The sequence below is a fragment of the Bos mutus genome, chromosome 18, assembly GCF_027580195.1.
Source record: "Bos mutus isolate GX-2022 chromosome 18, NWIPB_WYAK_1.1, whole genome shotgun sequence".
Taxonomy (NCBI): domain Eukaryota; kingdom Metazoa; phylum Chordata; class Mammalia; order Artiodactyla; family Bovidae; genus Bos; species Bos mutus.
The window spans coordinates 28,750,580-28,822,668 of record NC_091634.1 but is presented as its reverse complement, the minus strand read 5'-3'; the positions used below and the strand labels follow the sequence as shown (position 1 = coordinate 28,822,668).

The following is a 72,089-nucleotide window of genomic DNA, read 5'->3' as shown; positions in this document are numbered from 1 at the left end:
GGGGTTTTCAGCCTGGTAAAACACATCTGGCAACTAAGCCAAATATTTAAGGGTCATTAAAATCCCAAACTCCCCGTGCCAAGAACTTTTCTCCTTTGTTATTCAAGTGCAGAGCAGTTATGGAAAATGCGTTCCATATGGCTCATGCTGCCGCGCTCCTATTTACTTCATCAAATCACTGCTTTGAAAGAGCTATTTGATGTCAAAGATGCGTTAAGATTTTATAGACTTTCCCAATCCAGCTTTTAAAGATTCTCCCTTTGAACCAGAAACGCTTGCCAAGAGTAAACAGAACTGAAACCACGAGGGGTCAAGGGCTTTGCTGGAAACAAAGACCCCAGCCTGATCAAGAGCTTTCAAAGGTTAGAGGCAAACACACACTTCCAACCACTTGCCAAAAAGCTCCGCCGACAATCACGTTTCCTACATAAGTTACATGAAGATGCATGTTTTTAATGTACTCGTATTTTATTAATAATGTAGCACCCTCACTCACCACCTCCCACCAAGAAGCAGGGTACTCACGTGCTTAGCATAGGAACAGACTTTAGAAAGTTAGATTTATCTTTAAACTACAAATCAAAATTCTTTCCAGTGAGGGTTTTGCAGCTTTGAGAGAGAAAAAGCAAACAGACACAGACCTTGGAAAAGCTCCCGGGGACAGAGTCAACAGACCCTCCAAGATACCCAGAGCTAGGAGAAAACATTCGAGAGGAGCTCTTGTTTAGCAGATGGGGAAACTGTGGATGAGATCCTAGGACCAGTCAAAAGACCAGAGATAAAACCTGGAAGCTTCCAAACTGGTCCCTTTGCTTCTCCAGTGCCTTCATCCTTATTCAACAGTTTGCCTTGGCAGCCTCCTCTCATTTCCTCCACATCCTCCATTCTCATCATCCTCACCCCACCAGAGCAGCCAAGGTGACGTCTGTAAAACTGAAACCAGGGCATATCACAGCTCAGAACTCCTCACCATCCCTCCTGTCCAACCTTCTACCATGCCTGCTCACCCCAGCACAAATGTCCCTGCCCAGCTGCTCACCCTCGCCAGGCGCCAATAACCCCTACTCACTCTGCTCCACCCACGCCACTGCCCTCCAGTCCCTCCAGCTCACAGACTTCATTTCTGCCTCAGGACCTTTGCACCTGCAGTGCCTTCTGTCAGAAGTGCTTTTTCCTTCTCTGCACAGCTTATTTTTCAGCTCTCAGCTTAACAGGTACATTTCCAAAGAGCTTGTTCCTGGTTATTCAGTGTAAAGGGCCCCCACGACCTCCACCGACTCCTGTCTCTGCACATTTATCAACATGAAAAGAGACATCCTGGGCTTCCCAGCTGGCGCTAGTGGTAAAGAACCCGCCTGCCAGCAAAGGAGATGTAAGAGACATAGGTTTAATCCCTGGATTGAGAATATCCTCTGGAAGAGGGCACAGCAACCCACTCCAGTATTTTTGCCCATAGAATCCCATGGACAGAAGAGCCTGGCTGGCTAGAGTTCTTAGGGTGGCACAGAGTCAGACATGACTGAAGCAGCTTAGCACACACACATGCATTTGATTAGTACAGAAATACAAGGAGTTTGGTATGATTATTGGAGGTTCAAGAGGGAGGGGACATATGTATACCTACGTCTGATTCATGTTGATATTTGGCAGTAAACAACAAAATTTTATAAAGTAACTACCCTTCAATTAAAAAACATAAAGTTTTAAAAAGGGACCCTGTGTTGTTTCTCCTGGGCCCAGCCCAGTGCCTGGAATGCAACAGGAACTCGGTCAAGCATCATTTAATAAGTCCTCTATCTCCCAGCCTGGGCTCCTTCAATTAATAGGAGGAGATTTTCAAGAAGAGGCCAATGCTGGTGTTGAGAGCACAACTCTGCCCTCTTTCTCTCTCTCTCCTTACCCCTCTTTAGGGGCTCTGCTTTCTTATAACTGCCTCACTCACTCCTCATCTGTTTCCTTGTCTCACCATCTCAGGCCCTCCCAACAGTTTGGAACAAAACCCATGCAAAGTCCTGAAATTTAATTGGAATCCGAAAATTCAAAGTGTCAATAACTCTTCATGGTGGAAACTGAAGCAGCTACGTGATGTGGGAACTACAGGGAGAGGGGTCACAGAGCCACAGAGCGTGGAGCTAGGAGGCTTTTCTCTGAGACCCTAGGTCCCTGCCTTCCTCGTCCCTCAGAGGACTGGAGCTGATTAAATTGGCTTCTGACGGCAAATACACTATCCCTCACCTTGGCTTCAAGTGGCTTCTTCATTTCCCATGTATCTTTCTGGAAGTTCACATAAATATTTTTTATTTGTATGTTTGTGTGGAGTAAAATGAAACTGGCTGGAGATAAAATGTATGTGAATTGCAATGATTATACAGTCAATCTCTCTCTTTGCCAGGAAGTCTTGACGGAGGTAGATGAATATCTCAGCCCAAAAGCTTGTAAAGAAGATCAGAAATCTACAGCTCAAGCATTTATTCCTTCAGTCATTCCACAAACATTTTTTGAGAGCCTAATATGTTCCAGATGTTTTACTGGGGCTTCTGGGAGGAACAAGACCAGCATGACCCCCAGGAGGAAGGCAGGCGTTGGGCAGGTTAGCACACAAGCACTCACGGGGGCGGGGCGGGGTGGGGGGGCGATGATTGTGTTTGGTGAAGATCATACGACCTTGTGAGAACCTATCACAGGGAACCTCTCCTAAGCTGGTACGGTGGAAGTGCCTTCCTTAGGCAAGCAGCAATTGAGATGAGGTCTATGCCTGGGAGATGACTAAATAAATGGTCATGTGGTCACTAGCCAGAGTCAGGAGGACCCAGCCTCCGAGGCCAGCTCCAGCACCAACCAGTTATGTGCCTCTATGCAGACCTTCTTCCCTATTGTGTTCCCTTAAGTTTCCAAATCCTTCTCCCCACCCCTTCCCCAGTTCAGTTCTGCTGATCTTGGCCTGAATTAAAAATCTAACCACCCCTACCCAGTGTCCCCAGGCCCAGGTCTCCTGTGCTCTCTTCCCAGTCCTCTCCCTGAAGCACAGTTCTGGGCACTGGGGGCACCCAAAGGAACACATTCATTTAAGAAAGATCCTACAGACAGGCCTGACCTGGTGCCATGAGGACCAGGGGAGCAGGAAGGGCCTGCAGCAGGGGTGGGGAGAGTGCCAGAGGAGGAGCCCCAGTGTGGGTGGGGTCTGGCAGAAGAATGGGGTGGGGTAGGGGGAGCAGACACAGTCGCCAGGCTCTGGGCCCCTCTGCTCTCATTAGGAGGCGTCACTTTCTTCCTCCAGGCCCATCAGGGCCCACAAGTGAGTTTAATTCAAGGGAACAGAGAGGGACATATTCAAACGGGCTCAGACATTCCCCTAGGAATGATTCCTGCAAGAGATCTGCTCTGAATCTGTGGTATGCTGGGGGCAAAGGAGAGAGAGAAATAAGAGAAGGGCAGTGTTTCTCAAAGGATCTCTGACCCCAGGCCTCAGAAACAGAACCTGCCTTGAAGCCTTTGGATGTTCTCCTAAAGAGAATCTGTAAATAATTTAGCTCCCCAAGTTAGTAGATTCTAAACAGCCAACACAGCCTGCTGCTGAGAGGAGGGTGGTGAAGGTTCCAGGGAAAAGAAGGCTCTGGACTGTGAGTCCCCTGAGGGCAGGGAGCAGGGCTGCTGGGCGCCACCAGGCCTCCAGCACCTGCAAGGTCCCCAGACCACGGCAGGTGCACAGGAGCTATTCGAGTGCATCAAACCAAAGGGAACAAATGAGTAAATGACTCATCCTTCGGGAAAACACACGCACACAACACATGACCATGAACATGGTCCAGTCTTACCCCCCCTGCCCACCTGCCAGCCGGTCGCTCACAGGTAAAGGAAACCACTTCCCAGATCCCGGGTTGCTGCAACATATGCTAGGGAGCATCTTGGATTAGTCACTTATAAATACCAGATAAAATTCAAAGAATAAGAAAAGCGGGGATGGCTGGGATTTTTGATAGCTACGTGACCATGACTGAATGACTTAAAACTTCCAGCTTATTGCTACATCTATTAAGGACCTAACAGAGGCTGTCTTCTCCTTGTAGAGTGCTAAGGTGAGTCTCAGATCAAGTGAGGTCTGGAGGAGGTATACTCTCCTCACAGATGAAAGGCGGTGTTGTCATACTGTTGATACATGGAAAACAGTAATTAGCCAATTCCTGGCAGCTTAACCATGGTTTAAAACAGGCCCTTGTTCTAATATTACCTCCCTTCCTTTGGGTCAGAGTACTCTTGATTTTATTTTAGAGGATTATGTTTCTTGTCTTGTGAGTTTCAGTTTCTTCATCTATAAATGGGGACAGTTATAGCATCAGGTTTTATGAGAAAAGAAAAACTCATTCTGCTCTTGAGTGATCAAGGTAGGACAAAGTCAGCCAAGTCCCCTCTGACCTGTGAAGTTCAAATTAATTAATTCATGCCTTGAGCAAATGTTTATTGATGTCTTTGTGTCGGACAATGTATGCCAAGCCTTTCATATATTTTTCTCATTTAATCCTCAGTACATATTATGTGTTGGGTCTTGCTGCTTCCTTTGCAAATGATGAAACAGAGCTTATGGAATTCAAGCAAGTTGCCCAAGATCACATAGCAAACATGTTTTGAGGCTGAGATTTGAACTTGGATCTGTCCAACTCCATAGCCTACATTTTCTTTGCTGTAGCATTTGACCTCCTTGCTAGGGGAAAAACAGTCGAAAGCATATTTTATCTAAGATGCTAGGGAGTGATCATCCCTTCTGTTCCTTTATTCAAGAGTCTGCAGCAGTAATGAGGGGTTCTGTGAGCATGAAGGATATGGGTGGATGGGCTTATGTATTGGTCTCATCTGTCTAGCATAACTTCCCCTTCTCCTTCCATCTCCTGCTCCTCCCCTTTCTCCTGATGATGACGATGATGATGGCCAACTCCTTCCACTGAGAAGTACACCTCATTGGCTCATTCCAGGTATTTCTTCTGGGGTTGTCAGTTACCGAACCAGCTCCTCTGGCCACAGGAGCATATGTCTAATCCAAGCCTAGCCAATCAGAATGCTCTTCCCCTGATCACAAAGGCTTGATCCAAGGGGTAGGCACATGAACCAAACCAGCCAATCAGTTTCTTCCTTAGGTCTTATATACACTACAGCAAATAGACCACTGACTCGACAACAAATATCAATCCAGGTTGTGATTCTTAAAAATGAAAAATTCTTGGTCTACAATACATCTCACACTGTAATAATGAATTTAAGGTTCTAGTATGCTATATTAAGATGTATAAATTGTGATAAATGCCATCTGCCAACAAGGTGTTGTTTCATGGTTCAAGATTTTGAGGTCTAAGTTTTGGACCATCATGTATGAAAAGGATTAGGCTACTACATCACCTTCGACACCTTCTGAGAGACTGGAGCTTTCACCACATACGTATACAGAGGGACCATTTGATTTACTGTTTCAAAAGATTTGAGACTTTTAAGAAGTCAGTGGTTGGGGCAGGTGGGGAGCTTCCTTGGTGGCTCAGTGGTAAAGAATCCTCCTGCCAATGCAGAAGACACTGGTTTGATCCCTGATCAAGGAAGATCCCGCCTGTTCCACAGGCTGTGGAACAACTAAGCCTGTGTATCACAGCTACTGAGCATGTGCTCTAGAGCTCAGGAGCCACAACTACTGAGCCTACGCACCACAGCTATGGAAGCCTGAGCACCCTAGAGCCTGTGTTCTGCAACAAGAGAAGCCACCACAATGAGACACCTACCTACTGCAACTAGAGGGTAGCTCCCACGTGCTGCAATGAGGGAAAAGCCCGCACAGCAGTGAAGACCAGCACAGCCAAAAATAAATACATACATGCTTTAAAAAAAAAAAAAAGAGTCCAAGGAACTCTTCAGAAGAAAAGAGTCGAGGGGGATGTTACTAACCATGATGCCATGACCACAGGTAAAAACCAAGACAGCCACCCTAGTTAGGGAAAACAATCATTCAGTCACGCAGAGCTAATGTCAAATGTTCGATGCCTTGCTCAAGACATCTTTCCTCTTTATCAGTCTTTTCTGACCTCGATTGTTCATGTGATTCCTTGACAGAAATTGTTCAGAGGAAAGTGCAGATAAACATATATTCTGAGTGAAGGTTTTACATGATTGCTAATTTAGCTAGAATAGCTTTTAAACATTGTCTGGAGAATCTACGTTGGCTATGGAACAGCAGCACAGTGGGAGGCTAATGGAGATTCAGCCACCTGCGGCTAATTGTAATTTCTTTGGGTTTCCTTTTCTAAATCATTTTCTTTTTTGCCTTTGAATCCCTGTTTCCATTTATGTCAGGTTTGGCCCAGTCACAGCCCCATCCCAGCCTCCTCTGAAGCCAGAAGGGTCCCAGTGGACAGTAGAGCAGCAGGATCTGGATAGAACTAGATGACAAAATCTGTCACCTATTCAGATGGAGAAAGAGCCCTTTGATACAGAACTGAGCAGAACGAGCTCTGACGTGGCCAGGATGTAGGATATTCACGTCCAACGTTAGGAAGTGTCACTTTCTAACATTCTCCCCACGGATTTCTCACAAGAAAACTTTTCAACCTGCAGGTCATTCAATCCCCACGCTCCCTTCCACTAACAGCCAGAATTCTATTTTCTTGCCCCAATCATCCTTCGGAGAAGACAATGGCACCCCACTCCAGTACTCTTGCCTGGAAAATCCCATGGATGGAGGAGCCTGGAAGGCTGCAGTCCATGGGGTCGCTGAGGGTTGGACACGACTGAGAGACTTCACTTTCACTTTTCACTTTCATGCATTGGAGAAGGAAATGGCAACCCACTCCAGTGTTCTTGCCTGGAGAATCCCAGGGATGGTGGAGCCTGGTGGGCTGCCGTCTATGGGGTCGCACAGAGTCGGACACAACTGAAGTGACTTAGCAGCAGCAATCATCCTTATTTTTTGATAACTAGGGGGGAATGTCAACAGAGGAGAGGAAATCTAAATAAAATCAGTTCAGTAACACTTGGTCTCCTCTTAAAGATGAATTCAGTGATTCACCAGGTCCCAGGCATGTTCCTGATGTGGGGACAGAAGCATTGTCCCACTGGAACCATGTCAACTCTTGCTGGTAGGAATTTGCATCCTTCTAAGTTCTTAGGTATAGGGAGGCTGCTGCTGCTGCTAAGTCGCTTCAGTCGTGTCCGACCCCTCAAGACCCCATAGGCGGCAGCCCACCAGGCTCCCCCGTCCCTGGGATTCTCCAGGCAAGAACACTGGAGTGGGTTGCCATTTCCTTCTCCAATGCATGAAAGTGAAAAGTGAAAGTGAAGTTGCTCAGTCGTGTCCGACTCTTCGTGACCCCATGGACTGCAGCCTACCAGGCTCCTCCGTCCACAGGATTTTCCAGGCAAGAGTACTGGAGTGGGGTGCCATTGCCTTCTCCAATAGGGAGGAAAGGTCCATATAAACAAGGCTATCTGAAAGCTGTGACTTGAGATTCTTCTAGACTCAGCGGATCTTCCAAAAGTTTTCTCTAAGAAGTCAGTTACTTAGATGAACCTTAGAAGTGGGTTTTTGGAGTTGAGCCATAGAGGATAAGTAAGGAGTCCGAGTGGTAGGCTTAAAAATTCTAAGGAGTAAAAAGCCAGCCAGGAAAATAGATAAGTAAGTGTATAAGAACAAATTTATAACAAGTCTCTGCCATTTCAGAGGAGAATAAACAATGTTCCAGATGTTTGGAACACTGGGCGATGACAGAAGTTCAGACAGAAGCCGGAGTATCGCAGTTTAGTAAACTTTCATCTATGCTGCCTCAAGCCCTGGGTTCCAGGTGATGCTCCTGGGTCTCCTTAGGTTAGGAGGAGACTGAGGGATGGGACAAAAGGGCTCTGGACAGGGCTCTGATGCCCCCATTCATTCCGTGAACATCCGGACTCCGGGGAAGATTTCATCTGAATAAGAGTCAACTGCTGAAAGACTTGTGATCCAAGATTCTAGTTCAACACCCGAAAGACCCAAACCAGGGAGTGAACGGACTTGCTAAGGTCCAACACAACAGTACTGACACAACAACAACAACATCAGATCCCACGGCTCCAGCCCAGGACTTTTTACATTGCAGTCTGAGGTGAATATCTTCCCAGAACAAATGAGAAAGTGAGAGAGGCTAAAAAAAAAGGACCTTAATTTTTCCCATCGTTGGCTAAGAGAACTCTTGTCCAAACATCACACACACACACACACACACCTTTCACCTAGGAACCTGAGAAACCAGTCACACTAACTTCAGGGCTCAGTGGTACCAAATACATGTGTCTTACAGGCAGTGTGGGAAAGATGGCACCCCACTCCAGTGCTCTTGCCTGGAAAACCCCATGGACGGAGGAGCCTGGTAGGCTGCAGTCCATGGGGTCGCTAAGAGTCGGACACGACTGAACGACTTCACTTTCACTTTTCATTTTCCTGCATTGGAGAAGGAAATGGCAACCCACTCCAGTGTTCTTGCCTGGAGAATCCCAGGGACGGGGGAGCCTGTTGGGCTGCCGTCTATGGGGTCGCACAGAGTCGGACACGACTGAAGCGACTTAGCAGCAGCAGTAGCAGCAGCAGTCAACATAAAAGGGAGAAAATAGAAAATTGAAATGGATATTCACAATAATCCATGACACATCCATAACAGAATCTTCAGTTTTGCTGCATGTGGTGAAGAACGAAAGAAATATCAACAGGTGAAGATTTAAAAATTCCTGAATTTCTTTGAAATCAGGAGGTCAAAAATTACAGCCCATGGACCAAACCAAGCCCACTTCCTATTTTTACAAAGTTTTATGGAAACAGCTATGCCCATTCACTTCCTCTGGCTGCCTTCAAGTTACAAGACAGAGCTGAGCCATTGTGAAAAAGAACATATAGCCTCAAAAACCTAAAATATTTGCTACCTGGCCCTTCACAGAAAGATTTGATGATCCTTTCTTTAAATAATGCAGAAATCTAAGAGCCCAGGAGAGAGAAGGAAAACCAGAGGATCACAGCCTGAGAGGGGAGAAGAAAGAAAAGAAAGCTGATGGAGAGAGAGGGAAGGAAGTAGGGGTGGGGGGAATTCAACAGCTGCCCTGAAGAGGAACTGGAAACTGAGACGTTAAGATGGATTTTTAGAGTTTCACTGTGGAATGTGCAGGAATGTATTCCCTTGACCCCTCTAAGAAAGCTTTGGTTAAAAAAGAATCGGCATTATTTTTCAAAACTTTCAGAATGTATTTTTTACTGATGCCAAGTTCTATGAGATTTGCCTACAGTCAGAAGGTGCTGATGGAATACAGGAACAATCTGAGGAAGGTCCGTTACATTTGGGTTAAGGGGGAAAAAAGTTTATAACAAAGGACTACTAATAAATGCACAGAAATTGACTGAGGCCACAGCCCCCTCTCTCTCCAGTGCCACTCCACCCTGGCTGTGAGATGACTTGATGAGAGGAATCCACGGCGGGCTCAGTGCAGTGCTGACACTGACTAATACAGAAGCACTGGGTATGTTTTCAGATGCTTCCTGTTCTTTGCCTCATTGAACCCGGAAGAGAACCCAAGCAGGATGCACTGTTATTACCCCATTTCACAGATAAGAAACGGAGGCTCAGGGAAGCCAAGTGGCCACTGATAGTGGCCAAAGTAGAAATATAAACCTGACTCCAAGGACACACTCCTGGTTGTGTGTGTGTCCACTCCCCACTCTGAGAGGGTTCCAGGCCACAAGTTTACCCAGAGATGCCAGCCAGATGTCTGCCCATTGTCCAACTCTATCAGCCCTCACAGACCAGCTCCCAGGATGTGCTTCAGGTATAGGAGAGGGGCCAACCCTGATTCTCACCCTCTCAGCCCCATGTTCCTCCTCCACTATTGCTTCCCTCCTTTTCTGGGGACCCCTTTTGTTTCCCACACCACACCATGCTGTTCTGCCAATGTTCCTTTATTTCCCACTCCCTTTCCACAGCATTATCCTTATGTATTCACCCTGAAGGAGGATATGGCAACCCACTCCAGTATTCTTGCCTGGAAATTCCCATGGACAGAGAAGCCTGGCGGGCTACAGTCCATGGGGTCATGAAGAGTCAGACATGACTGAAGCAACTTAGCACATTCACTCGCCAGAACTGAAGACTATTTACAAAGACACATATAGCACAATCACCAAATACTAGGGGTCAGTGAGAAATGTTTGCTTAGAGAGAAAATACAGAAGAACTGACCCTAATAAAACAATGCATTCCATAAAATCTTGTGTTGTCACCAGGGGTCAATCAACAGACACTTTGAGTTTCCTAGCAGCCAGCCTGAAGAGGAAATCTATGTCCACACAACTGAAGCTATGTGATTTTTGTTTTTCCCCCATGAGAGGCAGAAGTATTTCCCTTCCTAAAATAAGAAGAACCTGATGCTGCTTAAAAAAGACCCTGATGCTGGGAAAGACTGAAGACAGGGGGAGAAGGGGATGACAGAGGATGAAACGGTTGGATGGCATCACTGACTCGATGGACATGAGTTTGAACAAGCTCCAGGAGGTGGTGATGGACAGGGAAGCCTGCCATGCTGCAGTCCATAGAGTTGGACACAACTGAGCGACTAAACTGAATTGAACTGAAAACAAGAAAGTTCCTTCTCCCCAGGGTCCTTCTTCAGAGGACACCATGGTATGGAATGAACATGATCATCAGTAACATTTTAGAGTCAGTCCTCTGAAAATTCTCACCAGGCCCTTCCTTCTTTATGCAACACATTCAGCAATATTTATTCAACAGTTAACAGATATCTATTGAGTGCCTACTATGAGCCAGACACTGTTTGAAGGATCAGGAGCTCATTGAAGAACAAGAGAGGCATTGGCCCTGCTCCCATGAGGGCTGGTGGTGGTACCATTAAATGCTATCAAACCAAAGATCCAGTAAAAGTATTCAAACTGGTGGGTAGGGACATGGGGGAAGAGTATAAATGTCACATTTCAGATGTGTAGCTTTCAGAGATCTTATGACACTGGGTGTGAGATACTAGAGATCGGTCACTGGGCTAGGTGTGGCTTATAGCCTCAGATTTCAGAATCCTAGTACACACAAATAGCTGTCTGCATACATACACAATGACACAGACAGACAGACAGACAGACCACATGAGGCATATTAGAAACCTGCTCCTCTCCCTACTGCCTTGCACAAGCCTGCTTGCCCCCACAGGGTTCTAAGTGCTGACTTAGCAATGGGTGGAGGGACCAGATCCTTTAAGCAATTCCCCACCAGAATGTAGCAGATTCTTGAACCTTGATTGTGTTGTAATAAGAACATTTTTTTTTAAAGGAGTAAAACTGTTCCTCAATCATCTGGAACAGATGCTAGGGACCAGCAAATATTTAGTGGATATTTTTCTCCTCCAATTTGAGATTTCACAAGGGAAAAACCATACATCTCAGAAATTTTAAGGTTAAAAAAAAAAAGTAGGGGACCCGTCCTCAGTCATCTCTCTTTAGATCTAAGACTTTGGCTGTCTTCAATTCTCAGGGAGATCGAATGCAATTCATTTTGGCAGGCGAGAGCCAGAAATTCCACAAGTGTCTGCACTGCCAAAGATGGACATTTTATCAAGTGAACAATACCCTGAAGATTTCAGGCATCTCAGTTTGCAATCTGTCGATTCGGAACTTGGAAAAGGGTGGGGGGGGGGGGCCTGAAAGCTGAGATCCTATATCTGAGAAGAGATAAAAGTTCAAAGTGATCCCATGAGGAAAGACTTAATTTTACAGTCAGCCAGAGAATGTAAGAAAGAAGGAAAAGGGGGATTTAAAAAAAAAAAACCTCACAAAAAAACACATACCCCTAATGTGCTTCCACAGGAAGTGATGCAGGACTGTCTTTCCGTGGTGGAAGCGCACTGTGTCTATTGCTGAAACTCCAGTACTTTGGCCACCTCACTCGAAGAGTTGGCTCATTGGAAAAGACTGATGCTGGGAGGGATTGGGGGCAGGAGGATAAGGGGACGACAGGGGATGAGATGGCTGGATGGCATCACCGACTCGATGGACATGAGTTTGAGTAAACTCTGGGAGTTGGTGATGGACAGGGAGGCCTGGCATGCTGTGATTCATGGGGTCGCAAAGTCGGACACAACTGAGCGACTGAACTGAACTGAACTGAACAGCTTGAATGTTTGTAAAAGGGATGCTACAAACACAAACCACAATTTCTGTCCAAATGCTTGCAGTACATTAGAACTCTGAGCTCTGGAAACAATCAGGATGTCAAATTTCACCTCTCACCACACCCAAATGAAATATCAAAACAAACAAACAAGGGAGAATGGGGAGAGCTCACATTGGGGAATTCCGCTTCCAATTAGCTCAGAGTCCAGTGTGAGCACCATTCGTGCAGATGAGCAGAGTCAGGCCACCACAAAAGTCACCATTCCCCTGAGATGCAAAAAGAAGAAAGCCAGGGAGAAAGAAAACAATTAATAACAAGAGTATCGGCTTTGTGCCAGACACTGCATTTGTTATGCATCACTAATAACAAATTATCCTGAAATCCAGCAGCTTAATCACATTTATTTTTCCGGTTCCGCTGGGTACCTCTGGCTCAGGGTCCCCTACAGGCTACGATCCAGTATCTGCCGTCACAGGAAGGCTCCATGGGGGAAAGAGCTTTTTCCAAGTTCACCTCTACGGCCGCTGGCAGGCTTCCAGCGCTCACTGGCTGTCTGCTGGAGGCGTCGGTTTCTTGCCACATGGGCCTCATCTTGGGACAGCTCATAACATGGCAGCTGGCCTCCGTCAGAGCCAGCGAGGGAGAGAGCTTAACAAGGTGCCCAAGATGGAAGGCACAGCCTTTTTGTGACCTCACCTTGGAAATGACATCCCATCATTTCTGTTATATTCTTTTCATTAGAAGCAAATCACTAAGTCTGGCCCATGTTCAAGATGAGAGGATCATAGACGAGCACCACCGGCAGAACTTAGGGATTACTAGGGACCATCTTAGAGACTGCCAGTCACTCAGGGCCAGACTTTTCAGATTCCTTTACTGAAAACAAACAAAACACTGAAGAAAGCATCTGAGGCAGAATCAGGATTCAAATGAAAGAACCTACATGTTCCCTGCAACATTACACAAAGAGCAGCCGAAAGCTACAAAGGGGATTTTCTTCCACTCACTCTCTTAATGGTTTCCTTCCGTCACAGAGGAAATCACTTTTTTTTTTAAAGGACTGACATAATATCCAGTGTGGCACAATAGTTTCCCACAGATATGTTTTTTTTATTTGCTGCAGAGGTTCTTTGAAGATGTTTTACACGAGGGCTTTTCCCTGGTGGCTTAGACAATAAAGAGTCTGCCTGCAATGCAGGAAACCTGGGTTCAATCCCTGGGTTAGGAAGATCCCCTGGAGGAGGAAATGCAACCCACTCTCGTATTCTTGCCTGGGAAATCCCATGGATAGAGGAGCCTGGAGGGCTGCAGTCGATGGAGTTGCAAAGAATCAGCACAACTTAGTGGTTAAACAACAACAACAACAGAGCTTTGAGTCAGACAGCCATCACCAACCAGTTGAAAGGGGTTAGGTAATCACTCCTCCAATCTCAGCCTCCCTTTGCTCACTTGCAAGAGTGAGATCATGGTCATGCCTACAGCACAATGTGGGGTTAAAAACTCCAGAGCACCCTGGGTGTGTGCTAGTTAATGCTACTTTAAAAAATGCTAGTCTTTATGTTCAAACTAAAGGATTAGTAAGTATCAAGATAGTATTAGATTTGCCTTCTAGAAAGAGAAAAAGCAAGGGCCTCAGATGCCAGGTAAGACTGATGCTGTGAAACACAAAAGTCATGGAAAGAATATTAAACCCACACATGAAAAGAATGAGTGGAATGTTTTATTTCTAGCCATGAAGGGATAACTGATACCAGATTTTGCCTCCATTGCAAATAACTAGAAAACTGGACAGGACACACTAAATAACTGATTTCAGATGTGAGTAACAGGCGGAGCAGGATGCTAGGCTTGAGGGACGGAAAACACGTGAGGTGAGGCCCAGCCTTCTGCCTGGGTGATGCCTCAGGGCACAGGGACAGGGGCACGGGACCAGGAGAGGAAATCGAAGGGGAAGATGATGCATCAGGGGGGTGAGAGTTGAAGGTGACTGAGATGGCTGGAAGCTTTAGGGCAGGTACTGAACAGAAATTATCGAAGGAGAGAAACTCCAAAATTTTGCATAGGAGTCCTCTTGAATCTTTGGCTAAATACTAAATACTGAATGCACAGAGCAAGACTCCAGAATGCCAACTCAACACTGATGAGAGGAAAGAGCTTCTGAAAAACTCTGAGTGGAATTCCCCAGGGTCACACAGGGCCAGGAGTTCCAACCACTGAGGGCAGAGAGACTTTGTTAAACACCAAGGGCATTCAGTAGAGAGACTAAAAGGGCCACACCTTACAAATAGGGTTAATCTAACCCTGCTGCTGCTGCTGCTAAGTCGCTTCAGTCATGTCCGACTCTGTGCGACCCCATAGACGGCAGCCCACCAGGCTCCCCTGTCCACCCAAAGCTTTTTTAAAGTCTTGGGTAAGTTAAGAGCTCCTCAAGTCAATTCACTTTCTGCTGGGGGAAAAAAACACACACACACACACACAGCACTGTCAAACAGACATCAAAATCTAGACATCCAAGAACTTAGCATCCATAAAGTAGAGTATACAATAAACACAATCTGTGTTTAAAATGGGCTTCCCTGGTGGCTCACACAGTAAAGAATCTCCCTGCAATACAGAAGACCCAAGTTCGGTCCCTGGGTCGGGAAGGTCCCCCCGAGAAGACAATGGCTACCCACTCCAGTATTCTTGCCTGGAGAATTCCATGGACAGAGAAGCCTGGCAGGCTACAGTCCATGGGATCGAAAAGAGTCAAACATGACTGAGTGACTAACACACACACACACACATATTTAAAATGGATAACCAAACAAAGACCTACAGTATAGCACATGGAACTCTGCTCAATGCTATGTGGCCACCTGGATAGGAAGGGAGTTTGGGGGAGAATGGATACATATGTATGTACGGCTGAGTGTCTTCACTGTTCCTCTGAAACTATTACAAAATTGTTTGTTAATCAGTTATAGGCCAATACAAAATGAAAAGTCAAAAAGACAATCGAGACATGCAAAGCAGGAGAAAGTAAGATGCACAGAAGAAAAGCCAGTCAGTAGAAACAAACTCAGAAAAGACAGAGAGGATAGAATGAGCAGGAAAAAAAAATTTTAAGTGGCTCTTAAATTCAAGGAGATAAGAAAGCTGTGGTACATATACACAATGGAGTATTACTCAGCCATTAAAAAGAATTCATTTGAATCAGTTCTAATGAGGTGGATGAAACTGGAGCCTATTATACAGAGTGAAGTAAGCCAGAAGGAAAAACACCAATACAGTATACTAACGCATATATATGGAATTTAGAAAGATGATAACAATAACCCTGTGTACGAGACAGCAAAAGAGACACTGATGTATGGAACAGTCTTATGGACTCTGTGGGAGAGGGAGAGGGTGGGAAGATTTGGGAGAATGGCATTGAAACATGTAAAATATCATGTATGAAACGAGATGCCAGTTCAGGTTTGATACACGATACTTGATGCATGGGGCTAGTGCACTGGGACGACCCAGAGGGATGGTATGGGGAGGGAGGAGGGAGGAGGGTTCAGGATGGGGAGCACATGTATACCTGTGATGGATTCATTTTGATATTTGGCAAAACTAATACAATTATGTAAAGTTTAAAAATAAAATAAAAAATATATATAAAGAGAACAAAAGAAAGTCTCAGTTGAATAATGAACGTCATAAACAAGAGAACACCACACACCTATCGGGATGGCAGAAAGTCACAACACTGACAACAAATGTTGATGAGGATGCAGAGCAGCAGGAACTCTCAGCTGTTGCTGCTGGGAATGCAAAATCATACAGCCACTTCGGAAAACGGCTGAAAATGTATGTCTAAACCAAAACCTGTATATGAATGTCTGTGTGCTGCGCTCAGTCACTCAGTCATGTCCAACTCTGTGCAACTCCATGAACTGTAGCCTGCCAGACTCCTCTGTCCCTAGGGATTCTTCAGGCAAGAGTGGGTTACCATGCCCTCCTCCAGGGGATCTTGCCAACTCAGGGATGGAACCCAGGTCTCCCACATTGCAGGCTGATTCTTTACCAAATGAGCCACCAGGGAAGCCCAAGAACACTACAGTGGATAGCCTGTCCCTTCTCCAGGAGATCTTCCCGACCCAGGAATCAAACCAGGGTTTCCCGCATTGCAGGCAGATTCCTTACCAGCTGAGCTACTAGGGAAGTAGATATGAATGTCTATAGAAGCCTTATCCATAACTGCCAACACTTGGAAGCAACCAAGATGTCCTTCAACAGATGGATGGATAAACAAGCTGTGGTACCTCCATACAATGGAATATCATTTAGCAACAAGAATAAAACAGCCATCAGATCACAAAAAGGCATGCTGCTGCTGCTGAGTTGCTTCAGTCGTGTCCGACACTTAGCAACCCTATAGATTGTAGCCCACCAGGCTCCTCTGCCCATTGGATTCTCCAGGCAAGAACACTGGAGTAGGTTGCCCTTCCCTCCTCCAGAGGATCTTCCCAACCCAGGGATCCAACCCCAGTCTCTTATGTCTCCTACATCAGCAGGTGGGTTCTTTACCACTAACGCCACCTGGGAAGCCCACAAAAGGGCATGGAGGAATGCTAAATGCACATCTCTAAGTGAAAGAACTAGTCGGAAAAGGTTACATACCGTATGATTCCAACTATATTACCTTCTGGAAGAGCTAGAACTATGGAGACGGCAAAAAGATCAGTGGTTTCCAGGGCTTTGGAGAAAGGGATGAAAACGTGGGGCACAGGGGATTTTAGGGTGGTAAAACTTGTATACGATACAATCATGGTAGATACAGGCCATTATACATTCATCAAAACCTGTAGGAATGTGCAACACAAAGACTGAACCCTAATGTAAACTGGGACTTAGCTAATAATAATGTATCAGTGCTGATTCCTCAATCCTAACAACTTTACCACACTAATGCTAGGCATTAACAGAAAAGATTATGTGTGGGGAGGCAGCAGTATATGAGAAATCACCATACTTTTCGCATAATTTTTCTGTAAACTTAAACTGCTCTAAAAAATAAAATCTATTAATTAAAAAGAAAACAAATGCTAATTCTAAAACTGAAAAGCACAGTATCTGAAATTGTTAAACCTACTGAATGGAGGAATGGAAATCACACCCCTCCAGAAGCAGAGATCGGTAAACTTGTAGAGGAAGCTATACAGAGTATCTGAAATGAGGCACTAGAGTTGAAAAGGCTAAATAAAATGAACAGAATCTCAACCATGAGACCATATCAAGTAGCCTAATACACTTGAAGTTATAGTCCCAAAGGAGAGGAGAAAGATTGGGTTAGAGAAAATATTTGAAGAAACAGCAGCTGGAAATTTTCCAAATTTGATGACAAATATTAACTCAGAGATTGAAGAAAATAACTCCCAATCAAACTGAGATAAACCAAAGATTAAAATCTTGAAAGCAGCCAGAATGTAGAAACATAATATATAGGAGAAAAAAAGAACAGTTTCCATCAACTTTTCACCAGAAATAATGCAACTCAGAAAATAATGTCTTTAGGGGATGAAACAAAAACATTATCTATCTATAATTCTATATCCAGAGTAAATGCCTTTAAAAATTATGGCAAGATAAATTATAAGATAGGAAAAAACTGAAAAAATCAATAGCTAGAAAATCTTTACTATGAGAAACGTTGAAGGAAGTTGTTCAGGAAGATGGAAAATAATACCAGATGAAAATTTATATTTATACAAAGAAATGAAGAGCACAACAAATAGAAAATATGTAAGTAACTATTAAATATTTTCCTCTCATTTCTTGATTTTTTAAAAAATCATTTAAATCCAAATAGTATTTTGGATTTAAATACAAACAGTATTTAAACCCCAAATGTATTTGGGGTTTAAAAAATCATTTAAATCCAAATAGTAACAATGTATTTGGGGTTTATAATGTGTAGAAGTAAAATGATTGGAGAAGGCAATGGCACCCTACTCCAGTACGTTTGCCTGGAAAATCCCATGGGTGGAGGAGCCTGGTGGGCTGCAGTCCATGGGGTCTCGAAGAGTCGGACACGACTGAGCGACTTCATTTTCACTTTTCACTTTCATGCATTGGAGAAGAAAATGGTAACCCACTCCAGTGTTCTTGCCTGGAGAATCCCAGGGACCGGGGAGCCTGGTGGGCTGCCGTCTACGGGGTCACACAGAGGCAGACACAACTGAAGCGACTTAGCAGCAGCAGCAGAAGTAAAATGAAGTGAAAATACAATAGCACAAAAGAATGAGAAAATATCTTTATACTGCTGTATGGTTCTTATATTAAATGTGAAGTAGTAAACTATTAAAAGCTACACTGTTATAAGTTAAGGGTATATATTGTATACCCAGAGCAATCACTAAAACTATAAAACATAGAGTTATAGCTACCAACCCAATCAAGGAGATATAAATCACTGGAATATGTTCAATTAATTCAAAAGGAAACAAGAAAAGAAAATATATATATAGAAACCCAACCACATAATTTAATTAAATGCAAAAGAACTAAACACTCAAATTAAAAGATAATATTCATTAGGTTGGATTTTTAAAAAATATCAGGCACTAACTACGTCACATACAAAAGTGCACAAATAGGGTAGAAGTCAAAAGATGAAAAGACCCATGAAAACACCGACTACAAGAAAGTTGGAATAACTATATTAGTATTAAACAATGTAGACTTCCTTCAAGATAAGTATTACCAGATATCCAACTCTTTGAGACCCCATGGACTATATACAGTCCATGGAATTCTCCAGGCCAGAATACTGAAGTGGGTAGCCTTTGCCTTCTCTAGGGGATCTTCCCAACCCAGGGATGGAACCCAGGTCTCCCACACTGCAGGCAGATTCTTTACCAGTTGAGCCACTAGGGAAGCCCGAGAATACTGGAGTGGGTAGCCTTTCCCTTCTCCAGTGGATCTTCCCAACCCAGGAATCGAATTGGGGTCCCCTGCATTGCAGGGGGATTCTTTACTAACTGAGCTACCAGGGAAGCCCCATTACCAGATATAAAGAGAAACATTTAATAAGGGCAAAAATGTCAATTCATCAAGAAGCTGTAACAATCATATTTCTATATAACTGAAGCAAAAATTGACAGAATGGGAAAAATCATAAATTTACAATTAGAGTTGCAGATTTCAATACAATTGACCCTTGAACAACACAAGAGTGAATCCAAGGATAATCTATAGTTGGCCCTCCATATCCTAGGTTCTTCTGCATCTGTGGATCCACTGAATCATGTAACATATAGTACTATAGTATTTACTATTGAAAAATATCCCTGTACAAGTGATAGTTCAAACCTGTCAGCTGTACTTACCACAGTTATGAATTGATAAAATATATTAGCCCAGTGTGCTGCTAGAACAGAAGACCATAAACTGAGTGACTTAAACACAACAGAAATTTTTTACAGTTCTAGAGGCTGGAAAATCCAAGATGAAGGAACCAACAGATTTGGTGTTTGCTAAGGACTCACTTCCTGGTTTACAATCATCTGTCTTTTTGCTGTGTCTTCAAATGGTAGAAGGGGCAAGGAAGTCTCTGAGGTATCCTTTATAAAGGCATGAATCCCATTCATGAGGTCTCCATCCTCATGACCTGATTACCTACCAAAGGTCCCACCTCCTAACACCATTATATTGAGAAAATTTCAACATATGAATTGGTGTGGGGGGTGGGGGGCGTGGAGGGAGCAGGGTTCACATTCTATAGCATCAAGTAAACAAACAAAAAAATAATAATAATAAAGAATATACAAAATGTCAATACAATCAACTCAACCTAGTTGATAGTCTATCCAAGTACACAAAGAATATTCACCAAGATAGACCTTAAAACTTGTTGGCCATAAAACAAGTCTCAAACTTAAAAGGATTCATATACTACAGAGTTTGTTTTCTGACAAAATAAAATTTAGAAATTAATGATAAGATTCCAGAAACATCTATAAATATTGGAAATTAAACACTATACTTCTAAATAACCCATAAATTAAAGAAGAAATTATAAAAGGAATTAGAAGATATTTAAATGAGAAAAATAAAAACACAACATACCAAAATGTTGGGATGTTGTGGGATGCAGCTAATACAATGCTTAAAAGTAAACTTGTAGCTCTGAAGGTTTATATTAGAAAAGAAAAATAAATATTACCTAAGCTTCAACCTGAAATTATTTCAAAATGAGGAAATAATACTCAAAGTATGCAGAAAGGAAAAAGATAATAGTAAAGAATGGAACATGATATAAGAGAAAATAATCAAAATATGAGGAAAATGGAAATTTTTTAAAAATTGATAAAACCCAAGCTAGGCTGATGAAGTAGAGTGAAACACAAATACTCAATATCAGGAATTAAAGAGAACATATCTCTACAGATCCTACATATGTTAAAATAATAAGAAAATATTATTAACTTCATTCTCATAATCTGAAAACTTGGGCTAAATGGACAAATTCTTAGAACACATTACCAAAGCTGACTCAAGGAGTAGAAAATCTAAATATCCATATACTTATTAAAGAAAGTGAACTTTTATATATCTTCCCACAAATAAAACTCCAGGTCTAGGAGATTTTCCTGGTAGTTTTATCAGACATTTAAGGAAGAAATAATGTCAATTCTAAACAAACACATTCACAAACCTTGAGGAGAACATAATTTCAGTCTCATTGTATGAGGCTAGCACAAATCTGATGTCACAACCAGAAAAAAAAAATCACAAGAAAAGAAAACAGCAGGTTAATATACCTCATGAAATTTTCATGAAAAATCCTTAACACAATATTATTCAAATCAAATCCCACTAAATACTACAAAATACAACACAACATGACCACATAAGATTTATCACAGGAATGTAAGGTTGGTTAACAGTCAAATGCCAACTGTTAAATTTGCATGTTAATAGAATAAGGTGGGTGGTGACTCTAATAATCTCAGCATGTGCTGAAAAATCTTTTGACAATTTAGAGAAGAAAACTTTCAAGCTAGAAACAGAGGAAATATCCTTAAACCTGGTATTATCTATTGGAATATATGTATTAGAATATATACTCTATAACTAAGATTGGATTTAATGCTTCCTCACTGAGATCAGTAAAAAGGCTGAAATGTCCACTGTCACCACTTCTAGTACCGTTTTGAATAGAGGTTCTAGTCAGTGTAACAAGAAAAAAGAATGAAAGGTGTATAAAAGCAATTTAAAGTAAAGCTGCCTTTATTTGCAGACTACATAATGGTGCACATAGAAAATACTAAGGAATCAAAAACAAAAAAATTATAGAACTAAGTGAATTTAGATGTCTAGGAAAAAAATAGAAAACTATTTTTGTGAACTTGGGCTAGATACACTTTCATATAGCTAAGATACAGAATTCAGGAGCCACTAAAAAACTGATGCAAGAAGGCGAGAGTGGGATGAACTGAGAGAGTAGCACTGAAATATATACATTACCATATGTAAAACAGATAGCTCATGGGAAGCTGCTATGTAGCACAGGGAGCTCAGCCCGGTGCTCTATGATGATCAAGAGGGGTGGGATGGGGTTCAAGAGGGAAGGTATATGTGTATACTTATGGCTGATTCACATTGTTGTATGGCTAAACCAACACAATATTGCAAAGCAATTATCCTCCAATTAAAAATAAATTTTAAAACAATTACTGTAAAAATTGAAAAGTTGGACTTTATTAAAATGCAATTTAAAACAATTTGCTCGTCAAAAGACATTTATAATGATTAAACAAGTCAAAAAATGAGAAAAAACTCAAAAATCTGACAAAGGATATATAGGGATATATATTTTATACCTCTATCTCTATACTTATCTTCTACAATGAAAAACAACTTACCTAATAAATAATGCAGGGTCTTCCCTGGTAGCTCAGTTGGTAAAGAATCCTCCTCCAATGCAGGAGACCCCAGCTTGATTCCTGGGTCGGGAAGATCCGCTGGAGAAGGGATAAGCTACCCACTCTAGTATTCTTGGGCTTCCCTTGTGGCTCAGGTGGTAAAGAATCTGCCTGCAATGAGGGAAACCTGGGTTCGATCCCTGGATTGGGAAGATCCCCTGGAGAAGGCAAGGGCTACCCACTTCAGTATTCTGGCCTGGAGAATTCCATGGACTGTATGTATAGTCCATGGGGTTGCAAAGAGTCAGACATGACTGAGTAACTTTCACTTCACTTCGAAGTTTGAACAGACACTTCACAAAAAGACATAAGCATATAAAAATTTATTCAACATCTTTAGTCACCAGAGAATAGCAAATTAAAGCTGTAATATTATGACATACCTATATATTAGCTAAAATGAACCCCAAATTTTGTGAAGATGTGGATGCTCAGAAGGCCCGTATGTTGCTCACGGATTGCAAAATATTACAACCATTCTGAAAAGGGTTCTGGTAGTCTCTTACAGTGTTAAACATACATTTAGTCTATAACCAGCAATTTCACTGTAAGGTATTTATGTAAGAAAAATGAAAGCACCTCTCCACAAAAAAGTCTTCTACAAAACTTAACTGTGGCAGCTTTATTTACAACAGCCAAAAACTGGCAGCAGCCCAGCTGTTCATCAAGAGGTGAAAGAATGAAGAAATTGTGGCGTATTCATTCAATGAAATAATACTCAGCAATGATGATGAACAAATCGCTGATAGACAAAGCAAAAGTATTACACTAAGAGAGAAGTTTTCACACAAACATATATATTGCCTGATTTCCTTCAGAGAAAGTTCTAGAAAAGGTAAAACTAATCTTTGGTAAGAGAAATCAGGATAGCAGTTATTTCTGAGAAAGCAGAATAACTAGGAAAGGGCACTGTGGAGCTTTCTGGGGTTGTTGAAATATCTTGATAAGAGTGTGGCTTACATACTTGTAAGATCTGTACATTTCACTGTATTTAAACCTTAATTTTACAAAATCTTCAACTTTTATTTGTAGAAACTGGTGACTTTAAAATCATCTTGAGAACCTAGAAGAGCTAAACAATCTTGAAAAAGAGTAAGATAAGGACTTATACTGCCAGATTTCAAGATTTACTATAAAGCCATGGTAATCAAGACACTGTGATGGTGGTAATGAAAGACACATAAATTAGCAGAACAGAGTCCAGAAAGATCCATGCTTATATAATCAGTTGATTTGGGGGTAAAGGAATCTAAGCAATTCAATGAGGGAAAAGACAGGGTTTTTTCCCCAACAAATAGTACTGCAACAAGTAGCTATCTATAAGGAGTAAAACAACTTCAACTCTTGCCTCATGCCATACACAAAAGTTAATTCAAGATGGATCATTATATATCTCATCTCTGCATCTTCTACAATAAAAAATAACCCAACCAATAAATAATGCACTAAAACTTAGAATTATAAAACTGCCAAAAGAAACCACAAGAGAATACCTTTGCAACTTTAAAGCAGACATGGATTTCTCACATAGGAATGAAAAAGCATTCATCATAAAGGGGAAACTTTTTTTTTTAATTTATGAAAAGACATTATTAAGAATAACTGGACTTCCCTGGTGGCACAGTGGATGAGAATTTGCCTGCCAAGGCCAGGGACATGGGTCGAATCACTTGGTCTGGGAAGATTCCACGTGCCTCAGAGCAACTAAGCCTGAGTACCACAACTACTTTGTCCACGTGCTCCAACTACTGACACTTGAGTGCCTGGAGCCCCGGTTCCACTGCAACGAGAAGCCCCTGCAGAGAACAGACAGTAGCCCCTGCTCACCCCAAGTAGAGAAAGTCCAGACACAGCAACAAAGGCCCGGTGCAACCATGAATAAATAAGTAGAACATGTTAGGCACAGATCGGGTGAAAACTCACAAACGTATTCACAAAACACATATCTAATAAGCCTCTGGATCTAAAACATACAAAGAACTTCTCAAACCTCAATCATAAAAAGACAACCCAATTTTTGAAATGAGTAAAAAGACTTGAACAGGCAATTCACAAATGAATATACGTGAGAGTGGCTCAATAGCATGAGTCATCAAGAATATGCAAATTAAAACAAAGATGATATACAATTATGCACACACTATGATGGCTGACATTCAAAAGACTGGCAACATCAAATTCTGATGAGGATGTGGAGCACAACAACGTCAGGAAGATGGCCACTTTAGCAATCCGTCTAGCAATTTCATATACAGTTAAGCATTCGCCACCCTTAGGACCCAGCAACTCCACCTGTGTACAGTCTACCTCAGAGTTACCGTGGTTCAGTTCCAGACCACCATAAAAAAGCCAGTACCTCAGCAGAGCAAGTCATGCAAACATTTCGGTTTCCCCGGAGCAAGTAAGGTGGTTCACTCAGTGGTTCACCAATCTGTCTCTTGCTTCAGCAGGATTTGGTCAGAACAGACCCAGGGACGCCCCCTCCTCCAGCCTCTGACCACCCTCCAACCTTTTTCTCAAGCTGTGCCTTTGGAAACAACCACTCAGCTATCCTCAGCCTCCGGGACCAGCCACATCGTTTTTTTGTTTTGTTTTGTTTTTTTGAGCTTAGCTCCTTATTACCTATCAACATTGGTTGAGCTCCCAGACTTAGTAGAACTATGCCACCCCAGTGGAGACGTTGTCAATCATCTGGTCAACAGGCATCTGCGGGCCTCCCGCACCTACCTCTCTCTGGGCTTCTCCGGGGCAACGATGTGGCTCCGGAGGGTGTGAGCCAAATTTTTCCGCAAATTAGGTCTGAGGAGAAACTCCAGAGATCCCAACGTCTCTCAAAAATGCAAAACCACTGTGGTGGCCACGCCCTCTTCTGGCATGCCCAGACCATCCCAAGATGAGTGGGGTAAAATCCAGGACGCCAAGGAAGCCTTCGCGGTCCTGGAGAAGTACCTGAACCAGGCCTTCCAGATCTGCATGCCCTAGGTTCTGCCCCGGCAGACCCCCAGCTCTGTGACTTCCGGGAGAGCCGCTTCCTGGAGGAGCAGGTGAAACTCATCAAAAAGGTGCGTGACCACGTGACTGACCTCCGCAGGTTGCCTGGTCCCCAGGCTGGGCTGCATCAATATCTCTTCCAAATGCTCGCCCTTTCAGCACAACTAGAAGCTTCCCAAGACCCAGCAGCCTTTGAGCCCCTCTGGCATCCTCCCGGTGTCAAGACTTCTGCCTGAAGGTTCTCTCTGCAGCCACTAGGCAGCTTTTTAACCATGCTGGAGCCCTTACTCACGCAGTGGACCAAATGGAAACAATAAACATTTTTAAAGTGGCCCACCAAAAAAAAAAAAAAAATTTGGTTTACAGGATACTGTAGTCTATTAAGTATCCCTGGTGGCTCGAACAGTAAAGAATCTGCCTGCAATACAGGAGACCAGAGTTCAATCCCTGGATTGGGAAATCGATCCTCTGGAGAAGGAAATGGCAACCCACTCCAGTATTCTTGCCTGGAAAGTTCCATGTATGGAGGAGCCTGCGGGGCTACAGTCCATGGGGTCACAAAGAGTTGGGTACAACTGAGCGACTAAGCACATAGCACCATTTATGTCTAAAAAAATAATGTCCCTACCTTAATTTTAAAATACTTTATTGCTAAAAAGTGCTTCAGAACATCCATCTTCTTTTTGCAACAGTAACATTAAAGATCACTGATCACAGCACAACCTAGCAAAAATAATAATTATGAAAAAGTTTAAAATATTGCAAGAATTTCAGAAAGGTGATACAGAGACATAAAGTGATCAGATGCTTTGGGAAAATGGTGCCAAATAGACTTGCTTGATAAAGGGTTGTCACAAACCTATTTGTAAAAAAAACCCAATGTCTGTGAAGCACAATTGAGCTAAGTGCAATAAAATGAGGTCTGCCTGTATTTACTCAAGAGAAATGAAAATGTGCACAATAAGAGTTGAACAAGAATATCCACATCAGCTTTGTTCATAATAGCCCAAAACTAGAAACAACCCAAATGTCCTTCAACAAGTGAGGGGATAAATAATGGAGTTATAATCATACTACAGAAGTTAACCCAGCAATAAAGAGGAATGAATTACTGATACATGCAACAACGCAAATGAGCCTCAAAGACATGATGCTGAAAAAAGCCAGATACAAAAGAATACATCCTGCACAATTAGATTTATATGGAGTTCCAGAACAGGCAAAATTAATCTGTTGAAAGAAATCAGAGCAGTGTTTTCCTGAGAGCCAGGGGGAAAGATGGACTGGAAGGAGGAGTTAGAATGTTTTGTTTTTTTTTTAGGGGAGGGAAATGTTCTGTGTCTTGACAGAGATGTGGGTTACATGGCAACATTCATTTGCAAAAACTCATTACACTGTGCTATGAAGATCTGTGCATTTCACTGACTATTAATTATATGTCAATTAAACAATAAGGAGCTAACATTCTTTTAAAGAAGAAGATATGGGGGGAAAGCATATATTAAAACAAGAGCCTGAGAAAATATCAGGGCACAGGAAAGAGTCTGCCTGCAATACAGAAGACCCCGGTTCAATCCCTGGGTTGAGAAGATTCCCTGGAGAAGGGCATGGCAACCCACTCTAGTATTCTTCCCTGGAAAATCCCATGGACAGAAGAGCCTGGTGGGCTACAGTCCATAGGGTGGTAAAAAGTTGGACACGACTGAAGCAACTTAGCACACACGCACACACGCACATAGAACACATATTCAAAAAACAAATCTCCAAAATGTTAGTGTGACTGCTGGGAAAAAGCCATTTTCCTCAGTAGTGTGGGGGTGGTCTCATCTTTTCCCCATCCCTCTTCCATAAACCTAGAGGATCACAAAAAGAGTGAGTGCTGAGGTGGCTCAAATCCAAGATGAGACAAACCATTTTTGCATGTTAACCTCTGAGACACTTACATGGAGAAGCCCACATTCACAAGGGGAGACACTGACTGGTCCCTAAGATGCTGCATCATCAGTGAGATTTGAATCTCCACCCCTCACTGCTCTCTTATTCAAAGTGAAGCCAGATGACTGAATGGCACTGCTGATTAGAAGTGACTGGGTCCTAGGGTAACAAGCAAGAGCATTAATGGGCATAAGGAGAAATTTTCTCCTAGAAACTAGAAGAAGTTGATTCCAAGAGTTTACCTTCAACAGCTGTTGGGGAACAGAGGCAAGTTAAATAGAGGAGATGCATCATACCCAAACCCTTCCCTTCTCCATCAAGCAGGAGCATGTAGACCCCTCTCTAGGCCAAGTGTGGCCATGAGCCAGTAGCGTCAATGTTACCCGGAAACTTGCCAGAAATATAGAACCTCAGGCCCCACCCCAGACCTGCTGAATCAGAATCTGTATTTCTGCAGAATCCCCATGTGATTCATGTACACATAGAAATTTGAGAAATGCTGCTGGGAGTTCATTGCTTTTTATTTAACAAACATATATATACTTTTTATTTTGTGCCAGGCACTGTTCTACATGTTTTATTTTTATTTTTTCAATTTATTTATTGAAAGATAATTGCTTTGCAGAATGTTGTTGTTTTCAGTCAAACTGCAACATGAATCAGCCAAAGGTATACATATGCTGCTGCTGCTGCTGCTGCTAAGTCACTTCAGTCGTGTCCGACTCTGCGCAACCCCATAGATGGCAGCCCACCAGGCTGCCCCGTCCCTGGGATTCTCCAGGCAAGAACACTGGAGTGGGTTGCCATTTCCTTCTCCAATGCATGAAAGTGAAAAGTGAAAGTGAAGTCACTCAGTCGTGTCTGACTCCTAGCGACCCCATGGACTGCAGCCCACCATGCCCCTCCATCCATGGGATTTTCCAGGCAAGAGTACTGGAGTAGGGTGCCATTGCCTTCTCTGAAAGTACACATATATCCCCTCCCTTTTGAAGCTCCGTCCCATCTCCTGCCCCATCCCATCCCTCTAGATTGATACAGAGCCTCTGTTTGAGTTTCAAAGCCATATAACAAATTCCCGTTGGTTATCTATTTTACATATGGTAATATAAGTTTCCATGTTACTCTTTCCATACATCTCACCCTCTCCTCCCCTCTCCCAATATCCATAAGTCTATTCTTTATGTCTATTTCTCCATTGCTTCCCTGCAAATAAATTCTTCAGTACCATTTTTCTAGATTCCATATATATGTGTTAGAATACGATATTTATCTTTCTTTTTCTAATTCACTTCACTCCGTATAATAGATTCTAGGTTCATCCACCTCATCAGAACTGATTCAAATGCATCCCTTTTTATGACCGAGTAACATTCTATTGTGCATATGTACCACAATTTCTTTACCCATTCATCTGTCAATGGACATCTAGGTTGCTTCCATGCTCTAGCTATTGTAAATAGTGCTGCAATGAACAATGGGATACATGTGTCTTTTTCAATTTTGGTTTCCTCAGGGTATATGGCTAGGAGTGGGATTGCTGGGTCATATGGTGGTTTTATTCCTAGTTTTTTAAGGAATCTCCATACCGTCTTCCATAGTGGCTGTATAATTTACATTCCCACCAACAGTGCAAGAGCATTCCCTTTTCTCCACACCCTCTCCAGCATTTACTGTTTGTAGACTTTTTGATGATGGCCATTCTGACTGGGGTGAGGTGATATCTCATTGTGGTTTTGATTTGCATTTCTCTAATAATGAGCGATGTTGAGCATCTTTTCATGCATTTGTTAGCCATCTGTATGTCTTCTTTGGAGAAATGTCTGTTTAGGTCTTTTTCCCACTTTTTGATTGGGTTGTCTGTTTTTTTGGTATTGAGTTGTATGAGCTGCTTGTATATGCTAGAAATTAATCCTTTGTCAGTTGTTTCCTTTGCTATTTTTTTCTCCCATTCTAAGGGTTGTCTTTTCACCTTGCTTAGTGTTTCCTTTGCTGTGCAAAAGCTTTTAAGTTTAATCAGGTCCCACTTGTTTACTTTTGTTTTTATTTCTGTTACTCTAGGAGGTGGGTCATAGAAGATCTTTCTTTGATTTATGTCATCGAGTGCTCTGCCTATGTTTTCCTCTAAGAGTTTTATAGTTTCTGGTCTTACATTTAGGTCTTTAATCCATTTTGAGTTTATCTGAGTCTATGGTGTTAGAAAGTGTTCTAGTTTCATTCTTTTACATGTAGCTGTCCAGTTTTCCCAGCACTATTTATTGAAGAGGCTGTCTTTGCCCCATTGTATATTCTTGCCTTTGTCAAAAATAAGGTACCCTTAAGTGTGGGGCTTTATTTCTGGGCTTTCTATCTTGTTCCATTGTCTATATTTCTGTTTTTGTGCCACTGCCATACTATCTTGATGACTGTAACTCTGTACTATAACCTGAAGACAGGTAGCTTGATTCCTCCAGCTCCATTCTTCTTTCTCAAGACTGCTTTGGCTGTTTGGAGTCTTTTGTGTTTCCATACGAATTGTGAAATATTTAGTTCTAGTTCTGTGAAAAATGCCATTGGCAATTTGATAGGGATTGCACTGAATCTGTAGACTGTATTTGGTAGTATAGTCATTTTCACAATATTGATTCTTCCTACCCAGGAACATGGAATATCTCTCCATCTGTTTATGTCATCTTTGATCTCTTTCATTAGTGCCTTATAATTTTCTGTATACAGCTCTTTTGTCTCCTTGGGTAAGTTTATTCCTACATATTTAATTCTTTTTGTTGCAATGGTGAATGGGATTGATTCCTTAATTTCTCTTCCAGATTTTTCATAGTTAGTATATAGAAATACAAGTGATTTCTGTGTATTGATTTTGTATCCTGCGCCTTTGCTAAATTCACTGACTAGCTCTAGTAATCTTCTGATACTATCTTTAGGGTTTTCTATGTACAGTATCATGTCATCTGCAAACAGTGAGAGCTTTACTTCTTTTCTAATCTGTATTCCTTTTATTTCTTTTTCTTCTCTGATTGCTGTAGCTAGGACTTCCAGAACTATGCTGAATAATAGTGGTGAAAATGGACACCCTTGTCTTGTTCCTGATCTTAGGGAGAATACTTTCAGTTTTTCACCACTGAGAATAATGTTTCCTGTAGGCTTATCGTATATGGCCTTTACCATGTTGAAGTAGGTTCTTTCATGCCCATTTTTTGAAGAGTTTTATTGTTACCCTGCTTATTTAACTTATATGCAGAGTACATCATGACAAATGCTGGGCTAGAAGATGCACAAGCTGGAATCAAGATCGCTGGGAGAAATATCAATAACCTCAGATATTCAGATAACACCACCATTATGGCAGAAAGTGAAGAGGAACTAAAGAGCTTCTTGATGAAGGTAAAAGAGGAGAGTGAAAAAGTTGGCTTAAGGCTCAACATTAAGAAAACTAAGATCATGGCATCTGGTCCCATCACTTCATGGCAAATAGATGGGGAAACAGTGAAAACAGTGGCTGACTTTATTTTTGGGGGGTGTTCCAAAATCACTGCAGATGGTGACTGCAGCCATGAAATTAAAAGACGCTTACTCCTTGGAAGGAAAGTTATGACCAACCTAGACAGCATATTAAAAAGCAGAGACATTACTTTGCCAACAAAGGTCCATCTAGTCAAGGCTATGGCTCTTCCAGTGGTCACATATGGATGTGAGAGTTGGACTATAAAGAAAGCTGAGTGCCAAAGAACTGATGCTTTTGAACTGTGGTGTTGGAGAAGACTCTAGAGTCTTGAAGAAGACTCCAAGAGTCCTTTGGGCTGCAAGGAGATCCAACCAGTCCATCCTAAAGGAGATCAGTCCTGGGTGTTCTTTGGAAGGACTGATGCTGAAGCTGAAACTCCAATACTTTGGCCACCTGATGTGAAGAGCTGACTCATTTGAAAAGACCATGATGCTGGGAAAGATTGCGGGCAGGAGGAGAAGGGGATGACACAGGATGAGATGGTTGGATGGCATCACCAACACATGGACAAGATAAACTCTGGGAGCTGGTGATGGACAGGGAGGCCTGGTGTGTTGTGGTTCATGGGGTCGCAAAGAGTCAGACACGACTGAGCAACTGAACTGAACTGAACTGAATCATAAATGAGTGCTAAATTTTGTCATAGGATTTTTCTGCATCTACTGAGATTATCATATGGTTTTTATTTTTCAATTTTTTAATATAGTGTATCACATTGATTGATTTGCATATATTGAAGAATCTTTGCATTCCTGGAATAAACCCAACTTGATAATGGTGTATGAGCTTTATGGTGTGTTGCTAAATTCTGTTTGCTAAAATTTTTATGAGGATTTTTTCATCTTTGTTCATCAGTGATACTGGCCTGTAGTTTTCTTTTTTTGTGTTTTATTTGTCTGGTTTTGGTATCAGAGTGATGGTGGACCAGTAGAATGACTTTGGAAGTGTTCCTTCCTCTGTACTTTTTTAAAAGAGTTTTAGAAATACAGGCATTCAGTTCAGTCACTCAGTTGTGTTCGACTCTTTGTGACCCCATGGACCACAGCACGCCAGGCCTCCCTGTCCATCAACAACTACCAGAATTTAATCAAACTCATGTCCATTGAGTCGGTGATGCCATCCAACCATCTCATCCTCTGTCATCCCCTTCTCCTTCTGCCTTCAATCTTTTCCAGCATTAGGGTCTTTTCAAATAAGTCAGTTCTTCACATCAGGTGGCCAAAGTATTGGAGTTTCAGCTTCAACATCAGTGCCTTCAAGGAATATTCAGGACTGATTTCCTTTAGGATGAACTGGTTGAATCTTCTTGCACTCCAAGGGGCTCTCAAGAGTCTTCTCCAACACCACAGTTCAAAAGCATCAATTCTTCAGTGCTCAGCTTTATTTATAGTCCAAGTCTCACATCCATACATGACCACTGGAAAAACCATAGCCTTGACTCAGTTCAGTTCAGTTCAGTCACTCAGTCATGTCCGACTCTTTGCAACCCCATGAATCACAGCATGCCAGGCCTCCCTGTCCATCACCAACTCCCGGAGTTCACCCAGACTCACGTCCATCAAGTCAGTGATGCCATCCAGCCATCTCATCCTCTGTCGTCCTCTTCTCCTCCTGCCCCCAATCCCTCCCAGCATCAGAGTCTTTTCCAATGAGTCAACTCTTTGCATGAGGTGACCAAAGTACTGGAGTTTCAGCTTTAGCATCATTCCTTCCAAAGAAATCCCATGGCAAAGTAATGTCTCTGCTTCTTAATATGCTGTCTAGGTTGGTCATAACTTTCCTTCCAGGGAGTAAGTGTCTTTTAATTTCATGGCTGAAATCACCATCTGCAATGATTTTGGAACCCAAAAAAAAATAAAGTCAGCCACTGTTTTCACTGTTTCCCCATCTCTTTGCCATGAAGTGATGGGATCGGATGCCATGATCTTAGTTTTCTGAATGTTGAGCTTTTAAGCCAACTTTTTCACTCTCCTCTTTCACTTTCATCATGGGGCTCTTTTTTCCCTAAATGTTTGAGAGAATTCTCCTGGGAAGCCATCTGGTGCTGGGCTTTTGTTTGGGGGGAGATTTTTTATCACAGCTTCAATTTCAATGCTTGTAATTGGGTTGTTCATAATTTCTCTTTCTTCCTGGTTCAGTCTTGGAAGATTGAACTTCTCTGAGAATCTGTCCATTTCTTCCAGGTTGTCCCTTTTATAGCCACATAGGTGTTCATAATAGTCTCTTATAATCCTTTGTATTTCCGCATTGTCTTTTGTAACTTCTCCTTTTTCATTTCTAGTTTTGTTGATTTGATTCTTCTGTCTTTTTCTTGATGAGTCTGGCTAAAGGCTTCTCAATTTTGTTTATCTTCTCAAAGAACCAGCTTTTAGTTTTATTAATCTCTACTACTGTTTCTTTCATTTCTTTTTCATTTATTTCTTCTTGGATCTTTATGGACTTCTTTCCTTCTACTAATTTTGGGTTTTTTTGTTCTTCTTTTTTCAGTAGTTTTAGGTGTAAAGTTAGGTTGTCTATTCGATGTTTTTCTTGTTCCTTGAGGTGGGATTGTATTGCTATAAATTTCCCTCTTAGAACTGCTTTTGCTGCATCCATTACGTTTTGAGTTGTGTTTTCATTGTCATTTGTTTCTAGAAATTTTTTTATTTCCTTTTGATTTCTTCAGTAACCTGTTGGTTATTTAGAAACGTGTTGTTTAATCTCCATGTGCTTGTGTTTTTTACAGTTTTTTTCTTGTAATTGATATCTAGTCTCATGGCATTGTGGTTGGAGAAGATGCTTGATATGATTTCAATTTTCTTAAATTTACTGAGGTTTTATTTGTGACCCAAGATATGGTCTATCCTGGAGAATGTTCCATGTGCACTTGAGAAGAAGGTGTATTCTTCTGCATTTGGATGGAATGTCCTTAAGATATCAATGAGATCCATCTCATCTAATGTATCATTTAAGACTTGTGTTTCCTTATTAATTTTCTGTTTTGATGATCTGTCAATTGGTGTGAGTGGGGTGTTAAAGTCTCCTACCATTTTTGTGTTACCATCAATTTCTCCTTTTATGTCTGTTAGTGTTTGTCTTATGTATTGAGGTGCTCCTATGTTGGATGCATAGATATTTACAATTGTTAGTCCTCCTCTTGGATTGATCCCTTGATCATTATGTAGTGTCCTTCCTTATCTCTTGTAATCTTCTTTATTTTAAGGTCTATTTTGTCTGATATGAGGATTGCTACTCCAGCTTTCTTTTGCTTCCCATTTGCATGGAATATATTTTTCCATCCTCTCATTTTCATCAGTCTGTATGTGTCTTTAGGTCTGAAATAGGTTTCTTATAGACAGCATATATATGGGTTTTTGTAACCATTGTTTTTGTAACCATTTGGCTAGTCTCTGTCTTTTGGGTGGAGCATTTAATCCATTTACATTTAAAGTAATTATTGATATATATGTTCCTATTGCCATTTTCTTAATTGTTTGGGATTGATTTTGTAGATCTTTTTACTTCTCTCATATGTCTTGACTATATAAGTCCCTTTAACATTTGTTGTAAAGCTGGTTTGGTGGTACTGAATTCTTTTAACTTTTGCTTGTCTGAAAAGCTTTTTATTTCTCCATCAATTTTGAATGAGATCCTTGCCAAGTACTGTAATCTTGGTTGCAGATTTTTTCCTTTCAATACTTTAAATATATCCTACCATTCCTTTCTGGCCTGCAGAGTTTCTGCTGAAAGATCATCTGTTAAGCATATGGGGTTTCCCTTGTATGTTACTTGTTGCTTCTCCCTTGCTGCTTTCAATATTCTTTCTTTGTGTTTAGTCTTTGTTAGTTTGATTATTATGTGTCTTGGCGTGTTTCTCCTTGGGTTTATCCTGTATGGGACTCTTTGTGCCTCTTGGACTTGATTGACTATTTCCTTTTCCATATTGGGGAAATTTTCAACGATAATCTCTTCAAAAATTTTCTCATACTCTTTCTTTTTCTCTTCTTCTGGGACCCCTATAATTTGAATGTTGGTGCATTTGATATTGTCCCAGAGGTCTCAGACTATCCTCAGTTCTTTTCATTCTTTTTACTTTATTCTGCTCTTCAGAACTTATTTCCACCATTTTATCTTCCAGCTCACTGATTTGTTTTTCTGCTTCAGATATTCTGCTATTGATCCCTTCTAGAGTATTTTTAATTCAGTAATTGTGATGTTTGTCTCTGTATGTTTATTCTTTAATTCTTATAGGTCTTTGTTAATTGATTCTTGCATTTTCTCCATTTTGTTTTCAAGGTTTCTGATCATCTTTATTATCATTATTCTGAATTCTTTTTCAGGCAGTTTGCCTATTTCCTCTTCATCAATTTGGACTTCTGTGCTTCTATTTTTTCCTTCATTTGTGTAGTATTTCTCTGCCTTTTCATTATTTTTTTAACTTATTGTGTTAAGGCTGAATAAGGCTTCAAGGTTGAATTCTTTCTTCCTTTTGGTTTCTGCCCTCCTAAGGTTGGTCCAGTGGTTTGTGTAAGGTTTGTATAGAGTGAGATTTGTGCTGAGTTTTCTGGTAGTCTTGGGTCTTGGAGTCAGTGCTCCCACTCCAAAGGCTCAGGGCTTGGTCTCTGTTCAGGAATGAAGATTCCACAAGTGGTTTGTTATGGCATTTAGTCAGATTAAAACAAACATCCAAAAACAAGAAACCAAATATGAATCCCAGCAAATGGCAGTTACAAAATCAGGCAAATAATAATTAAAATAATAGAATATACACATATACATACACACCCATGAGCAAAGTGAAAACAGTCCAACAAAAATAAAGTACAGTAGATTGACTCAGCGAACAAAGTAAATCAAAAATTATATTTATCAGTTAAGAACAAAACTAACTAAAGCACAAACTGGAAAACAAAACTAAAGCAAGGTGCCAAGTGGGAAATAAAGCAATAAAAACAAATGTTACAAATATGTTGAAAGGAAAGGAAAGAAAGAATAGATAGACAAAGTTAAATAGAGGTAGATGCAGAAGATTTAAATACATTAAAGATTAACTGCAAGGGGAAATGAACAGTAGAAAAGGCAAACAAAGGAATAAATGTAGAAAAAATATAATAGGCTTACAAAAATTAAAAAGGAAAAAAAGGAAGAAAAAAGAAAATAGGAAAAAAGAATGGAAAACTCCACAGAACTGCAAAAGCCCAATGTAGAGGCAGAGGTTTATAGCAACAATAAAAAGTGTGACTGAATATACACATATACATATACACCAATAAGCAAAATCAAAACAGTCCAACAAAAATACAGTACAATAGATTAACCCAGTGAACAAAAGAAACCAAAAATTATATCTACCAGAGCAAAACTAACTAAAGGACAAACTGGAAAACAAAACTAAAGCAAGGTGCCAACTAGGGAACAAAGCAATGAAAATAAAACTAACAAAATGCTGAGAGGAAAGGAAAGAAAGAATAGATATGCAAAGTTAAATAGCAGTAGATGAAGAAGATTTATATACATTAAAGATTAACTGCAAGGGGAAATAAATAGTAGGAAAGGCAAACAAAGGAATAAATGTAGACAAAATATAACAGATTTTTTAAATTAAAATTATAAAAGAGAGAAAAGAAAAAATAATGGAAGAAAGAAAAAAGGAAAAAAATGGAAAACTCCACAGAACTGCAAAAGCCCAACATAGAGGCAGAGGTTTATAACAACATAAAAAGTGTGACTGCATATACACATATTCATATAAACCCATAAGGAAAATCAAAATAGTCCAACAAAAATAAAGTACAATAGACTGACCTGGTGAACAAAGGAAGCCAAAAATTATATCTAGCAGAGCAAAACTAACTAAAGCACAAACTGCAAAACAAAACTAAAGCAAGGTGCCAACTGGGGAACAAAGCAATGAAAATAAAACTAACAAATATGTTGAGAGGAAAGGAAAGAAAAGAAAGAAAGAACAGATATGCAAAGTTACTTAGAGGTAAATAAAGAAGACTTATATACACTAAAGATTAACTTGGGCTCCAAAATCACTGCAGATGGTGATTGAAGCCATGAAATTAAAAGACGCTTACTCCTTGAAAGGAAAGTTATGACCAACCTAGACAGACTTCACTTTCACTTTTCACTTTCATGCATTGGAGAAGGAAATGGCAACCCACTCCAGTGTTCTTGCCTGGAGAATCTCAGGGACAGGGGAGCCTGGTGGGCTGCCGTCTATGGAGTCGCACAGAGTCGGACATGACTAAAGTGACTTAGCAGTTAGCAGACAGCATATTAAAAAGCAGAGACATTACTTTGCCAACAAAGATCTATCTAGTCAAACCTATGGTTTTTCCAGTAGTCATGTATGGATGTGAGAGTTGGACTATAAAGAAAGCTGAGTGCAGAAGAATTGATACTTTTGAACTGTAGTGTTGGAGAAGACTCTTGAGAGTCCCTTGGACTGCAAGGAGATCCAACCAGTCCTAAAGGAGATCAGTCCTGGGTGTTCATTGGAAGGACTGATGTTGAAGCTGAAACTCCAATACTTTGGCCACCTGATGCAAAAAGCTGACTCATTTGAAAAGACCCTGATGCTGGGAAAGATTGAGGGCAGGAGGAGAAGGGGACGACAGAGGATGAGATGGTTGGATGGCATCACCGACACAATGGACATGGGTTTGGGTGGACTCCAGCAGTTGGTGATGGACAGGGAGGCCTGGCGTGCTGTGGTTCATGGGGTCGTAAAAGTCAGACATGACTGAACGACTGAACTGAACTGAACTGAAAGAGTAACTGCAAGGGGAAAAGAACAGTAGGAAAAGCAAGCAAAGGAATAAATATAGACAAAATAATAATAGGTTTAAAAAATTAAACTTAAAAAAAAGAGAGAGAACAACAAAAAAAGGAAAACTCCACAGAACTGCAAAAGCCCAATGTAGAGGCAGAGGTTTATAACAACAATAAAAAATGTGACTGAGGAAAAAAAAAAAAAGAAAAAAAGAATCTACAGAACAAGTCAAAAAATAAGAATAATAAATGTTTTTCTTGAGTCGCTGCTGTCAGAGTCCTTTCCCTCGCTGGGAGCCACAGTCCACCTCACCTCCCTAGGAAGCCCTCCAACACTGTGCTGATCTCTGGACCTGCTGTGGGGGCAGCTCAGATTCTAATCTGGTCCTGCTCCTGGGTGTTCTCGCCTCCAATGTCCACAGCTATCAGAAGTAGTGCATTTTCTTTTGTGAGCGCTCTCCAAGTCCTTTTATATGTGCCGTAGACACAGCACCTGCCAAGTTGATTGTGTGTGTTGAATCTGCAGCTTGTACAGCTGGTAGGAAGGCTTTGGGTCTTCTTCCTTAGCCACACTGCCCCCTGGGTTTCAACTGTGGTTTTATTTCCACCCCTGCATGTGGGTCGTCCACTGGGGTTTGCTCCTGAGACTGCCCTGGTGGACTTGGGTTTGATTCTGTGAGGGCCAGGTGTGGAGGTGGTGCAGATGCTTGGGTTGTAGGGGTTCTGGCAGTACCAGGTACTCAGGGGAGTGGGCAGCTAGGGCAGCAGGAAATATAGTGTTCTAGAAGGGTATGACAACTAATATCGGCCAATATGCTCCAGTATTCTGGCCTGGAGAACCCCGCTCCCTGACAGAGAAGCCTGGCAGGCCACAGTATACAGAGTTGCAAAGAGTCAGACACTACCAAAGCGACCCTGCATGCATAGACACAAGATTCTTTTGGCCTGTGGCAGCTCTGACCCAATGAGAGTTGAGCATGAAGGTGGCACAGCTGGTTGGCTTGTGGGGACGCTGGTGGCACCAAGTGTGCAGGGACATGGACTGCCTCCATGCAGGAGTTATGGCCCTATCAGAGTCTTTTTTCAAGCCTCTTGTCTGTGGTGATCAGAAGCCCTCTCTCGCCAGTCTTTCTCTGTAGCTCTGCCAATTCAGGCACTTAGAGGGTTCCCTTGCCTGGGGTCCTTCTCTGTAGATCGGAGAGTCAGGCACTTAAAGGGGCACCCTGGGTGGGGTCCTGCTCTGTAGTTCAGTGCATCAGGCATTTGATGGGCCAGCCTCTCTATTGTTCAGCTGCCGATGCTGGCCTGTGGGGAGAGAGAGGCTATGGTGATGGCCCCACCCTCTACGCATGACTCAGTAATACTTCCTTGCTTCCATGGATGCCTGGCTTTCCTCCACAGGCATTTCCCACCATGATCTCCTCCCTCACCTCCCCTGATCTGTCTCTCCACAGTCAACAGCAGCCCTCAACCTGGGATCACTCCACACTCCCCAAACTCCAGCTCCCAGCTGCTGTGCCTTCCAGGGAACCCACATCCCTGTCTGGGGTATGTATGGCTGCAGCAAGGACTGTCTTATTTTCATTCCATTTAGGCTGCCACAGATCAGCTGTTTCACTCTCAGTCTTAAATGTTTCTCCTCTGACTCAGACAAGTACCCCAATGTGGGGATCAGACCCCTGCTTCAGTTCCCCCACCCACCAAAGGAAGGTCCAGTCTTACTAACACCCCTGTTTTTTCCCCTAGTTCCTTCCTCCTACCGAGTTTTGCGTGGTTCTATATTTTCTTTTCCTCTGGTCAGGTATTCCTCTCTGCTCTCAGCTGGTGTTCGGCATGCACTTCTGTGTCTGAAGGTGTATTACTAAAGTATCCATGGAAAGAGATGTACTCCACCTCCACCTACTCCTCCACCATCTTATTCTCTCTACATGTTTTATAAACATTAACAGATTTAATCTTTATGGCAGCTTTCTCATTGTAGGTACTGTTGTCATTGTCATTTCAAGGAAGAGAAATATGGGGCACAGAGAAATTAAGTGACTTGCCCAAGGTCACACAGTAATAAGTGGCAGAGCTTGGATTTAAACCCTTGAAGCCTAGCTTCAGTGTCCATGCTCTTAATGACTCTATTATACAGTTGAAATGATTCCAAGAATAAATACAGGAATTTTTATTTTTTTTTTGCATTTTTCTAGGGTCCATTTGTATCTTTGGGCTTCCTTTTTGACTCAGCAGTAAAGACTCTGCCTGCCAATGCAAGAGATGTGGGTTCGATCCCTGGGTCACAAAGAAGGAAATGGCAACCCACTCTAGTATTCTTGCCTGGGAAATCCCATGGACAGAGGAGCCTGATGGGCTACAGTCAGTCCATGGGGTGGCAAAGAATCAGATATGGCTTAGTGACTAAATCACAACAAGGATAATTTGAATCTTTATTTTTGTGTTTGTATGTCTATAGTTAATTCTACTGTGATTTGATCATGGGGTACAGGATTGGGGTACACTTATTTTAGTTGTTCTCCCCAAAAGAATCTAAATATATTTCTCCTATATTCTGTAAAATGACACTGCTTGCCTACTCTTCCCATCCAGGGTTAGAGAACTTGGACATGCGTTCAGCTAAGCTTACTAGTCTTCAATACACATCTTTACAAATCTGGAGGGATTCCTTTACTAATAACATAATGACAGGAAGTGACTGAATCCATAATATGGAAAGCATTAAAGTAGCTTAGTATCTGATTTATGTTAACAAATATGCATCAAACAGACTACAACTAATAGCCAATATCTCTGCTGTACATTTCTAGTACCAAGTGCTCCCAGCAAGGACTCAGTGGAACTTTCAGGCACATGTAGCTTAGGGAAATTATTCTGAAACAATATCAACATTGTCCAGGTCTCACATGCAAAAGAATACACAATCAACCAATTACCTCTTGTGAGAAGATCTGTTCATCTCAATACAGGAAATTATTAAACTTTTTAGTGTGGAATCTGCAAAATACACACCTTATCTTCCTGGATTGAATTTTCTGTTTGTGATCCTCTGCAGTGGTGGATCTTAAGAGCAGATCTTGAGATTTTGGCACCACGAACACAACTCTTAGGCTGTGTGCGATATGAATACTCCATTCATTATATGGGAAAGCTATTCAAGCTAGACTTCCTTCCTGTGTTACTTTGTGAAATGTCCCCTGGGTATTATCACTGTTAGCACTTCAGGTTCCCTTATGTTTGAGGGACAGGAAAAAAGGCTGAAAGAGTATTTTTGATTGACTAGATTATTCCCCAAAGAACCTATTTGTTCTTGCCTGAGAACAAAGTTATGACCACAACCAATGGCCTCACTCCAAGTACCCTTTCATCCTCAAACTGGTATTTATATTGATGGCTCCTACAAGTCTCCAAAACATGCTTTCTGAGAAGCAGCCTGGTGTAAGGCAGTAATTTAAACTTTGCCTGCAGATCAGAATGGCCTGGAGCACTTTTCAAAAATACCAATGTCTGGACCCTATCCCTGAGATTCTGATTTAATGGGTTGGAGCGAAGCCTGAACTCTGAATCCCTACAACCACCACAGTCACTGTAAGGATTAAATGGGATGCGGAATAAGAGGCCCCAGATGCAGTGATTGGCACAGCTATTTACTTGATCAATGCCAATTGTTCCTCTGCCACCTGTGCCCTCCTCCAATTTCTGCTGAGGCAAAGGGAACCCCTAAAATATGATTCTTCTTCAGGGGTGGCAGGGGCAGCCAAGCTCAATGGAACAACTCATTAGAGGAGAAAATGATAGCAGAGCGGGGAGCCGCCAGACACTGACAGGGGATGGAGACACAGAAAGATTGTGTTTTAATGCAGGGCAAGAGGTCAGGAGAATGAAGGAAGAAAAAGTCAGATTTAGTAAAAATCTGATCACCTGGCAATTTTTAAAAGGGTCACTGCCAACACTTTTGTGGCTACATGGAGTACATTTTACTCAGAAAAATGTAGGGGTGGAGGAGGTGAACAATAGGCTCCATTTAGCTTATCATCTATATTTAAATAGAAAGGTCAAGGCTGGAGCTAATGGAAGTTGAAGAATGTTCTTTGGAAGGAACAGCTTCTCTCAAGTCTTTGAGTATGTCCTGTCCTCTCCGTACATCCCTCGGGGGAAAAATTAGAGAGAAAGATAACTAAGACATGACTGGCAATTTCATCACTTCAAATACTTTCAGCAATAAAGACTGCTTGGGAAATACTCATTCATTTGTTCAACATAAATTTATTGAGCACCTACTATGTGTCCATCTCTGTGCTAAGAAGAGTCTGATCTCATAAATGATGAACCAAAACTAAATAACTTGTCTAAGAAGAGCTAATCACAAAACTGGGATGTGATTTGAGGTTTGACCCCAAATAACATTTAGAGATGATTGGGTCCACAGCCTCTGCTGGCAAATTTAGGCGTCATATCCCTGATTTGCGGCTCTTACACCTGATACTCTCTTCCTCTCCACCAAGCCCAGCAATTTTCCTCCTGTCTTATTTCATATTTTGCTTCAAGGATCAGCATGTACATCTCCTTCTTCTACAGGCCTTTCCTGACCCCACATGAATGTACTCCCCACTTAGAGACACCTCTGGCAGCTTGTGAGTGCCTCCGTCATGGCAAAATTATGCTGCATTATAATTAGTCACTTGTCTGTCTTCTCCACTGGACCATGAAATTCTCAAAGACATAAGTAACTGATGATTCCTATTTGTATTCATAGGACTAAGCATAATGCCTGATAAAGAGTAGGAAAGGGAAGAAGAGAGGAAGAGAGGGAGAAAGGAAGAAAGGAAGGACTTCAGTGAAGTCTTCATAAAAGAGGTAAGAAACTGAGCTGGGTGTGGGATTTGAATCAACTAGGAGGGACTGAATGCTTGCTTCTGTTTTCTGGAGAATCAGTTCAAGGAGAATCACAAAGAAAGGAATCTAGGGTTGTGTGGAAACCCCATCAGGGCCACAACTTGCCATGGATGGAGGGTTTCAGGCTGAGCAAGTGAGTTAAGAGTACAAGGTCCCAGGATGTCTTGCAGAGCTGACAAGTGCTCAGCCATCAGTCCTGGGACAGGTATGAACTGAGCACCTACTATGATGCAGGGTTTCTGCTCAGCAGAGAGAGAGAGACTAGCACAGACCCTGCTTCCATGGAGCTCTGGGGCCCACAGGCTAAACCTGTTCTGAGAGACAAAAAGGAATCAATTAAGGTCCTCACCCAGGGAGCGATGTAATTTAAGTGGAGTTTCAGAGCCATTTATCTTGTTAAGAATGAAGCATGATCTGGAATGAGGGAGACAGGGAGGAAAGAGGGGAGGGAGAGAGAGAAAAGAAGGAGAAAAGATAGGAAGAAAATGATGAGAAGCTCCAAATTAGACTTAACTCCCTGAGGGCAAAGTGGGTTTCTGGACGACCCAGTCTTATGTCTGTCTCATTCACCAGTGTATTCCAGCACCTAGAATAGCACCTGGCCATGACAGGTGCTCAAGAAACATTCACAGAGTGAATGGGATGAGTTGAGACAGGGTGGGATGGGAACAAGAGGAATTCTGGTGAAGTGAATTAAAGAAGGGCAGAAGAGGAGCCCTGAACTGGGTGTCATGGTCCCCAGTGACCAGTCCTTCCTACCTCTGCCATTGACCAGCCAAGTGATCAGGCACTTTGATAGCTTTCCTGTAGTTTGTTGCCTCATCTGTTGAAGGTAGGGGCTGTTTCAACTTGTGCACTAGTTTTCCATAGAATGTGACTGCTTCATGTGGTCAAATTAAAGCCTGAAGAGCCAGTTAATTTGGGACAATGCTAAGTTAAATAAACACAAGCAGGTATCTGACCACGGGACATCTCAGAGGTTTGAACATGCCTGGGTGAATTGGGAAGCTCCAAGAAGAAGGTATCAAATGCTGTAACTTCCAAATTTGTTTGACGACAGAACCCCAACCTTCAATTTTTCCATTTTCAATCTTTTTAAAAAATATTTGTTTAGCTCCACTGGGTCTTCGGCGCAGCACTCAGGTCTTCCATCTTCACTGCAGCATTCAGGATCTACTAGTTATGACATGCAGGATCTAGTTCCCTGACCAGAGACTGAACCTGGACCCCTGCACTGGGATCACAGAGTTTTAGCCACTGGACCCCCAGGGAAGACCCTTCATTTTCAATCTTACAGAACCTTTCCAGCTCTACTGGTGTCATCCAATGATGTCATCTAATGATGTCACCCAACTTCTCAGATTTAGCTGATGAAGCGAGTCCGGGTGAGAGGAAAGGAGTCTCTTGTCTCCCGGATGGGGAAAGGGCAGTGCAGGAGACCCAAAGCTGCAGTGAAGAAGTCCGAAATTGCTATGTGGGCTGAGACCTGGAATCTCGCTCAAAGAAAGCCAGCCATCCTCAGGGCAAGGCATTGATATTCTGGCGTGGTTTTTAATTTCCCGTCCCTGGGATTAGCTATGTCAGGGAGGAATCCTTTGGCCGCCTTCTCTCAATACATCCCGGAGCTTTTATTTTGTTACCAATTTCCCTACATTGTGTGCTTTCTTTGAGAATCATAACCGTGTGAATATTTGACAATTGAATGGTACAAACATCTTGAAACATACAGTTTTCCCCAGAGCTGCATTTCATACTATAATCCGAGGTGATCTCAGTTGCCAGAAACACTCACGCCGTTAATGGATTTGGAGGGAAGATGCTAGTAATGAGATTTTCAAATGTGAATTGTTTTGCTTTCAAACACACAGTGAAATCCAATGAAATATTACCTTCAACACGCCGGGACAGTAAGTCCAACAGATCAAATGAACGCTTGGTATGTGTTTCACACAGGCCTTTTCTGTTCCAAACAAGAGCTAGAAGGGGATCTGTGTTATTTTTTTCCTGGTGAGATGGCTCCTTGAGCCCTAGAGTTGTGTAATTCTTCTGTAATTTTTTAAGACATTATTGTTTATTTATTTATCTGCATCAGGTCTTAGTTGCGGCACATGGGATCCTCAATCTTCATTGCATCACGTGGAATCTTTGGTTGTGGCATGTGAACTCATCCTTGAAGCATGTGGGAGCTAGTTTCCTGACCAGGAATTGAACCTGGGCATCCTGCATGGGGAGGGTGGAGTCCCAGTCACTATACCACCAGGGAAGTCTGTCATCTGTTATTTCTGACACACATTTGGCCTTTCACATCGACAGTCTTGAGAGGTCGATTTCTTTTACTCACTCGTTCAACAAACACTGCTTGAGAGCTTACTACGTGCTAGGCAGCTCTGTACACTGAGCGGTACAGCAAGGCACAGTGCTTGACGATGTTTACATGTGTTTCTATCATCGTCGAGCCGACAACCTCAGGAGACACATACACACAATAAACAAGTAAACACAAACGTTTAAACATCAGGTGGCAGTAACAGGCCTGAAGAAAAATAAGCAAGGTAAGAGTCGGAGAACGACGGGACAGGTCCTGTTTTAGGTGGGGTGTCAGGGTACACCTCTCTGCAGGGGTGACTGCTGAGCAGACAGCCCTGGAGAGAAGAGGAAACTGGAGGCCAGTGGCTGTTCCGGGCTCGAGAACGCTTCAGTGATTACGCGGAGCTTTAAGTGTAGCTTTGCCTCATTTCAGATGAGATGTCCCTTTCACAGTATCATCCAGCCTCACGGGGAACCAGAGAGAACCATCAGGGCAAGGCAGGACGCTGGATTTGATGCCAGAATCAGGAGGAAGTGAAGCCATAATGCAAAGAAAGGAAATTCAGGCAGGGCCCAGGCAGGCAGGGCACAAGGAAGACGGGCATCCCGTCCATCAAGTCCTCTTCCTGAGGCAGGATCCCATCCATCGAGCCTGCCTCTTCCTGACACCCACACTCAGCTGGGTCAAAGTTGAACTCCTCGTCCTCACCCCAGAGCAGCCCCTCTCCCTGACTTCTCCAGCTCCATGAATTGTACCCTACATCCACCTGGTCATCTCACTGTGGTTCATCAAGCTCCCCACCTCACCCCACCATCCAGTTCCCTTCCTTCTCCACTTGTCACACCCTCCAGACCTCCACAAATGGCATGTGGGACACTTCCCCTCCAGCCCTCAAGCCTGGATGTTCACAGGTCATATCTAAACACTTATCGAACCATCTTGAAATTACATCACAGTTTCCTTTAAAAGGGTCAGCAGAAGAGAACCCAGAAAGTTGCCACTTTCAAATGAAGCCACATGAGAAACACTAGCAATCACTCCAGAAATACTTCGCCACCCCACTGCCAAGTGAGTGCTGGCACACCCGGAATTTTCTGAAGCAATGGGAGCAAAGATCTGGGAGATGGAGCCATCCTTTCAACAGAAAGGGAAGCTGGCCAAGGAATCCTTTCATTCTGGTTTCTGCAAGACCCTGCCTTTCATCGAGGTGAGTGGGGAGTCCGGGAGAACTCTATTGAAGTGCCACCATGGAAACACATTCTGGGTGTTAATCTAGCAAATACCTCTTGGAAAGGAGCTTAAAGTTCAGCCAGAGATGCTGCTTTGCATCTGGGTGGGCGAGGTGCAGAACATGCCGGAGCCCACAGAAGGGGAGGTCTGGAGAGGGAGAAGGGGCTTGGTGTGGCCCTGCAGGCTGCTCCAGAGCCCCTCTGCCCCCACTAGCTGTCACTGCCAACATTGCTACCCATGGCAACATCTCCCTGCGTCAGGTTTTTGCTGGTTGGAGGAGCACACTCAGCCCATGTGAAAAATAAGCCAGAGTGCTGGAGGGTTACAGACAAGACCCTCAGCCAATGAGGAGCGAGAGCTGATACCTTGCTGGTGCAAGATAAATGCTTCAGCTCCCTTGCTCCTTGATGAGACAATCCTAGGTGTTGCTCCACACACTCTCCAGAGGGCTCCCAGTGAGAATGAACCCAATTACCAGCAGTAACACCCCGATTATTGGCTTTCTCTCTTTCCTGTCTGGCCTCCCCACTCCCTCACAATGCTTGTTGGGATCACATCACAGGTAAGCTTCGTGTACCCATTTCTTTCTTAGGATCCGCTTTTAGGTAGAACCAAGCTAAGACAATGGGGTAACAGGCCCAGTAGTAAGAAAGCCCCCAGTGGCCTGAGGTGTTCAAATGGGCTTTCCTCTTAAGTATCAGTATCAAAGGACAGCCAGTTCCAGGGATGTGGGAAGAAAGGTGGTGAGCCTCTGGGAGAAGGAATTAAAAAGCCTCCAGAGAAGGTGCCTTGCTAATGCAACCCTGTCAATTAAGTCTGAATGCCCCAAAGGTTCCCAAGAGAATATGCACTCAAGAACCCAGTATTAGTCAGCTGCTGCTGCTGCTAAGTCGCTTCAGTCATGTCCGAGTCTGTATGGCCCCATAGATGGCAGCCCACCAGGCTCCCCCATCCCTGGGATTCTCTAGGCAAGCATACTGGAGTGGGTTGCCATTTCCTTCTCCAAGGCATGAAAGTGAAAAGTGAAAGTGAAGTCGCTCAGTCGTGTCTGACTCTTAGCGACCCCATGGACTGCAGCCTACCAGGCTCCTCTGTCCATGGGATTTTCCAGGCAAGAGTACTGGAGTGGGGTGCCATTGTCTTCTCCGATTAGTCAGCTAGGGACACTATAATAAAGTACTGCAGACAGGGCAGCTCAAACGACAGAAATGTATTTCCCCACAGTTCTGGAGGCTAGAAATATGAAATCAACTGGTTGTTGGTAGAGATGGATTCTTCTGAAAGCTCTGTTTGGCGTGAAGATGGCCATTTTCTTCCTGTGTCTTCATATGACCTTCCTTCCTCATGTGTTGTGTCCTAATCTCCTCTTCTTTTAAGGACAGCAGTCCCATCAGACTTTGTTTGTTTGTTAGTCGCTCAGTCACATCTGACTCTTTGGGACCCCATGGACTGCAGCACGCTAGGTTTCCCTATCCTTCACTATCTCCTGGAGTTTGTGCAAACTCATGTCCATTGAATCAGTGATGCCATCCAACCATCTCATCTTCTGTCACCCTCTTCTCCTCCTGCCCTCAATCTTTCCCAGAATCAGGGTCTTTTCCAATGAGTTGGCTCTTCTCATCAAGAGGCCAAAGTATCAGCCTATTGGATTAGGGCCCACCCATATGACCCTGTTTTACCTTAACCCCCTCTTTAAAGGCCCTATCTCCAAACACTGTCATGGTCTCAGGTGCCAGGGGTTAGGACTTCGACTCATGGCTGTTGTATGGGAGGGGACACAGTTCAGCTCCCAACCGGCCCCAAGAGATGCCCACTTCCCAGATGAACAAAGGACTCTGAATCCACCATCTGTGAGGTTCCTGGATGTGGCAGCTCTTGGTTAGAGCACAAAGCGACAAAGCATAATGAGGCCTGAAATGAGCCTGTCAGAAATGAGGAGGTGGCAGGACGGGAGGCTATGAAGTCCAAGGCAGTGCAACTATTTGACCCACCAGTGGGTCTGGTTCTATTTCTATGGAAATGAGCTCATTATGGCTAAATCTCTTCCCAGCTCCTGGTTGATTCATGAAGTGGTTCTGAATGTTGATAATCACTTCATGAATCACTGACAAACATGAGGACCAAATACGTGCCACTTGAATTGCCTTCTCTCCTGATGAGCATTCCTGTCTTGAGGTGGGGTGTCCCCCCACCAGCAAACAGGAGTGCAGATGAGAAGTCCATGTGTCAGAGCCTCGTACTTGTCATTCCACCCTTCTCATTTTGTCAGGCATTGCTAGATTGCTGGTGTTAGTCATTCAGTCATGTCCAACTCTGCAACCCATCAGACTCTAGCCTGCCAGGCTCCTCCATCCATGGGGATTCTTCAGGCAAGAATACTGGAGTGGGTGGCCATTTCTTTCTTCAGGGGATCTTCCTGAACCAGAGATTGAATCTTGGTCTCCTGCACTGCAGGCAGATTCTTTACCATCTGAGCCCCCAGGAAAGCCCTTGTCAGGCACTGACTCTCCACAAACATTTAATGATCATTAATGAGCTAACGCTGCAAGTCACTCTGAAGCTCTCATGACAAGGAGCATGAAAGGATCAGCCATCAAGTTCTGCAACACTGTTTCCAGGGGAAGTAAGATGGTGTCACCCAGTAGGTGTCAAGGCGTCCATGTTCCTGCTCAAAGGAGAATCTGCTTCAGCCCAGACTGACATGGCCGCTGCCTCAAGCAAACTGAGAACATCTGTCTCTTAGGCGGACCACAGTCCTCAACGAAACAGAAACTGAGGGATCAGACTGGAGAGAGAGATACAAGACAGCCTCACTCCCTCACTTCATTCCCCTCACCTCACTCGCCCCACCATGTTGCATTTAGCTACTAGAGAGAATATTGGAGTGACAGAAGACACAGCCTCCAAACCTAAAATCTTCTTGAACATGTGGGACAAGATACCTGCAGCTCAGAAGCAGAGAAAGATAGACTTTCCTCCCAGATACCTGCCAGCTCGCTTCCTCACTTCACTCTCCTCACCCCACCTGCCCAGCCACCTCTCAGAAGAGCGTCCATGGCTACCTCTGCTGCCCTCTCCTGATAAGGCTGTTTTCCACAGTGCTTCTCACCACCCACAGCCTTCTAGATCCATCTGCTGGCTTCTCTTCTGTCTCCCCCACCAGCAACTAAGCTCCACACGGCAGGGATCTCCGTCTGTTCTGTTCTCTGCTGCAGTTCCTCAACCTAAAACAGAGCTCAGGAGGCATAACATGAGCTGAATAAATATTTGCAGGATGAGTGGCAAGAACTGTGTTGAGCATAAAGAAGAGAACCTGTAGAACTTGAAAGAAGAGGAATGGGGACTTCCCTGGCAGTCCGGTGGTTAAGACCCTATGCTTCCACTGCAGGGGCCATGGGTTCAATTCCTGGATGAGGAACTAAGATTCCACAGGCTGCAAAGTGCAGTCAAAATAAAAAAAGAAAGAAGAGGAATGTTGCCTGAGTGATTGCTCCTCTCTCTACCCCAGGCGCACATGTATGGCCTCTTGAATCCTTGGGGAGGAGGAAGGGGATCTCTGTATCCAAGTTTATACCCAGTTCTCACACCTGTGTGGGCCCAGGCACCCTCAACACATGATGTCAAGCCTGCACTAAGTCTGAGGAGAAAAGCTCCCTCAGATGCTGTGATAGAACCAGGTGTGGGCAGACCCCAAACGACTCCTGGAGCCCAGACCCTCCTGGGTCTCTCTTCATTACAAGGCTTATTTGTGTTTGGTTGTGCAGCAGGACAAGTACTACCTGCCATTCAAAATCCAATAATGGTTTTGCTGAAACTATCTACTTCCTCTTCAGTGGAAATGGAACTAAGGCTCAGAGAGGGAAGGTAGTTAACCCATAGTTAACCTACGGTCACACAGAGCTTGCAGTAGAGTCAGGAAAGAAACAAAAGCCCGTTAATCCCCGTGGTAGGGTATATGTTTCCACACTAAGCTGTTTACCCATATTTCCAAGTAGAAAAGACTAACTCTGAGGAAGGAAATAACTGACCATCCCAACTGCTTTTATGTCAACTTGAAGAAACCAGGTGGGTGAGCTCAAGGATTTCTGAGGCCTTTGGTTGCCTGGAAACCCCATATATTTGGTTAAAAAAAAAAAAAGGTACCCTGACAGACATCTCAACTGAGTGCCCTGTTGTAAGATGTTGTTGTTTAGTCATGCAGTCGTGTCCGACTCTTTGTGACCCCATGGATGGTAGCATGGCAGGCTCCTCCATCCCTATTGTAAGATGGGCAATAGGAAGTCAGAAAGTCACATGAAAAGGAACTAGGAGAGAGGGCCAGACCTCCAATACCATTTAGGCCATTTTTAACCACATCCTTCCACTCTGATCATCAACTATAGACGTGAGGGGGAAAAGCCTTAAGTGTCATTTGCCCAAATGCCCATTTTCCAGAAGAGGAGACTGAGGTTGAAAGGACCAGGTGAGTATCAGAATCTGGAACTGAGGTCTAGGCTTCTTTTCCCCACTGCCATCCTCCCTGGGGGAGAAAGCAGGGCCTCCAGACCACAATTTCAGGGCTGCTGAGGACACTGCCCAGTGTCCACGGGCCTTGGAGTCCAGCCTCATGCCAGCTGGGTGACCTCAAGTGAGTCATTTCACTACCTGGGCCCACAGTTTCTTCTTAGTGTCTTTCTTCTTAGTGTCTTGGAAATGCCCAAATACGACCAGCTCAGTGAGCTGCCCAGCACAAAACAGGCACTCTATGTCTGTGTCCTTTTTTTTTCTCCCTGTCTTTTTCTTTCCACCTTTTATCCCATTGGGTAGTGAGATCTTCATTCCTTTACCATAACTATTTCTGTTCAAGTTAAAATGGGAACAAGGAAATGTCTGTAAAGCCAGGTGGGGTTGAGGGGCGGTGCCGGGCAGGTTTGAACTGGGCCTTGGACGATGAGTGGACATTTTCCAAGCAGACAAGCAAGGGCGGGAATTCCGGGGTAACAGGGTCACTTATACAAAAGCACATAGATCCGAGAACAGAAAACCCTCCCAGGAACCTGAAGGGGAGGAAGCCTGGGGTGGGGTGTGCCATGACAGAGATGAGAAAATGAAGGTCCCTGTGGAAGAGCCCTGGGAGGCCTGGAAGCTCACACTCAAGAGATTCTGTGGAAGTGACGGGGAAGGATTTGACACGTCTCAGCGGAGAAATGGTGAACTCCTTTGAAAGGTCACTCACTCTGGGCAGCAGCTAGAAAGATGGAGGGTTGGAAAGAGAGAAGGAGGTGAGGCAACCACGGAAGAGATTTTGGCCAAAGTCAGGCTGGCACACAGAGGGTCTAAGGCTTCAAGGGCTGGACAGGCCAGGGTGGAGGGTGAGAAGCTGAGACAGATGGACGGTGCCTCCTGCAGGCTGCCTGTCCCCGCTGTACACCCCTCAGTGTGACCTCAGAGGTGATGTCTTGAGCAGAGGGCTGTACCCCACTTCCCAAGCCCACAGAAGATGCCCCACGTGTGCCCTCCTTCCTTCCACTCCCCTCATGCTTCCCAGTACCTGGCAGCCTTCCCTAGCTTTGTTTTCTTTTCTTTTCCTATACCGTACAGAGCATCTCTTCTTTGTTATTTCAAAGTATCGTCCAGCAGACCCCTGACTAGCATCACTCATCCTCCCACCAGCTTCCCGAGCTCCCCCACCATCCCTCCAGAAACCACAGCACAAACACTCTTTACACACAGCCTCCTCATCAGCCCAGCTCTTATCTCTGGCTGGCTTTCAGCTTAAAATAAGTTTCTAAAAACCCTCCTTTGAAACAGCATCCCTCATTGCAATAATATCCAGGTTGTCTTCTCATCCATTGTCTCTTTAGACCAGGGACTGCATCTGATTAAATCACGTGGTGTGTGTATTGCCGAGACCTCCCAGCCTGCATCAGCCTTTGCCGGGAACTATCTTATCTATAATCAGTTTACTGGGTTATGGACCCAAATTTCCTCTGCAAAACATCAGACTGAGAGGCTTTGCCCACCCTCTCCTAGGAAGGCAGCTATGTTTTCAATAAACCTGAGATTCCATTTCCTAGAATTTCAAAGTCCAACAGAGTCTTGGTTCTAATTCAACACTCACTGTCCCAGGGCAAAGCTAATCTTAGGTTTTATTTCAACACATTATAAGATGACTTAGGTGTTCAGCAAGATGGAAGAGATTTACAGGCATTTCAACAATGACTGTAAACCTACTGTGTTCCCGCTGTGTAAGGGGAGTATAGATTGACTTCCTGTGGCTCACATCTGGGTGGGGTGGGAGGCTGGGAGAAAGATTGAAAAATAAGTCATTTACCATTTGATGTGATAAGTGTAATACTATGAGTTTGTGAAAGATACTCAGATGAATGGGTGACAACCGCACTGGGTTTTTGTTAAAAAAAAAAAAAACACAAAGATAGGCATTTTTTTATTTTAGAAAATACAGTAAAAACCCAACACTAGTGAAGTCATGGTAAGATTTATGTTATACGCGAGCAATGTGAAAATACACTCAAAGAATCAGAATAATGAACATAACATCCCGCCTGCCCACTCCCCACTAATCACTCTCCTAGAAATTTATCCTAAGTTATAAGTGAAAAAAAAACAGAGATACTTAAGGAAGTTAAATATATGAAACTAATAGAAATTGTCTAATAGAAATGGTCCAGGTGATTGGGATACATCAGCTCGAGAATATTATGTAATTACTTAAAATAACTATGGAGATTAGTAATTAAAACTCTATTTGGGGTCTAATTTCCAGCAAAAGATCGATCACACAATGCTGCCTTGAATAACCGCCTACAGACTGTGCAGTCAGTCAATGTCCTCGCCCTATGCCCTTCTATTGGGTTATGCTTTGAACACCAGACGTCTAAAGAGTCCTTTTCTCCATGCTCTTGTACAACTCTCAGAATAGCCTGGTGATGTTGATATCATGGTACCATCTTATAGACAAAGTAACAAGGCTCACAGAGCGTTAATGACATTCACACAACATCTAAATCAAGGAGCTCTAACCCAGGTCTCCTAACTTCAAATCCAGGGCTCTTTCCTGACTTCTATCAGCTAACTCAGTCTGATGACTAGGAAGAACCACTCATGCTATGGGTGGGCAGTCAGATATGGAGACCATCTGCCTGCTGCTGGAAAAGGCCATGAAGAAGGCCACATCACCTCACAAGAATATCTGGATGTCTTTGTCCCAAGACATCTGAGCTGGTCAGTGGGGATGGAGAGGGTACCTTTTCCAGCCAGACTGTAGCTCCTAAAGGTGAGCTTGCTGATAGGAGAAATATGCAACCAACATGCATCAATATATGCAACTGTATACTGGGGATAGACACTGGGAGGCGGGGACAGAGGGACAGAAGTACTGCCCTTCTGCTGGGTAACCACCAAAAGCAGGCGTTTAAGAATGTATTCACTCCTTCATTCACTGATAGAAAGTTAGACTGTTTCTACATCTCAGCTGTTGTGAACAACACTGCAATTAACTTAGGAGTGCAACTGTATCTATGAGATCCTGATTTCTATTCTTTTGGACAAAGACCCAGAAGTGGGCTTGCTGGATCACATAGAGTTCTATTTTTAATTTTTTGAAGAACCTCCATACTGTTTTTCATAGCAGCTGCACCATTTTACATTCTCAACAACCAGTGTTCCAATTTCTAAATGAACATGATGGAATACTATTCAGCCTTCAAAAATGAGGAGATCCTACCATATGAAACAAAATGAACAAAACTTGAGGTTGTGCTAAGTGAAGTCAGTCAGCCACAGAAGGACAAATACTGTACAATTCCACTTATATGAGGCATCTCAGTAGTCAAACCAGAGAAGCAGAGAGCAGATTCGAGGTTTCCAGAGGCTGGGGGAGAGAGGAATGGGGAGCTGCCATTCAACAGGCATAAGGCTTTAGTTAAGAAGACAAATAACTTCTAGAGATCTGCCACACAACATTGTTTCTGTACTTAACGAGACTGTACTACACCCCTAGGATACTAGTAGATCTCACTAGTGCGATAAGTTGTGTTCTTATCACACACACAAAATAACAAGAGTATGTACGTCTGAGTTAGGTAGACACCTAGACACCTAAGCTTACCTCTGTTTCTCTCGTCACTTGCTGTGGTGACCTCAGGCAAGCCAATCGACCTCTCTCTGTCTCTGTCTCCTCATCTGTAAAGTAAGGAAAGTAACAGTATTGGTACTTGCCTCATAGAATTACCATGAAGTTCAATGTTTTTCTGATACTTATGAACTGAATTCCTAGAATATACTAGGTAGACATCATCTTAAGTGCTGTATAGATACTTCTCAATTTATCCTCAAGGCTCCCCGTAAGGAAGAAACTATGATTTCCATTTTACAGGTGAGGAGACTGAGGCTTTGGGAATTTAAGGTTATTCACAGCAGCACGTTCATAAAGGACCAATGATCGGCACTGATGGTAAGCCCTGCCAAAGTATGGAGAAGGAAGAGATCCTGCTGGCAGTGTATCCCAGGAAGGCTTCCTGGAGGAGATGGCATGGCATCTGAGCTTTAAACATAAACCAGTGTTGTCTGAGTTCCTAAGCACGGTGTTGAGAGGATGGATGGAAGTTCAAGAATAAAGAAATTGATTGCAAAGAGCTTTTCTGTCCTGGGCCTCAAACGCCTGGCCAAGGTGTCTGACAATCTTCCTTGGCAGTGGTGAGTCAGAAAGACTGTGGGGTAGGAACAGAAACAGTGTGTAAGGATGATCACTCATTCACCTGGTCAACACAGATACATCAGGAACCCACAAACGCCAGGTTACAGCCCTGACCATCCCCACCATCCCCTCCTCTCAACAGGCTCTGAGTGAGGCTGAGGCAGAAACCCATGAGACACAGTCCCACAATCAAGGATGCCCTGCGACAGCCCCGCGCTTCTTAGACTTTCATGTGCATCCGGATCCCGCATGGAAGTTTATTACAAACAGATTCTGATTCAGTAAGTCTGGGGCAGGGGCCTGAGAATCTGAATCTCCAACAAGCTCCCAGGTGATGCTGATCCCTGGACCAGGCTTGGAGTAATAAGAGTCTACAATATGTTCGTTCCTTTTCTAGTTTCATAATTGTGATCCCAACAAGTAACACAATGTGTGGGCCAGAGTAAGTGTTTCGTAAAACATGAATTGAATTGAAAAATCTTAATCACCTTCACTCATGTTATTAACTGAGTTTGACTAAGGAGCCCCCCCTACCAACACAGACACACACACACACACACACACACCACACACACACACACACACACACACACATATCAAGGGTCACTTCATCTTCCCTGGTACATCGTCCTACAGTCAAGTACTAGAACCCAGCATGCCTTTTCCAGTCTCTCACACTGTCTTTATGAAACTGACTTTAACCCCTCAGGCTCTTTTTTGTTGCACAAATGATGTGTTTCTTGAAAGAAAGAAAAAAAAACCAGGGGCGAAATAAGCAAAAAAAAAGAAACTACAATCTAATCTAATATACATCCTTTCTGACTGTGTGTGTGTGTGTGTGTGTGTGTGTGTGTTACAGAATGGAACATTCATTTCATTGGGATTTTAATTATCTTAAACTATGAAGGATAATTTCCCATCTAGAAATATTATTATAATGGCTGTATAACATTTCATTAGTTTAAATTTTCATAGAGCACATATTTCACTGACATAAAATATAGTGACTTCAAAAAAAATAATAAAGCAAGGTCCACACTGAACGACCAAATGAAGAATGTACAGACAAAATGTTGCAATGCCTGTGATTTGCTTGAAAATTGTGCAGGGAGTGGGGACGCAGGAGACAACAGAGCCAGACCAGGATGAGTCATATGTGGGTCACTGTTGAAGTGGTCTGCTGTATACAACTCTCACTTTTGCATGTGTTGGTAACTTTCCATAATAAAAGTTTAAACATAAAAGCAAGGTCCAAATGAGGTCTAGGAAGAAGAATCTGAGACAGGGATAGAGATGCAAAGTGTTGGAAGTTAGATTTTTAGCCCCCAAGAAAGAACAATGTTTCATTTAGGACCATTTAGTCTGTCCCACGGAGAAGGCAATGGCACCCCACTCCAGTACTCTTGCCTGGAAAATCCCATGGATGGAGGAGCCTGGAAGGCTGCAGTCCATGGGGTCGCTAGGAGTCGGACAGAACTGAGCGACTTCACTTTCACTTTTCACTTTCATGCATTGGAGAAGGAAATGGCAACCCACTCCAGTGTTCTTGCCTGGACAATCCCAGGGACGGGGGAGCCTGTTGGGCTGCCAACTATGGGGTCGCACAGAGTTGGATACGACTGAAGTGACTTAGCATAGCATAGCATAGTCTGTCCCTTCACAATTCCAAGACCCTGGAGCTACTGAATTGCACTGGAATAATCCACCTTTATTATTTCCTGTCCTGTCCGAATGGATTTGCATTTTAAGTGCATGCTTGATGTCATGTCTAAATTGGAACTAATTGAGACGTGCAGGAATGTGGAAGCATGCCCTGGCCATGGTGGGGACAACACACGGTTTGCCCATTTAGAGCTCTGCAGATAGATGGGGTTTCTGAGGAGCAAGGGGCCCGGCCCTGCCCTGTCTCTAGCTTCCATGAAGCTTAGCCAGCTCAGTTCACTTCTCTGAGCCTCCGTTTCCTAATCTCTAAGAGGAAAGGATTTGAACTACAGGAAATTTGCAACCTTTCTCTGCTCAAAAGTAATGAGGTTCCACCCCAGGAACACCTTCACCACTCTGCATTGCAATACGCCAATCAGCCAAATTTGGTAATTGGACAAAGCGAATGGGAACAATTTAATAAACTTTGATAACATTGCATAAAGTAATTGTTCAATTATTTCAAATGGTTCCGTTTGAAAACTCCAAGGGGGTGGTGAGCAGGGTTCAGGGGAGCCTTAGAAATCACCTTTGCTTGTTAATCATCTCATCCAGTAGAAGCCACAGAAGAATGAAGACTGTTGGGAGGGAGGGAGGGTATTTTTGTCTTTAATCCTGCTGAACTGTACTTTCATCTGAATATTTTTAAGTGGTACTTTGGTCTCCCTCATCTGGATGTTTTCTGAGTCTTGTTATCAGGATTTTAATTAACACTAGGTAGAGATGGGGGAGCAGGATGACACGATATTACTTCTGTTTGATTTAAAGTCAACGCTGGAGACTCTCCTTCCAGGAGCTGTTGAAAGTGTCTTATCTCATGCATTCCAAGGATGGCTGTTTCATGTAAATGTCATTTCTGCTGTCCAAAATGTTACAACACGCGCCAGCACAATAGAACCACTGTCTTGTTCTAAGAGACACGAGGGAGCCAGCAAGCTTTTGATCAAAGGCACGATTCGAACATCAAAGTAACACCTCTTCTGTTAAATTCAGGAATCAAGGCTCAGAATAAAGGGATGGAGATTCTGGCTTTAGTGACAGCCTAGCCTCCTGTGCTGGAAAATGCCTGAATCTCCAAGGTCTGATCCATTTGCAGACAACTGGCCAGAAAGGGGCTCTTGGTGGTACCGGTACATTTATCGCATCCTGTATCTTCCTGTTTGTAGTCAGTTTGTACATGTTCATCTGCTTCTGTGTAGGCTTCATCCCGGGACCAGAAAACTGGAGCGGCCATGACCCTCCCCACACAGAGGCAGAGGCTAAGAGCCTTTGGGGTAGGATGGAGCTCGGCTCAAATCCACGCTGTGCCACTGGCCAGCTATGTGACCTTATTTAACTTACCTTGCCCTCCACACCACCATGTCTATATACAGATGGTCCCCAACTTACGTGGTTCCACATAAGATTTTTTTGACTTTACAATGGCTTGAAAGCAATATGCAATCAGTGGAAACTGTACTTAGAATTTTGAATTTTGATCTTTTCTTGGGTTAGATATATGTAATATGATACTCTCTAGAGATGGTGGGCCGTGGCAGCGAGCCCCCAGCCCGTAGTCAGCCATGCAATCATGAGAGAAAACAACCCACACACTTATAAAAATTCTGCACTCAGCCAGCCATTCTGTTTTTCACTTCCAGTACAGTATTCAATAAATTACATGAGCTTTTCAACACTTATTATACAATAGGCTTTGTGTTAGATGATTTGCCCCACTGTAGGCTAGTGTAAGTGCTGTGAGTACATCTGAGGTAATATAGGCTAGGCTAAGCTATGACATTTGGTAGGTTAGGTGTATTCAATGCATTTTCAACTTACAATAATCTCAGCTTATGATGTGGGTTTATCAGGATGTAACCCCACATATGTTTATATAAGCATATGTGTGTGTGTGTGTGTGTGTGTGTATGAATGTCAAAAACATTATGTTGCAAGAAAGAAACCAAATACTAAAACGTATACACTGTATTTATCCATTTATATGAAGTCCTAGCACTTGAGGTCATAAGCTATGGTCTTGGAAGCCAGTTTAATGACCATCTCATCAGGGCCCATGGGGCATGAGAGAACTTGCAATTGGATGGGAATGCTCCATCTTGATTAGGGTGGTGGTAACATGAATGTGTACATGTAAAAAAGTCACCAAAACATACTCTAGGAAATGTATACCTCAATTAAAAAGGTTGCATCAAAACACCATCATATCTGATGCACAGGATTGTTGTCAAGATAAAATGAAGACAGTCTGTGGAAAGTACCTATCCTCATGGCTGGGCTGAGTAAGTACAGTGAAGGATGGCTGTTATGATTGTTTATGTTGTACTCATCATTACTGTTATCCTTTTAGTGGAGTTACATCTGACCCAGAAATTGGGGTCCTTAGTTCAGCACGTAAAGCAAAAAATTCTGTTAAAACTGTCCCCAGAGACTCACTTAAATTGTCCATGAACTACAGTTTGCCTCATTTGGTACATACAGCCCTGCTCAGTAAAAGATGTTTCTCAGTATAATGGATTCAGTAATGGGCATCAGGTAATAAAGAGAGCTGGATGTAAGAAGCACACCTCTGTAGAAAGTGAGATCACAGCCAGGGGCTCAACCTGGAAGAGGCTCACAGGTACCAGACCAACAGCAGACTAGACTCAGGGTCATGACTCATTTCTGCCTGGACAAGGGCTCATTGAGAATGGCAGGCATAACCACTAGACCAGGCAAACTACTAATTCCTTCCCCTCTCCCTCCCTCCCTCCCTCATCTCTATCCCTGTCTTGATCTTTCTTTTTTCTTTCTCTCGGTCTCTTTGAATTTGCATTAGTTAACAAAGCACAAGATGCCACTCCACTGTCCTGTATTTCCAGGCCTCCATCCCCAGTGCTGAAATACTGAAAGCTCTGTCTGGTCTGGCTCAGAGGAGTCTGACCACTTCCCAGAAGGAAAGAGATAAGAGGTTAACATCATATCCATACTGTATGATACTTTACTTGAAAGTAGAAGAGCCATGGCAGTACTATTTGATAAATCCAATGTAGTTCATATTTCGGGTTGTCTTTCTCAGTGAATCATTTTGAAAGCTTCACAAAATCTCAGGTACCCCTGTACAACTTAGATGCCAAGATCTGGGAGACCATACTGACAGTTGCACCTCGGATTCCAGTGCTCACCACGGACAGACTCAGAAAGCAGTTCCCTGCCCCCATGCCCTCGAGCATTGCCCTACACCATGCAGCCCACAAGGGATAACAGAGAAGGTGTGTTTTTCCCAGAGGAATCTGACTTCGAACAGACCAGCAGGAGCTGCCCTGTGAATAGCAACCAAGGAGTGGGCAGGGCCCATTGCTGGAGGAGCTTTGATGCTATAACATGGGTGGCTCCAGCCCTTCTCTTAATACAGGACCTGACATCCCATCAGCCCACTTGGAGAGCCCCAGTGGAGGCCTGGACAGGTGTTAGATTGCCTTTCGTCACCCACAGGTATGTGAGGTGTGCCGCAGGAGCACCTGTCACATCTCCTGAAGCAGGAGGCTCTGCCAAGGATTTACTCTGAGTATAGGGATCTGAAGACTATATCCCTTCTGACTCAGAAATGACCTGGATCAAGGACCCAGCTTTCTAAGCATGACAGGATGGTAAAAATAGCCTCTGACAGCGTCTCCATGTGAGATAGAAGACACCACGCTGAGTTCCGAAGCTGGAAGAGTGAATGTCATCCCTTCTCTTATCCAATGGCCACTTATCACACACAAGAGCCTGCCCAGGCTGGCAGCGATGCTTTGAGAGTTGGAGAGCAACAATGATTAGAAAGAGAACCTGAAATAAATCACACCTACCCCCTAGGTATTTAAGGTTGAGGTGAAGAGATGGAACATGTGAACATGAAAAAGTAAAGTTGAAGGACATCCAATTATTTTTACCAAACCTACGCTAGGTGTCCACCATGGGCCAGGCACTGTGGCCCCTCTGCTGGATCAGAATGAGTCTGACATGGTGACCCCCACAGCGAGTCACAACCCGACAATGGAGCTGGGTGATTAAACAAATCATTGTGCACAGTGACAGGGAGTAAGAGAGGTGCACAGAGAACCTGTCCAAGAAGGGGTGTGAGAGAGGGTTTATATACACCAGGGTGTGTCCGGAAAACATCTGCATTCTGGTGTGCTGAGTATGTAGGACTTAGCCAAGGAAGCAAAGTGAGAAAGGGCATCCCAGGCACAGGGAACAGCATGAAGAATGGCAGAGGGCAGGCCAGCCATGAAGTGCCACGGGGGAAAGCCTGGGAAAAGGTCACAAGGACCTACCCGATGCCCAGGTTTAGAACTTGATCTTGGCCCTGGTTGGGGAGGAGGAATGAGAGGAGCAAAGGGCAGATGAACGATGGAATCAGTGCTGATTCCCTATCGAAGACCTCTCAGCACCCGCTCCCCAGGAACTTCAAGAAAAGTGTTAAACCCTTGCCCGCATCCCAGGAGGCTCTCTGCTTCCCTTCCTCCCAAAGTCACAAACCGAAGACAAAAGACTCTTAATCACACGCCTTCTGATTTCCCTGTGTACTTTTCCAACCAGAGAAAGTGTTCCTCATTGAAGGGCCCTCTTTGTTCTTAAAAGAATCAGGGCACATTTCTTCCTCCAGAATCTCAACAATTACAAACCTGAAAAGATGCAGTTTTCCAATGAGGGGATTAAAAAAGAAGTGGAAGATATGCTTCTGCCCTTGAAAGATGAACAGAGCAGCTTCTGTTTACTCCATCAGGGGAGAGCAAAGCCTATGGATTTCACCAAATAAGGGACACAGCAAATCCAGTCTGCCTCCATCTTCCTCAGGCCCCTCAAACTCAACACTAATTTTCAAAGTCATCCATCTTTAACCCAACAGCATCAGTTACTGGACGAAGTTTCCCTTTCTCGTTACCTCATCTGATGAAGTTTGTTACTCATCATACAAAACGAAATGTCACTTATATGGCTCCCCCAGAGGGCCCCCCCCAATTAATCAGAGGAAGCTGAGTTGACCAGAATACATCTTGTCCTCTTCCCAAAGGGTCTTTAGTTTGGGTTCAAATGAAGCAGAAGCCAACCCCGAGGCAAAGAATCAAGCTTAAGAGGTTTTATTGATATCATGTAATAAACACAGAAATGGAAACTGAGAGCAGATAAGTGACTCTACCAAGGTTTTAACCAATATGATGGTTAATATCCATATTTTTTAACTAAAAAAACCTCAGTTGGGTGGGATCCTATCACATATATGCGTGCATGTTAAGTTGCTTCAGTAGCGTCCAACTTTTTGCAACCTATGGACTATAGCCCGCCAGGCTCCTCTGTCCATGGGATTCTCCAGGTAAGAATACTGGAGTGGTGCTCGCTTCGGCAGCACATATACTAAAATTGGAACGATACAGAGAAGATTAGCATGGCCCCTGCGCAAGGATGACACGCAAATTCGTGAAGCGTTCCATATTTTTGAATCTGTGGGAGAGGGAGAGGGTGGGAAGATTTGGGAGAATGGCATTGAAACATGTAAAATATCATGTATGAAACGAGATGCCAGTCCAGGTTCAATGCACGATACTGGATGCTTGGGGCTAGTGCACTGGGATGACCCAGAGGGATGGTACGGGGAGGGAGGAGGGTTCAGGATGGGGAGCACATGTATACCTGTGATGGATTCATTTTGATATTTGGCAAAACTAATACAATTATGTAAAGTTTAAAAATAAAATAAAATTAAAAAAAAAAAAAAGAATACTGGAGTGGGTTGCCAGACCCTCATTATCACACATATAAGTCACCATAAATGGTCCCTATAGTTTTCTGTATTCTCTTCCCAAGTCATAAATGTACAGAGAGAAATTAGAGCTTCTCAATGACTTCTCCCAAGGCCAAACCTTCTAGGAGTCACTCTCTTCCCTACAGCCCTGCCTTCTATTCTGAGTAGGAGCTATTATCTTCCCAGCCCTACCTCTTTGCCATAATGATTGGTCCAGGACTTGGACATGTGATCCTAATCTAACCAATCGGACACCTTTCCTCAGAAAACATTAACTGATACAGGAGAGAAGATCCCTTATCCTCTCACCGGTGAAGTTTTCAGATGTGAGTCTGGAAGCTGCAGGTGACCCTGCAGGTATGAAGGGAATTTACAAGGAAAGAACAGAGTTGAAGACAGAAATGAGATATAGAGGGATAGTCTTGGTGGCATCTGAAGATCCATTTCTCATTCATGGACTTGCCTGTTTTCCATAGCCTGATTTCTCATCTTCTCTTTTAATTCTATGAGCTATCCTAAATAGCCTTCCAATAAAGACTATTTTTCACTTAAACTAGTTCAAGCGTGTCCATGGTATCCATGATTTGTGACCAAACCCCCTGATTTAATGTGACCACTGACTGATTTTCACTTTAGCACAGCCCATTAGAGTTCTCTAATTACCCACATTTCCCCAACCCACCACTAACAAATTATTTTGTTTCCTTATGGTTTGAAGTATGTCAATCTCTAAAGACAAAACATAATGTTTTGTCAATGTTTATCAACATTGAATATTCTTCACTTATATTTATTGTCCATTCCAAAATTGATGTTTCCCATTGGACATTTAAACACGTATTGCTTTGTTAAGCATTTTCTCTGTTCAGAGGAGCACATCAGAAATTGATTCCCTGATAGTATAAGGTAGGAGATGAAGCACAAATTCAACTATAAGCATTTGGACCTCTCCTCTCCCTTTGCCTTTGCAGTTTGGACACTTCATTCCCCAAAGTGAAAGGTAAGGACTTTAAGACAGAAAACCAATTGGGATGCTGGAATCCAATCAACAACCATGTCCCAGGGCAAAGGGCCAGTCTGAAGTAGCCCAACATCCATCTCTCAGTAGCTTCCAAATGCTGCAGCCCACCCAGGTCAGAGTCAAGGAGGTTGGTTCTTTGTTCTCAAGGACTGTGAGGCTGACAGGTGAAAAAGTTTCACTGGGGCAGAGGAAATGAAATTGAATTCAACTTGGAGGTTATTTGTCTTCCCTGTGACCCTTGGTGGTCTCAAGTGACAGCACAAGTGTCAAAGGTCAAACTCACACCTGTGAGTCAATTACTGGGTGCCTGCGTTCAATGCAGGTTCTGATGCATTAGATTTAATATGGTTCAAACGTATTGAGCAGAAAGGAAAAAGAAGAGGGAACCAAACCCCTTTGGGGATTTTGTTTGAATCTACAAAAAGGCTGGATTGAAACCTGCAGAGTATTTATAAAGAAGCTGTAAAACCTTTTATTCATTTGAAAGGAGTTGGAAGAGAGACACAGGAAGTGAGGCAGGAAAAACTGAGCTGCATCATGGAGAGAAGAGGGGCAGTAAGAGGCAATGTTGGCCAAAAGGGAGCACTTTCTCCTGTTAGGAGTGTGTTAACCCTTGCCACCACTGGTTCAGGGATGGATTTGGGTAAGAGTCCCACCTCTATACTCACTGGTTCTATAAAATGAGTTCTATAAGACTCATTTCCACTCTAGGAACTTCAGTGTCCTTACCTATAAATTGGAAATAAACCCCACACAAAGGGTCTTGTGAAGATTCAAATGAAATAATAGATGTGAAAGTCCTTCATAAGTTGTTGAGAGCCATGCAGATGCCATTTATACTTGAAAAGTGAAAGTGTTAGTGACTCAGTTGTGTCCAACTCTTTGCGACCCCATGGACTGTAGCCTACCAGGCTCCTCTGCCCATGGAATTCTCCAGACAAGAATACTGGAGTGGGTTGCCTTTCCCTTCTCCAGCAGATCTTCCCAACCCAGGAACTGAACCCAGGTCTCCCACATTGTAGGCAGATTCTTTATTATCCAAGCCACTACAGAAGCCCAGTTATACAAATGATTAGTATGATTTAAGTCATAGGATATACCACATAAGGAATGGAATTCCTGACAAAGGACCCAGGACAAAATTCAGATGAGAACAGCCAAGACTGGAAAAGGTAAGGTCCAGGCAAAAAGCAATTTCTATCAGGGTCATTTGTTAAAGTCTGAAAGCAGTTAATCTGTGCCAAGTTCTGAGGCCCATTCATCCACAGGCTTGCCTTAGCTGAGTAAGACAGGTTATCAGCTGATCACCTACGAGTGGTTTCTCAGCTTTTACTTCAAGTTCCAATTATACTAGGAGATCTTGGTGACAAGAGCCAGTTGGAGTTATCCAGGTAGCTGTGCCTAATAGTTCTGCCTCTTGTGCATACCCTAGCTAGTGCCGCTGCCTCCTAATGATGTGTTTTTTAATTGCAGGCAAATGCAAATCAGACCATGGCAACCTCTCCAGCATTGTTTCTTAATCTTGGTTGCATATTAGAATCTTAATCTTGGTTACATATTAGAATCACCTGGAGATTTAAAAATACCAACACCTGAAGACCACCTCCAGAGAGTATGGCTTAATTTGTTTTGGTGCATCCCGAGCATTGGGATATTTAAAGTTTCCCCAGGTATTTCTACCATATGGCCAAGTCCAAGAACCATTATTCTAGAGCAGACATAGGCAAACTTTTCTGTTAAGGGCCAAATAGTAATTCTTTTAGGCTTTTCAGGTCTTATGGTGTCTGTCACAATTACTCAATTCTGCCCACATAGTGTGAACATGCCATAGACATATATAAATAGATGGTTATGTCTGTGCTCCAACAAAACTTAACTCACAAAAATAAGTAGCAGGCCCTAGTTTGCCAACCCCTTCTCTAGAGATTCCTTACTCAGAGTGAGGTCTGGGGATCAGCACCATGGACAGTACCCAGGAGCTTGTTAGACATGCAGAACCTCAGGATTCCACGAGCCTCCCAGGTGATAACATATGCAGAGTCAAACTTGCAAGGCACTGCTCCGGAGGGTTCACTTTGTGAATCCATCCCTGCCAGCATCACAGCACTGAGGTGATGAGTGGAGACTCATCACTGTCAGCATTCCCCGTGCCTGTCACCTCCATCAGCCTGGCTGTCTCCTAGCTGCCACATTTCTGTAGCATCTTCTCATTGGTGACACAGACAATCTGAGTAGCTGTCTACATTTGATTATGGTGTTTCCAAAGGGTCAACAGAGCCACACACCCAGTTTCTATTTTTCAAAATAAAATGCGGAGAGGATGGGGCTGTGGAGCCATATGAGGGGATATGCCCCTTCTCTCAGGAACTATCCATTCATTTAAACTTGTCAAATGTCATACAGCTTCTCAAACACCCCCTGCTTCTTTAAGCCTTGGTGACTTATATATGGTATTGTGATTTCTGGGAAAATCTTGTGAGTCATCTTGCCACCAGACAAATGTATCCAACCTTAGAAAAACAGACATGGGTGAGACCGTCTGACCACTCGCATCCACACTAAATCACTTCTTCCCCATTCTAGCCCCATTCCCCATATACACCTGTGCTCTAATCCTTAGCACATTTACGGTAATAATGACCTCACCAGCCTGTCTCCCTAAATGATGTTGAGCCCGTCCTGACCAGGCTCGTGTATCATTCCCTTCTGCACCCATGTGCCTCACACTGGGCTTTGGTATGATAAATGCTTCATGAATTAACATTGGCTTTAACGGTGGCACTAGTGGTAAAGAACCTGCCTGCTAGTACAGGAGATGCAAGAGACGTAGGTTTGATCCCTGGATTGGAAAGATCCCCTGGAGGAGGAAATGGCAACCCACTCCAGTATTCTTGCCTGGGAAATCCCATGGACAGAGGAACCTGGTGGACTACAGTCCATGGGGTCACCAAGGAGTCAGATACAACAGAGCATACATTATTATTTTATACTGACATAAAAGTGAGTTAATGTTTCTGGTGTGCCAAATAACCTAATCACCATAGAACCATTTTAGTGAGGAATATGGTTCACAAAAATGTTGCTCTCTAGAACAAACTTTGGGAAATATTATCTCTTAGACAATAGCCCTGGTCCAGACCACATCCAAGCTTGTACTATCCCCTGGAACTTGAATTATGGCCCTGGCCATTGCCTAGCAATAAAGATGTGTGAGAGGTGTTGATAGGATGAAGATGTGTTGATAGGATGAATTTAGTTCCTACCAGCCTGAGCCATCTTTCCTGAAAGACGGTTGCAGGACTGTTCTGAGGGACACATTAGAATTCCCACCTGACAGAGGAGGAAACTGGCTTGATGTGTTAGGGTTTTGCCACTGACTTAGGAACACAGCCAGGGCCAGAATCCAAACCCAGAATTGTGTCCAACACAGTAAGGCAACTTCTTTCCAAGGAGTTTCTCAGGAGGTCACCATCTGTCACCATTTCCCACCTGCCCCACCTAAACCAAAGTTGAGCAGGAGGGGAGTGTTTTTTCCACTCTAGATGCCAGTCCAACTTTCAGCTGAATCAGAAGTCGCTCCAAAATGCTCATCTGTCTTATCCCTCAGTCTGTTTGGAGCTGACATTTTGACAAGGCTTCCACCCAAGATTCCTGCCATTTGGACCAAGCAGTCCAGCCAAGGTAGTCTTGGCAGCACGGGGCCCTTACTCCTGATGCCCTGCCCAGTCCTCCCTCTGGTCTGATCTGGGCAACCCCACGCTACCAATGTGCCAATGCCACCCTCTCCATTGGACAGTCCAGATTTGTGCACAAGCTGTGAGCACCTGGGGGCATCCCTGCCCATGTGGACAAAGGAGAGTCCTGAATAGTGGCCCCATCACACCCTATACTGCAACAGCTTGAGGAAAGCGAGAAGGGAGCCAGCCAGTGCTCTGTCTGCCTCTGGCATCACCTACCCTGGGTGTAGCCAAAAGCGAGCCCATGCTGAGCCATGAAGCAGCACTGAAAAAGCCCCCTCTCCTCTCCAGACTTCAGTTACCATGCCTCTCAAAGGAACACGTTAGATGTGAAAGCAGTAGCAGCTGCTACTGATTCCCACTTGCTGTGCATTCCATGCCTCACGTGCATGATCTCATTTGATCTCAACAATGAAGCCATACTCCAAAAGGAAGCCCTGAGCAGGTTTGATTGGGGTTACCCCAGAGGCAGATCATGAGGCAAAATTGAAACGCATGTAGCTGATTGGAGAGGTGACCCTAGGAAATATCAGTAGGGAAGTGAGGAAGTAATATAAGAAAGGGGCACAGGTGATAAATGGTGTACTATTAAACCAGTTACACAGTGCTGACTGGGTGGATTCAACAGGGAAATTCTATTGAGTAAGCCTTCTGCTCCTACCAAAAACCCAACCCAAGGGATAAGGGAGCTACAGAACTTTGTTATTGTTCTTTAGTTGCTCAGTCATATTTGACTCTTTGTGACACCATGGACTGCAGCACACCAGGTTTGCCTGTCCTTCACTATCTCCTGGAGCTTGCTCAAATTCATGCCCATTGAGCCAATGATGCCATCCAACCACCTCATCCTCTGCCATCCCCTTCTCCTCCTGCCCTCAATCTTTCCCAGCATCAGGGTCCTTTCCAATGAGTCAGCTCTTCCCATCAGGTGGACAAAGTATTGGTGCTTCAGCCTCAACATCAGTCCTTCCAATGAATATTCAGGGTTGATTTCCTATAGGATTGACTGGTTTGATCTCCTTGCAGTCCAAGGGACTCTCAAGAGTCTTCTCCAACACCACAGTTCAAAAGCATCAACCTTCATCCAACAAAACTGCCACTATCTGGGATTTCCCTGGTGGTACACTGGTTAAGAATCCACCTTGCAATGCAGGGGATGCAGGTTCGATCCCTGCTTGGGGAACTAAGATCCCACATGCCTGCTGTGGAGCAACTAACCCCACGAACCACACCTACTGAAGTCCATGAATGCTCGATGGAGCCTGTGTATCACAACTAGAGAGCCCGAGTACCACAACTACTGAAGTCTATGCACTCTGGAGGCCGTGCACCACAGCTAGAGAATCTGTGCACTGTAATGAAAGATCCCACAGGACACAACCAAGGCCCAATGCAGATAAATAAATATCTTTTTTAAAAAGAGAGAAAAGAAATCACTGCCTACAAAAAAAAAAAAAAAAATAGTTGCCACTATCCAATCATGTTTGACCAACAGAAATGACAATTTCATGTGGTTCGACAGTATATTAATTACAAGTGTCTAGGGGGGACCCCTTGGGCGTGGAGATACAAGTACTGCCCATGGGATGAGAACACACTGAACTGTCTTGGTGAGCCTTGAGGGGCCCTGACCATGCAGGCTGCACTGGCCAGGAGACTGGGATCCAGCTGGGGTTCAAATCAAGGGTGTCTGTTTCGAAGACTCTATCATTTCCCCAAATTACATAGCCCGATTCTAAGATTCTGGAAGTTTTCAACTACAAAATCTACAACTCAAAGACACAAAGTCTTAAACAGCAGGACAAGCTGAGATAATTAGCCAAGGTTAGCTTATGATCCGGAGAAAGCAATGGCATCCCACTCCAGTACTCTTGCCCGGAAAATCCCATGGATGGAGGAGCCTGGTAGGCTGCAGTCCATGGGGTCGTGAAGAGTTGGACACGACTGAGTGGCTTCACTTTCACTTTTCACTTTCGTGCACTGGAGAAGGAAATGGCAACCCACTCCTAGAGAACCCCAGAGACGGGGGAGCCTGGTGGGCTGCCGTCTCTGGGGTAGCACAGAGTCGGACCCGACTGAAGTGACTTAGCAGCAGCAGCAGCTTATGATCTGTTTCCCAGGCACTTCTCCAGTATACAGGACATTTCAGATTCTGCTCTGGGCTCAAAGGCCACATGGTGAGGAATACTACTCTGAGAAGATGGATTAATACTAACATGTATAAGGAGATGGGCTTCCCAGGGGGCGCTAGTGGTAAAGAACCCATCTGCCAATGCAGGAGATGTGGGTTTGATCCCTGCATCGGGAAGATCCCCTGGAGGAGGGCATGGCAAGCCACTCCAGTATTCTTGCCTGGAGAATCCCATGGACAGAGGAGCCTGGCAGGCTACAGTCCATGGGTTGTAAAGAGTCAGACACAACTGAAATGACTTAGCACACATGCATGCATATAAGGAGATGGAGTCAGAGCAGTGCTAGAGCTGGTGCTGGAGCCAGACAAGGGCCATGTGGCTTTTGGAGGGAAGGAAGTAAGTGAACACCTGCATGAAAGTGCATGGCCTGAGCTGGAAATAGAGTAAGCTGGGCCAGCGTCTGCACATCTCCCCCAAACAGTCATTCCAAGGGTACGACAAATGCGCTCTACAGTAGGATGAGTGATTTACAGGGCTGCTCAGGACCCCAATTCTTTAAATGTTGCCCATGAACTTGTGTTTCAAACTTTTAGGAATGAGTTATGACACACCACCCTGAAAATCCAATTACCTCAGCAAGACATTCAGCATAAATCAAAGATATCTACAGCGTGGAGATGCATCAGAGCTCGTCCACAGAGGGGAAGCGACTCGCCCAAGGTCATACTACAAATGATGGGTCAGCTGAGAAATTCACAATGCACAACGTTTGCCCAAATTGGCATGGGCAGGGGAAAAGAACATTTGCCTTTTCAACTGATGGCTTCCAAAAAGCCCTGGCCAGGGAATTAGAGAACCAGATAGGGACTCTGAGCTTCCCACAACAGCCTCAGTGTCTGATCAGTAACATGGGGATCACTGCAACTGTCCCAGAGAATTAAATGAGGTCATGTTGGAAGACATCACGTTAAATGGTATATAATCCTCCAAATGCAGGGGGTTATTCGTGATCTTTATTACTTATTATTAGGAGTTATTTTTTGTTGTGCCTGGAATGATGACAGCTAACCTGAGTCCTGTTTTTAATACAAGTCTGCTCAACTTAACATTTAACAAATTTTTATTATACTTCATCAAGTAGATTTGAAAAATTAAAACACCATAGAGTGTAAAATGAAAAGTAAAAATGCCCCCATAGCAGCCCTGGTTTATATAAAAGTTTGAGAGACCCTTCCAGAAAATGATTTCTGCATATAACATTATGGATGTGTTTGTGTGTGTGTTTTCCACCTTGCTTTTTTTTTTAACATGTAACAGTACACCTTGGACAAGGTTACACAGAAGTATATAGAGATTCAACTTGTTCTTTTTATAAGGAGGAAAGACTGTTCTATTAATGGGTAAACCAGAAATGATTTAACCAGACCCCTGTTGCTGGTCATTTGCGGTTTTGTGGAGGATTCCAACAGAGCACCCCATACACCTGAGAGTGTATGTTCTCAGCCCTGAAACTGCTGCTCAGATGCCACGTGCATTTAAAGTCTTGAAAGATGAATTAAACTGTAGTTCAGAGAGGTCACACTAGTAAGCCCTTCACACACTCTTCTCCCATTTTAACTGGACATAGAATTGTCCCTTTGCCGAAGCTCTAGTCAACCCTGGAAAAGAGAAAGCTTCTTAATATTTTCCAGTCTGAGAAGTGAAAAATGGAATCTTGTTACTATTTTGATCTGTATTCTCTTTTATTATGACTAACCGTGAATGTCTTTTCATATGCTGATTGGCAATTATTGTGCAGTGTTGTTTTCTTTAGAAGGGCTGTGTGTACACGTGTACTTGTGTCAAAGAGTGAGACAGAGAGAGAGATGAGGCGGGAGTTTCCTTATTAACTGCCTGTTTATATAGCCCTTGTTCAATTTTTAAACTTTTATTTTTCATATCACTTTATATAACCCTCTTATAAATTCAGAAAAGCAGCCTTAGGTGAAATGGTATAAACTTTCCTTTTCCTGATATATTGTTACTTTTTATTTCTTCATCACATTTTTTGCCATGGATTTTTTTAGTGTATAAAATAACCTCTTAACTGATTCTCCCAATTCTACAATTGCCACAAATGTGATCTTTTTAAAACTGAAGACAGATCACATTGCTTCTTTGCTTAAAAGCTGTTGTTTTTCATCATTCTTAGAATAAATTCCACAGTTTTGCCTTGACCTTCCTGCTGTAGATGCTGCCTATTCTCCAGCCTCAATACATCCTTCCCTTCACTCCAAGCATATCTGGGCTCTTTCCTATGTCAGTTCTTTATTCCTTGCTTCCTCTCCTTCTGAAATGTTCTTTCCTCCTCCCATTCTCCAAGGCCACAACTTTAAATGTCACCTCTCTCGCAGACTCACATGATCCCCCAACAAACGGCACGCCCTCCTCTTCTATTTTCTGTCTCAGCTTCTTGTCTGCTTTCCTAGTCACATTTATCACAACATACAGTTACTTAATTGCTTCCTCTTGCTTTCCCATCCCGAACATAAGCTCCATAAGGCCAGGGCCTTCTCAGGTCTTGTGCACCATTGCACCCCCAATGCCTCCATCAGTGCCTGAAACAATGTGAGTCCTCGCCACTGATTCATTTAATCTAGTCAGTTTTATCCTCCTCTTCCCACAAAGCTCTTCACTTTTCCTCAGCATCTCTCCTTTCATTTTCAGGCTTAAAATCATTCCTTGAGACTCATATTTATTCTGTTCCAGGCAGAACTCATATTTATTGTGTTCCAAGCAGGTGTTACAGGCACCGGGTTACTGCCACAAACAGGGCCAGGTAAGACAGCCGTCCACTAAGGGCGCCAACCCCAGTACACGGATGATAGACCCAGCACAAAATGTGAATGGAGGAGGAAATGATTTTAGAAGATGCCAAGAACTATGGAGGAAATAAAGCAGGAGACTATGAAAGACGGTGGGGGTGGCCGGGTCTCATGACAAGGAGAACGCCGTGGAAATAACTGAGGAAGAGCATGTATTCAGGGTAACAGCTTCCGCGCAGGAAGGAGCTTGCGCAGCCCAGAGCACATAGAGGAGATCCGTGCATCCTCAAGAGAAGAAACCCGGGAAAGGAGGGCTCCCTGCAGGGCCTCCGCCATACAGCATGGGGGCGCTCTTCTAAAGGCAACAGGCAGCCGCGGTGGGGCTCCAAACCAGGGAGTGGCACCATCTCACTTCAGTGTTTTAAAAAGCCACCTTCGGACTCATGTAGAGAAAGAAACAAAGAACTGGAAACCTAGCTTTAATTGTCTTTCTCAAA

General features: G+C 43.4%; 1 long non-coding RNA gene and 1 other non-coding gene across 2 annotated transcripts; both read left to right on the top strand.

Annotated features, from left to right (window-relative positions):
• The first annotated feature begins 42,048 nt into the window (after window positions 1–42,048).
• LOC138991681 (uncharacterized) lies at window positions 42,049–54,366 on the top strand. Its single transcript, XR_011467551.1, has 3 exons — window positions 42,049–42,158; window positions 45,475–45,712; window positions 54,113–54,366. It is a non-coding gene; the product is annotated as an uncharacterized lncRNA (long non-coding RNA).
• A 7,120-nt stretch (window positions 54,367–61,486) lies between these two features.
• On the top strand, window positions 61,487–61,593 carry LOC138991891 (U6 spliceosomal RNA). Its single transcript, XR_011467786.1, has one exon. It is a non-coding gene; the product is annotated as a U6 spliceosomal RNA (small nuclear RNA).
• The last annotated feature ends 10,496 nt before the right edge of the window (window positions 61,594–72,089 follow it).